The sequence below is a fragment of the Clytia hemisphaerica genome, unplaced genomic scaffold (assembly GCF_902728285.1).
Source record: "Clytia hemisphaerica strain Z4C2 unplaced genomic scaffold, Clytia hemisphaerica genome assembly, whole genome shotgun sequence".
In the NCBI taxonomy this organism is placed as follows: Eukaryota; Metazoa; Cnidaria; class Hydrozoa; order Leptothecata; family Clytiidae; genus Clytia; species Clytia hemisphaerica.
In genome coordinates, this window is record NW_027104101.1 from 3,918,361 (window position 1) to 3,981,523 (window position 63,163).

Genomic DNA, 63,163 nt, shown 5'->3' on the forward strand with positions numbered 1-63,163 from the left:
ACTTATTCATTGGACATCTCGACTTTTGAAATAGTTAGAGAATTAGTTAGGGGGTTTTTGGTAGATCTATTAATCTATAGATCTATTTTCCTCCAGGATTAGTTATGGCTCAAACATTTCCCGTTTCTACTTTAAACGGATAAATTTTTACGTGATTCAATTTGACGTTTTCGCGAACTTTTGCCATTTTTTGCGAAAATAGATCTCGCAAAATGAATCGAAATCAGATTCTTAGCGTAAAATACACTAAATCGATAAGATAATAAGTTAGATAGGACTGTACTGTCTATAGTAAGGAACGAGCTTGCGATCACGTATAATTGACTTCATTCACACCATGGATATTTTTTATCGAGCTTGACTGAATAATTTCTGGTATCCCTTCTTGGTATAAAGATTTTATCTTTGGAAACGCCCTCAAACATTGTGCCTTTGCCGCCATCAATTTTGAATTATAACCGATAAACTAGAAGTAAACGTCTGCTGTTCTTTGGGTGTTTCCGTATAAAAGATTACGTTTTCATATCATGAATTTAATTGACGAATATCTCTTTTGAAGCATATTCTTTTGTAAAATAGTACGTAGGTGAATTATGGATTTTTTTGACAATTATTTTTACGGCGCTTTTTCAAAATATTAACTTCCATAGTGCTTACTTCATATAGAATTTTATCCAGAGATGTTTTTATTTATCAATGAATGAATTAAAAGATGGAATTTGTGTTCAAAGAAATTTCATACCAAATTTTCAATGAGATTAAGTATTTGTAATATTCATATGGCTGACCGACGATGTTGAAGCTTTAAGGAGCCAAATTATAAACGGAGATGTACCGACATCGCAAGTCGGAATTAACTGATCTTATGCATAAGCCTGAAAAATTACAATTATTCTCGATAAATGGTCCAAAACTAAACACGAGACCTCTCGCTGCAAATCCATGACTTGTTATGGAAATTTCTCGACATTCAGAGCTTTACCGTGCCGGCGGAAGAAGCCTTTACTTTTGGTGCCAGATCTCCAAATGTTGCTATAGCTATAATATAAGGCTGCCGACATCCACTGACGGACTAAAACAATGTAGTTTAACGCGTACAATTACAAGCACAAGCACAAGTTTGATTTTTGAAAAAGGGTGGAGGATAATTCAGAAGCAGCCAACGAGCCCATTTCCCCGAAATATCTGTTTCCCTTTTCCAGGAGAGAACGTTTTTTGAAAAATGGGGAAAAAGATCCGATTTTCTAGGAAAGACCTTTTCCCCTTAAAGCTATCTGTTTCCCCGCTCCAGCTAATGACGTCATCAGAAAGAAACAGATCGATATTTCTAGGAGATGACATAATAAATTGGGAAACAGATATCTGTTTCCAAAAAAGATGATATTGCATTGGAAACAGATTGAACTTTCTGGGGGAAAACAGATATCAATCACAAAAAGCAAGGGAAACAGATAAAAAATTTCAGGAGAGGGAAACAGAACATATCAAAATTTCAATTCTGAAAATTGTGAAAACAGATCAAATTTTCTAGGGAAGATACTTTGAGATTAAAAATTTAGGTTTTGAGGAGAAACAGATCTTCATTTCTAGGAATAAGATTTTTGAAACTTCTGGCCAACAGATCAAATTTTCCAGGAAGGCTATGTCTGGGAAACAGATGTTTAAAAAAAGGACCTCGCTGGATGCTTTCGATAATTACACGATGCATTGGCTTTGTGATGTACAAAAAAAGTATAATAGCTTGTTTTGGGCGAGTGTATTTTTTGAGAATTAGGGTACCGTAACATGACACCTTAGTTCGTTTTTGATTTGATAGTTCCCCAAATAGAATTGCAAAGTGGTTGGAACGAGAGATTACGAAAGTGTTTGCCGGAATGACTTCTTGATTTTTAAAAGTCTCTTTTCATAATGGAATAAGCCTATCATTTCGGCAGTACTGGATAATTATTTCCGACACAGATCTCCCTGAAATGTTCAAAAACTTAGTAGAACAATGCACGGGTTTCGAATTAAATTTTTGCTTAGCTTTAGCTTTGATCCCATGTAAATTTGCACGAAAAATATCAAGTAAACAGAACGAAAATTGGCCGTGTATCAAGCAATTTTAGCTCATTTTTCCATTTTGACAGACTTTATGGGTCATTATGAAAACAAAAACCATTAAAATAAAAAGTCAATCGTTTAATCATATTTCTTTTATTGAATTTAAAATAGAAAAACATCTTTTGAATGAACACCTGGCTTTCAAAAGAGAAGAAAGGAAATCTATCAACCTTTATAAGGCATTTCCCCTTATCGCCCCTTTTATCTTTTATTTACTTGATTTTTTCTCTCGCGCCAGATTTAATTCGAAACCCGTGCATTGCTTATCGTGTTTCGAAACCATCGCTCGAATGTTAGGAAAGCGACGCCCAATTTCCACTACACTGCCCTTTTTTTCGCGCCAATATTTTGTTTTCACACGTGACTATGAAAAACGAAAGTGAAGCGATTTGACCATTCACTTCAAAAAAGCTGCAAATCAGAACTCAACACAGCTGAACGAGCTGTTTATGACAGTCCTGTTTACAAACCTTTATGCTGCTGAAAGTTCTTAAACACAGTAAGTTTTATGTTTACGAAACACTTCTTTTTCATACTTAGAGATCTTTATGTGTGAATTTTTTGAGAAAGTTGACGAGTTTGTGAGTTTTGGCTTCTAAAAAAAACTTCTTAATGTAGCTAACATTTGCCTTTGGCAAGGTCTGTGGTGCTTTTGTGAAGGTGGGTTGGAGGTGGGTTTTGAAAGACAAGTAGTTTTGGCTAAAACTGTTCACTGTTATAATGATTAATTCTTTGAAAGAATTCTTATGTAACAAACCAAAAAATTCATAAATTGAATTATGCAAAAAGAATGACTGATGAAAATATATTCACTCAGACAGTTTTTTTATTTTATCAATTTAAGTTATATGCTCTAGTCGCTTGTTCTTGTTAGCTATCTTTTCTGCACTGGTGTTTGGAGGAGAGCTGACCGGATTTACCACCGTTTTGCATAAGATTCTCTCTCAGGACTGATCTGCTGCACCAGAACTCCGGAGCTGTGTTAAGAATCACTAGCTCCGAAAGCACCGGAAGAGCTCCTGAAGTTTCCGGAGAGAAAAAAAGTGTTTTTTTAGCTGCTCTGGAAAATTCCGGAAGTTACCGGAGCGCCAGGAGGGTCCTTCTCGCTCCTGTGCTAAGGTTCTTCTAACTTTTCTGGAATCCTGCCGCTATTCAAAGGCTCATCTTTTAACCACCCAGCGTTCTGGTCTTTTTCAGTTTAGTCATATTTTAGGAAATTAAGGTTTCATCTATAGGATTTATATATTTGCAACACCAAGGATGATGGTTACCTGAATCAAGTAAAATTTGAAAGCTTTGAACAAAATAAAATAACCAATTGCTACCGGGTGACCCACAAAAAAATAAGAGTTTGGAGGGTAACTGTGTCCGAAAAAAATTGAATTTTAACTAAATTATTTTTTCATGGTAAAAAGGAAAGGCAAACTTAAATTTTGATGTATCAGTTTTTAATTTTGGAAAAGTAGTCATCGAGATATGGAGGTATAAAGTCAAAAGTCATTATTAAAAACAGTCAAAAAACGTCAAAAAAGACAGTATCAAATTTGTATCAGAACAAACATCTTTCCTTTGATCATTTGCTATTTCTTTGTCTTAAAAGTTTCGTTAAGAAAGAAATAAGTACCGTAAATCCTCGAGTAAGCACCCCGCTCAAATAAGAGCCCCCCATTTAGTTAAAATAATTTTATAAGCGCCCCGCTCGAATAAACGCCCCCTTTGAATAAGCGCCCCCCTCCAGAGAGGAGCGCTTATTCGAATATTGTTATTGATTGAATAAGATATTGAGTAGATACTTGTGTCTTAAAAAGAAAGGAAGCCATTAAGAATAAAATGATAGAAATAGACTTTTTCAACTTTCTTTAGATTAAAAAGACAACAATTGTATGCAAAAATTATGGTGGCCGAATTGCCGTGGTGAAATTCCCTTAGAAAGTATGCAAAACATATGCAAAAAGAAAGTATTAAATAAAAACTTACATGCATAATTGGCATTATAGATTCCAAATTTGTTGATATGCAAATTTCTGAAATAAAAAAATAAGCGCCCGCTCGAATAAGCGCCCGCTCGAATAAGCGCCCGCTCGAATAAGCGCCCGCTCGAATAAGCGCCCGCTCGAATAAGCGCCCCCTTAGAGCCTGAAAAATTAAATAAGCGCCCGGGCGCTTATTCGAGGATTTACGGTAATAACGAATTTTGGACAAAAATAAAAAGTACCAAAAGTAGCAAAAAGAGTTTTCAACCTTTGTTATTCTTTTCTGAATCCTTCTGGTAAAAGAAATCAAAATATGCTTCTCATTCGATGTCTCTTTTATTTGTTAATCAATTACTAAAATTTGATACTCTGTCTTAATTTTGACGTTTTTTAACTGTTTTTTATAATGACTTTTGACTTTATACCTCCATATCTCGATAACTACTTTTCCAAAATTAAAAAATGATACATCAAAATTTAAGTTTAAACCCTTCCTCTTTACCATGAAAAATGGATTCTGTTAAAATTCAATTTCTTTCGGAGTTACCCTCCAAACTCTTATACTTTTTCGTGGGTCACCCGGTATCAAGCAGCAGCCAGCCAAACAACCAACCAAAATTTGGTATATACTTTAATTCCCGAGACAGCGCTGCGATTTATTAGACCAGACCCGATCAATCGAACTTGTCGAACCAATCAAACTTGTCGAACCAATCAAACAATCAAACTCCATTGAACAATTAAAGTTCAATTAAAAAAATTAATTGAACTCTAAGATTTTTGGACCTACCCCGGTGGGGTGGAGGTCCTATAAATTAACCCATGTTCGTTAGTTAGTGTGTTAGTTACCAGCTTTTCTCGAGATTGGCTCATTAGTTTTTTCTAATTTTTGGCACAAAGGTGCATGACCATAATGCCTCGAATGTGACGGAGCCTGATTTTCGAAGAAAAAAATTTCTGGGCAAATTTGGGCCAAAAAACGGCTTAAAAACAGGTTTTTTGGACTTTGTGAAAAATTGGATCATTAATTTTTTCTGATTTTTAGCATGAAAGTAGGGTACAATCATAGTTGAAGGATGGCTTAAGCAGATTTTTGCAAAAAAAATTTTTTGGCTCAAAAATCGCATTTTTATCTATAAGAACCACTTTTAATAAGAATACATCAATGTTCTTAGCCATATTATTATTATTATTATTTTTATTAGTTTTTTTACGATGAAAATGTCACGGTGGAGGGTAATGATTTGAGTTTTCTGTAAACATTTATTATTTTTTTGGCTGAAAAACGAATCTTTATCTATAAGAATCACTATTTATGAGCATAGATCAATGTTATTAGCCAAATTGTTTTTTTATTATTACTTTTTCTAACAGAAGAAAATGTCACGGTAGAGTGCGATAGTTTGAGTTTTCTGGAAACCTTATTTATTAAGCTGTGCATTTTTCTGATAGTGGTTTTTATAAAGAAAAGCGCTTAATAGCTTTTTGGACCTACCTGGAGGTCCTAAAAATTAACCTGTGTTCGTTCGTCCGTCCGTCCGTCTGTTACCAACTTTTCTCGGGATTGAATCATAGGAATCTTTTGATTTTTGGTACAAAGGTGCAAAATGGCAGTAGGCAAAATGTGACGGAGCCCGATTTTTGAAGAAAAAAATTGGGGGCAAATTTGGGCCAAAAAACGGCTAAAAAACGGTTTTTTTGGACTTTGTGAAAAATTGGATCATTAATTTTTTCTGATTTTTTGCATGAAAGTAGGGTACCATCATTGGTAAAAGATGGCTCAAGCAGATTTTTGCAAAAAAAATTTGTTGGCTCAAAAAACGCATGTTTATCTATAAGAATCACTTGTAATAAGCATACATCAATGTTCTTAGTCAAATTACTCACTTTTTTTATGAGAAAGATGTTTTTTTTTGCTCATGAGGGCTGACTTTTGAAGAATATGTGTGTTTAGACAGGAAATTTGGGTTGCTTGGCGTGTTTTCATTAAAAAACTGGCCAAATTCGATATTTTTTATAAGCACATTATCAATTACTTAGGTATTAGCTTTTCTCGAGATTGGCTCTTTCATTCTTTATGATTTATTGCACAAAGATGCATAACTATAAACCCTCGAATGTGACGGAGCTCAATTCTTTGAGAAAAAAATTTTGGGGTAAATTTCAGCTAAAAAGCAGCCAAAAAAAGGGTTTTTTGGACTTTGTGAAATATTGGATCATTGTTTTTGTCAGATTTTTTGCATGAAAGTAGGTAAAAGATGGCTCAAGCAGATTTTTGTAAAAAAGGAATTTTTCAGCTCAAAAAACGCATCTTTATCTATAAGAATCACTATTAATAAGCATACATCAATGTTCTTTAGCCAAATTACTCAATTTTTTGATGAGATAGGTGTTTGTTTTTGCTCACAAAGTCTTGAATATGAAAGAATATTTCAAGAGCATGAAATTTTGGTTTCTAAACGTTTTTTTTTATAAGAAACAAACGACTAATTTTAATAGATCGTCACTATTTGTGTTCTGAATGATTGTTTTAATGGTCACGCTCACGTAGATATCAGTTATAAATGTGTTAAATGCATAACCAGGTAGGTCCATAAAAGTATCACTTGTTTATTTCTTTTTCAAAAATCTTTTTCAATAGTGTTGATAGTTTCTCTCAATAGATATGCTTTCATTTTCTTTATTTTTTTGTATTTTGACCAGTTATGTCTTATGTGTTTCATTGTTTCAATGTTCACTGATTAGTTTGATAACCAGGTAGGTCCATAAAAGTATCGCTTGTTTAAAAGTATATTAGCTTCTTTTCAAAGCCAAATTCGAAATGTAAATCGGGAAATTACTTCTGATAACGGATTGCACACTTTTCCTGTATTCTTTTAGCGCCAGAGGTGGTTTGTTGGGGCGTAGTATTATTCCGGATAGACAAATATCCGGGTACAATAAACGTCAAGCTGTTAAGTCCGGGAACTGTCGAAATGGCAATCGCATGCCAGGACAAAGTTTTTGCAAGAAAGGGAAGATATAAACTTTAATCGTTCGATGAAGTTCGATTAGTTCAATTGTTCGATTGGTTCGACAAGTTTGATTGATCAGGTCTGGATTAGACATTTTGATTGCAAATTGATCAGTATACAAGGTATGGAAAAATTTCCAGGAAATAGCTTATTTGGCGGTGCGCAGATCTAGTTGGTTGTCTCTCAAGATTAAATTTCCCACCAATGAAACATTTCATAACAATTTTTGAAAGATTTCACATGTAACCTCAATTTAGGAGTCCATATTCAATCAACTGCACAGCAACAGTCGTCTGGGAGAATGCAACGGTCTATTGAATAACAAATTACAGCACCATACATTTAAATCTCCAGCCAATGAAAAAATTATGCTGGAGTAAATAGTTATTCAAAAGACCGTCTTGTTCTCCCAAACAACTATTGTTGTGCTGTTGAATGAGTATGGACTCCTAAATTTAGGTTGCATTTGAAAATCTTTACAAAAGTTTTTGATTTTATTTAGTGGGAGAGCTGTTCATGGGATATGTGGAGCCTGGTGCTTTATGCCACATGAGTAAGATTCTAGAGATTCCATTGGTCAAAAGACAAATGTTGAAAATACTAAATAAAATAAAGATGAAACATAAAATAGGAATAATATTTTTATAATTATACGTTTTTTTTTCTTTTTTTTAGATTTTTTTTTTTAATATATTTAAATCAAACCAATCAAACAGTCAAGAAATGAGAATTTTATGCTAAAAAGAGAGAACCAACAAACCAATAGATAAAAAGTATATAAACACAGCAATCACATAAGTACAAACACTAAAAACTACCCAAAAGTCCAACAAAAATGTAGTGTAATCTGGAGTCCCCGACTTTCGACAGGTGCAGCGGCTTAAACATGTTTTAAGGACATCCAATACTCAGCCTCCCCCAGATTCCATAACCCTGAACCGGCCCGCAGTCCAAACAAACAAAGAAACATAAAAAAGATACATAAACTCGCACTCAAATACAAAGAAACATACTCGTACAAAGTCAGAAGACCGTGAAAAAAAGGGTTAAACAACAGACAAAACAAAAAAGTGCAATGAGACAAGTAAAAAGTACCAATATGTTGTACAAAAAACACAAATTTTCAAAAAGTAGACCCAGAACCCGGTTTGACAACTAAAGTCTGAAATGCCCCGAGACGTCCGCACGGGAAAGAACGAAAATGAAAATGACTGAGAAAACTAAAAGACAATACATAATATAAGAAATGTTTCATTGTTTCATTAGTCTGGATATCCAGAATCAAAATTTTAGAAACAAATTATTACCTCAACATACAAAGTTTCTAAAATTTTAGAGTCTGGTGCAATTAAAAAAGTCTGGTACAGTTTGTTTGGTACTGTATGTGAGTGAGTGAACTTTTGGAAACCCAGGCAAGCACACATAATTGATAATTACTTACCATAAAACCTCTTTAAATAAGCTCCCAAAAATTTCAAAACTACCAAGAACAACGTCAAAACATTAGCCACATTTATACAAGCTCCCAAACATCAGCAATTGGGAGAAATCTTGATCCTCAGAGGCTATTTTTTTTTTAAATGCTTAAAAAAGATCAGAACTCTGGGTAGTTGAAAAATGAGCTTTAAAGTAAATAATGAAAATGTGATACAAAATTAAAGTGATGAGAGAATCACAAAAAAAATCAAGAATTGAAAAATTGGACACCGATCGGAATCAAACTTGGAGCCCCTTGCATATGAGACAGACGATCTAACCGCTTGAGCTAACCACACTTTGAGAGTGGTGAGGGAAAGCGTGAACTGATAAGAAAGAAAAAAAAGAAAGAAACAAGAAGAAAATCAATTCCCGCTTTGATGATATTATCGAAACAAAAGGATCAGTCATGCCAAAATTCCTTTACACACGTCAGCAATCTACTTTTTATAAATAGAAAAACTAGATTGTAAGGAAGATTCTAAACAAATAGCTGTTTTCTTAGGCGACTATGTTATAACATTTTCCTTTAGAAGAGAAACGTTTCCAACCTCCTCCTGGCTATCCTGGGAAAAAGTGCAGGAAAGGGAATACTATACAAAACTATGGTCAAAACCAATCCTTACCGTCCGCACATACCCGGCACCTATTCTAGCATAACTACCCCCCTGTGTTTTTTTACACTAGGCATTTAAATTGTTTTTTTTTATTACTGCATTATATTTTCTTTAAGTTTTCATTAAAAGTGAAAAGGATAAAATTTAAATAAAAAATGGCATCATTGAAAGAAATTTGTACAGGATTACCATTAGACCCACTCCCACCAAGAGTGCGCGAAAGAGATAGTTCTGTGCCACATGCTCCGATACGTACACCAAATCTTTCAAATTCTGAAGAAAGGGTAAGTGTCAATTTCAATTTTCTATAGGTTGTCTAGGCCACAGATGTTTCAATATTTTTCTGTCCCTGTAATGTTTATTCATTCTATGAATCTGTCCTTAATGTTTCTCTTCCTTAACCAATTTTTTAGTTTTCGACCTCTTTTAGATTGCATTACAAAATGCACTTAGATATTTCCCATCGTCTTTGCATGGTGAACTTTGTGAAGAATTTGCATCAGAATTAAGGCAGTATGGTCATATCTACATGTATCGGTTCAGACCATGCATTGAAATGAGGTATGTTTCAATTTTTTTTTAAGATTATCTTATTACACAAAAATAAGTAGACATGTAATTAACACAACTTAAGAAATTTCGTTTTAATTAAAACCCCTTTAATTAAAACCAGCCGTGGCATGGTGTCCTTGAAAAAGCAAATAAAATTTGTGTTAATTTTTTGCGTGTTAATTTCAAGGCCGTTGAATACTTGCTTAGTAATATTCGTGTATAAGGTATAATTTTTTAACTGAAACCTGCTTAGTAAAATCATAATTTATGAATTAGGCTGCAAACTAGAATTTTTGAACACAGCCTAAAGACTTTCCTCAAAACCATTCTTTTAAGAGACCAAATAAGGAAATTCTATTGGCTAAGCAATCTCCAGTCAGTTTAATTTTAATTAGGCAAGTGTCAAGGATCATATCATTCTTTCAGGATCACTCTTTTTTATTTAGGGCATACCCCATTGAAGACTACCCATGCCATACACGCCAAGCAGCAGGAGTTATGCTCATGATCATGAATAATTTGGATCCACGAGTTGCACAGGTAAATTCTAATTTCCATTTAATAAACATATTGTGCATGTTTGTAAAAAGAATTTGAATAACAGATACTTCATCATGTTTTTGTAAATACAGAAAACTTATTTCAAACCTTCCCGCTTAGTTCAATTGCCATCATCAGTGAAATGAGTTTGAATATTGTTTTATGTACATTGTACGCAATTTTAGTTTCCACATGAATTGGTAACATACGGTGGAAATGGTCATGTTTTGTCAAACTGGGCTCAGGTAAGATTTAACTTGTGTTCTTTTTGTTAATTTGTATCTTGTTTATAAGAATAGTTTTTTACAAGCTAGTTGAAAGGAGGTAAATCTCCTACCTTTCATATCCACGTTTCCTTATAAGAACAAACCATATAAGAACATAAGGCTTTGATGGCCAAATACTAAGAACAAGTTAAGAACATTTTAAGGCTTCGTTGACTCTAAAACACCCGATTTCTTAGAAAAATGGACAAAAAGACTCAAAAAATGGTGAAAATAAGAACATATTATGAACATTTTTAGGCTCAAAACTCAAAAAGTTAATAATATCCAAAGGCTTCAAAAACTTTGGAGGTTCTTATAAAAACAAACGTATTCTTGACGTTAGTTTCATTTATGACTATCCTCCTTTTTCTCAAAATGTACGTCTACTTTCTAAAAAAATCACCATTTTTCAGCATCAAACAACTTTGCAAAAATTAACAGTTTTGCAAAAATTAAATGCTTATTCTACAATTCTTGTCATACTGTTCTGTCATAACAGTTTTTTAGAAACTCTATAGGCCAAAAAATAAAAAACTTTAGAAATGTGACAGGCTTTAAATAGCAAACAACATCACAAAATATTCTTCTAAAATCCTATCTATCCTTTCCGCCCCATCCTTATTACTAATGCCTGCTTTTGTTTACCCATCCCTTTAATGATTTTTGGGAAAGCTTTGTCTTGTTTATAGAAATTATTCTTATACAGAAGTTGTGTAGCCCTTTAAAGAGCTAAGTTTACTCTCAGCAAATAATGTGCTTATCTTTCATGTTCATTTTAGTTTTGGCTTGTCATGAACTACCTTTCACGGATGACAGAAGAGCAAACACTTGTCATGTATTCTGGACATCCCATGGGATTATTCCCAAGTTCTCCTAATGCTCCACGAGTTGTAATCACTAATGGAATGGTAAGTGTTGACTTTTATGATTATTATTTCTATGAATTTTTTATATTTTTGACTTGCATTAATTGGATAGGAAAATCCAAACATTTTTTATCCAGCCACTGCCACTCTTTATGCATTTCACTGTCTTACCTGTCTAAGTTAGGGTCATTTTTGTATTCTCTCAATAATTGTGTTCTTACCCTTTTACTTTTTATCGTGGCTAAAGTCTACCATTTTTAGAACTATGATAAACAAACAAACTCACGGTGACGAATTTATTGAACGTTATAACCCGTGGTTGAATCGAATTAGATTTCTCAATTCGGTTCCGTAAAAGTTGAAAAATAAACAAAATTTTGACCGCGAAGCTCACATTTTTTTCATCACATTAGTATAAGTTAGTACTGTAGTTTCAATTTATTATGATCCTAAAAGTGCTGTAATATATCGAAGTCGCTTCTTAAAAAATCCCTTCTTGCTATACCACCACTTTTTGAGGAAAACTTCGGATCCCTACTTCAATTTTTTGGAGAATGACACCATAGTATAAGATGACACCCCCTAAACCCCCTAACTACGAAATTCTTTAAAAAATTTGCTTAGCTCCTGGATCCAGTGGATCGTCTGTAAGGGTTACAAAATATGTGATACAAGTTTTCTACTTAAAGTCTGTCTACCACTGGTGTAAAAATGAACGTTATAGCACAAGTAAAAAAAAGCTCAGTTTTTACAATCGCAAATTTAACCGCTAAAAATCGCGAAATTTTTAACCAAAAATGCATTCAAATATAGCACTTTTGATTCTCTGAAACAAGCAAAAAAAATTTCCATAATTATATTTGACTATCAAAAGTTACAGGCATTCTTGTTTCCACTGCCATTATATCTGGACAGATTTTAGTATTACTTTATACTTACTTACAATTTTAGGTCATTCCAAACTACAGTTCATTAGATGATTTTTCACGCATGTTTGCAATGGGTGTCACAATGTATGGTCAAATGACCGCTGGAAGTTATTGTTATATCGGACCACAAGGAATTGTTCATGGAACAACGGTATGTAATGAAAAGTGTGTGGATGCCTTTTGGATCATTTAAAGGGACATAAAAGCAGTAAAATTTAAACATTGCGCAAACTACGTGTCATTAAAGAGAATCACGTGTCCAAAACAAACTTGTAAAACAATTGAAACAATCAAAATCAGCCATATTTGTTTTTATTTTTTATTTTGGCATGTGACATTTGTTTTGATTTTGTATCCCGCTGCATACGGTTTTTTTACAGATTTTGTCAGTACTTTTATGTCCCTTTAAGTCTTGAACTCTACCTATAATTTAATGAATGTACAGGAGTAACGTTTCTGAAAAAAGTCCTTTTTTCTTTGAATTCTACTGTATCTTTTAGATTACAGTTTTGAATGCTGGAAGAAAATATTTAAAGACAAACGACCTGGCAGGAAAAGTAAGTGGCTGTTTTAAAAACTATCATATATCAAAAGATTCTAATTCTTTGACAGACTATAGTTTAACTGAAAGGTTATTTTACACTTACAGTTGATAGATCGTAACTGTTATGATTGTATTTCTGATGCCCTGAATTATTGGACTTTCACGTTCATAGATACTTTCCAACAACAACAAATAATATAATAAACGTATTTGTATAATCTGTCTTGTAGGTGTTTGTTACAGCTGGCCTCGGTGGTATGAGTGGAGCGCAACCAAAGGCTGGCGTTATTTGCGGCTGTGTTACAGTTGTTGCTGAAGTAAGCTCATTCAATAAAACCTGAGTACATGTACATGGAAGGGGTTAATTTTCTACGTTCATTATAAATGCGGATAATTTTTCTGGCTGCAGACGCCCTCTTATGTAATGATGCGAGCATTATTTTCCTTAAAGGGATAATCAGATGGTCTGAGATATTTTGCCTGCAGATAGCTTCTAGGATTTTAGGAAAAACCTCTAAATTTTTCGGTGTATTTATTTTCCTAACTCAAGTTATGCCACTTTGAAATCTCGAAAAATGGGACTTTTCAGGGACTTTTCACACTTTTTTCTATTGTTTTCAAGCAAAGGTTCAAAATTTCAAAGTGGCATAACTTGAGTTAGGAAAATAAATACACCGAAAAATTTAGAGGTTTTTCCTAAAATCCTAGAAGCTATCTGCAGGCAAAATATCTCAGACCATCTGATTATCCCTTTAAGAAATACATGCAATATTTTTATTTTATTTTTAGGTTTCTTCAGAAGCTTTGTACAAACGACACAAACAAGGGTAAGGGATTATTAACGAGTCTGCTAAATTGCGTGGGTTGCTTGGGTGCGTGGGTCAAAATATTTTTTGCATGGGTCAAAAATTTTGCGTGGGTCAAATTTTTTGCATGGGTCAAATTTTTTGCGTGGGTCATTATTTTTTGCCTGGTTCAAAATTTTGGCGTGGGTCAAAATTCTCTCTGTAATTCGAAAAAATGCCTTCCCTTGAAATTCGAACTGGTCACATCCAAAATTAACAGTTACGTTTTGTATATACCTGAGAATGGCCAAAAAATGTACACAATCAAGCGGCTTCATATTTTTTTATTCCGCTGACTGAAAATGTCAGCTTTTATAGCTTCTCATAACACGCTTTAATCTTTTGGGTTTCCTTTGAGTGTTAAAGAACAAAGCAAATGGCGACAAAATCTGAAAATTTTTCTACAAAAGTTATATTCATTAGGCGACCAATTACTAAACAATTTAACCGTTGTCAATTATTTCGTCCACCCCAATTGTAATTTCTTTGATTTAAGTACATTAAAGGCCAATTTAAAAAATTGGACGAAATAAAGATGCAGTACTTTTTTTCAAAGCAAGAGAAAAAGAAAGGAAAAAATTCAATAGAAAGGAAAGAAGCAATGAACGGTCATATCTCTTTTTTTTGCTTAAAGTTATAGTGTTTATTTCCATGACACTGGAACCCTGAAATATAGCATGCTAAAATTCAAGAGTGTGATCCTGAAGTGTGTCTACAAAAATTAGACGGGTGTGTGTTTATTCTGTATAATATTATAGTAAATAAGTGCAGCTATGCAAAATAAACCACAACGCGTTACATAAAAACAGTGTGCTTTTGTTTAGTTTTCGTAGATACACAACAACACCCCTGTCTCAGTGCCCCGGTGGAACCTTTTCCTTCAGTGGGGATGAAAATTTCTATCGAAATCCCAATGGGGATAGAAAATTTATTGTTTCCAGCTTGAAAATTCCAGTGGGATGGTTTTGGAGTCCATTTTTTTCCATTCAATTTTCAATGGGGATAGAATCATAGGGCAATTTCCCAGTGGGGTTGAAAATGTAGGGTATTTTTTCCACTGGGGACGATTTTTGGCCTATTTTTCCACTGGGGCGGGGGGTCTACCGGGTCTGTGACACAGGGGTGTACAACACATTTTTGTATAAGATAACTTGAAAATTTTAATTTGACAAAAAAAATCGAGTTAGCTAAACTCGCAAGTTTTAATTTGGTAAAAAAATCGAGTTAGCTAAACTCGCAAGTTTTAATTTGGTAAAAAAATCGAGTTAGCTAAACTCGCAAGTTTTAATTTGGTAAAAAAATCGAGTTAGCTAAACTCGCAAGTTTTAATTTGGTAAAAAAATCGAGTTAGCTAAAAAATCACCAAAAACATAGTGACCAACGCAAAAACTTTGACCCACACAAAAAATAATGATCCACGCACTTACGCAAAAAAATGACCCACGCAAAAATATTGACCCACGCACCCACGCAACCCACGCAATATAGCAGACTCATTATTAACTATTCTTTTTTATTATTACTTTCTAGTTTCCTGGCACTATTGTGATCCATAAATCCGTAGGCTGAACTTAAAAAAATGTTGGTTTGCTCTCAGCCGACCCTAGATTTTGGTCGTGGGTCGGCCGGTCAAAAAAATCTTTTATTTTGACGATTTATGAAAGATCTTTTTATATTTCGGTAATTTCGACATGAAAATGGGAGAGCTAGAGGAGAATTCACGATTGTTAACCTTAAGATCGATGTTTTAAGTTGAAGAAAATATTTTGGGTCGGTAAATTTTGAGGTAGGGTCGGTCGGATGACGGCAGACCAAAATTTAGTCCAGCCTTAACTTTTGCGATGTGTTTCATAAAAGAATTGCCCGAGAAAAAAAATTTCCTTAAGTATTTTTAACGAAAGGGTTATAAGAAAAGTCATTAACTGTCATTTTTTTTATTATAGTTGGTTGTTAGAAGTAGCATCTGATTTGGAAGACCTGGTCAAGAAGATTAAGTAAGTATTTTCTTCTTTCGTTTTTATCAAACAATGCTTGCTGTTGTCTAGTTTAGTAATCTTATCTAATGGTCATCCCCGGTATCTTGGATTTGACAAACCGAGTGATGAATCATATCTTTATCATCGTAGGACGATGGCTTCAGCAAATAAAATTGATTGCCATGTGCTTAAGGGTCAGAAATTTCGAGAGAATCATTATTTTACGCATAATGACTTTTGCTAATCACACTCAAAAAGTGATTAGAATTTTACGAGTAAAAAATAGAAATATTTTTTATATATCAGTAAAGATAAAGAGTCAGCAATATGTCTCTCTAACATCCTACCTGGATACGTGGAAGTGATTTATAAATTATGTGACCTCGTAATACATATAAGAGACGTGAATTTAAATGTGTAGCCGACTCTCTATCTTCCATGAGCCTAAAGAAGAGTCAAAGCCAGATCCTGGTTACCTGTTTTGGTGCTTTATTGTTTGTTTTCCCTTTAGATCAGCACGTGATGAAAAAAGAGCTGTTTCTATTGGTTACCATGGTAATATCGTTGATGTTTGGTAAGTCTTGTGGTACCTTCATCCGATATTTTATAGAAATATAAATGTCGTTTAAAAATCTTCTACAGGAAATATTCATGTGCTGAAAATTAGTTTAACCCGCCAATTTCTTGCTGTATTTTCTAGCCCTTCGGGCTTTATAGATCTGTGGCTCAAAGTTCCTGACTTTCAGCAGGCACAAAAGACATGGCGTATCTAATAATGACGGGCTAAAACTTGAATCAAGGCTTTTCCAAGTTGACTAAGTAACGTAACTTCCGCCATTATGGAAACAACAGCGAGTTTATGTATTTGCACTTTTAAGGACGGTAAAGTGACTGAAGCGATTTGACCTGTAAAATTGAGGACGGGAAAAGTGCTGATTTACCGTTAGCAAGGATGTAGACAAATTTGAACCTTACCGTCTCCGTCGCAGAAAAACACACATACATAAACTCGGTAACGTTCGATTTGCGTAAGGAAGCTACATTAATAATTCGAACATTTGCTTCCATTCTTTGCCACGGAAAGTCATGTGACATCTTTTTCAACCAATAAGATTTAATGATTTCGAGGGTAAAACAAACAATGGTTTAATTCACTAAAAGATTATGTTTACTGAATACACATAATTAATCTTTAGTAAGTGTTCTGTTATACCCCGGTTCTGACGTCATGCCGTGGCAAAGAATAATGACAGATTCTCCTTAAAAAGTTAAACTTTGGCAAACCCTTAAAAACCTCTATACAGTGAAACAGTTTTGATATTCTACTTATTTTCAATCATTTCAACCAACAGGGAGTATTTAGCGAAACATTACGAAGGTACAGGCGAAAGATTGGTTGACCTTGGTTCTGATCAAACATCTTTACATAACCCTTTCAATGGAGGCTATTACCCTGTACAGGTTAGTGTGCACTGTGTCCTGCCAAGTGACATAGAATTTATTGAATAAATCTTTTAAGAAAAAACAATTATTCTTAATTCGCAAATGATCAAAATATACTCTATCTTTCAAATAAAGTATTCATGTAACTATCAGCTACATCGACTGGGTTGCTTTCTTAGCTATAATAGACCAGAAGCCGAAGCAACATGAAGGCCCATCACCGTTTTTTTTCAAAATGAACATGAATTGGCAAAGCGCTGCTTTTTCAAAAATGGACGTACATCACCACGGCCGACAGCAACATGCCAATTTTAAAAGGCCCGATGATGGGCTAGTTAAGTTCCCATAATTTTATTCACTTTCTTTTTATAGCTTTCCTTTGACGAAGCCAACAAACTGATGCACAACGATTCAAAACAATTCAAAACTCTCGTTCAGGAAAGGTAACAAAAGAAATTTTATTTTGGCGATTAATTCTACTGAGTCAGTGTTTTGAGAAATTTCAGGATTTAATTTCACGAAAGAAAGCACATTTACAGTGGTCTTTGACTCAAAGAATAAATTTTGAAAATTTTGCGTGGAATTATTTTTTGTTACAGTATATGCTGGTATATGGCCCCCAAAACGGAGACGGCCCCCAAAACGGTGGTTTTCATAAAGATGAAGATTCTGACTTGTAGATTTATCAGAATTAAACGATTTTTGTTTATTTCGAAAGAATGATGGTTATACTTAAAAATGAGCATGTTTTTGCTGGTTTGAGACAGATTCAAAATAACATATTTGCGTCTAAAGTATATATTTTAACACCAAAATTAGATAAAAATTGCATACAACTAACTCTAGCTCCTTGGATATTGAAAATAAGTTATGAAAACGGGGTATAGGAAACTTTCTACACCTAATGCCGTTCAGAAAATGCAAATACATCTGCGATTTTAGAGGCTGGGTAAAAGATATAGCCAACCAGTATTTTGGAGCCCTAGAATCAGCATTGACAAAACCGAAAATTCTAAATATGAGAAAAAGCAAAAAATCTTGGAATTCTATTCCTATCACCTTGAGTTAATAGTTTATAACAAAAAATTAACATTATATATAAAATTTTTCGCTGAATCAGCAAAAACGGCAAATTCTGTCATTATTTTGTAAAATAAATATCTTTAAAGCTTAATATTTTCAGTTTCAGTTAAGCTTTTTTTCTAAAATTTTCACAGCTTATTCCCTACATGAATGGAACTATTTTCAACAAAACTTGATTAAGACGTTGTTAAATCAAAATTGTCATTTTGAAAATTTCTAAATTTTCAGTTTGGACTGCAATATCGAAAATCTTAAAATATTTCATAAAAATCATAAATTTTACATCCATCGTGTCGTAAATTTAAGGGAAAACACAAATATGTTCATAGTTTCCCCCCCTATTACCACTGGGCTTAATAATTTGATTTTAACTACATCTCCGTTTTGGGGGCCCCAAACCTGCATTTTGACAACCAGGTGTATACTGTAAAAATTTTGTCAAATAAATTTATACCCAAGACCCTCTAAATCATATTTCAAAACTATGGTCAAAATTTTGTATTCATATCTTAAAGATATCTCGAGAAATCGCTAAAATTTCAAACCTCCGTTTTGGGGGCCATTAGAAAAAAGCTACATATCTTTAAGCGATTGAAAAATATTGTTTAAATTGAAAATTTTGAAAAAGAACTTCCAGGAAATAAAGTAGAGATGTTAAAGGTTTTCATGCAGCAAAAATCTTTGTAAAATCTCTTTTCCTCTCGATTGGAGAGAAATTTCAAATTTGATCGCCGTTTTGGGGGCCACATACTGTAGTCAGTAAAGTAATATCACATGAGCTCAAAAGTGTTTTATTTTCGCAAAATAGCGTAAAATTGACGAATGCGCGAAATTTAATCCGATTTGTAAACTACATCATTAATTTCAATGTTCAATATTCCAAGCACACCACCACTCGCCTTTAGTGATGGCCCTATCTCAGTCTGCAAAGTTCAATTATGTATGTAATATTAGGTAGAAGAAAATGTTATTATTGTCAGAATTTCGAATTTTTTCGAATACAATCAACTCTCTCTAGCTCGAATCTCTATTATTCGAATTTTTCTGTAAATCAGACTAAAACATTGGTCCCCTCAGCTGGAAAGTGGTTAAAATCTTTCTCTAATTCGAAAAAGAGTTTGCTCTACTTGAAGATCGAATTGGAGAGGGTCAACTTAATTTCTAATTTTTTTTGTTATGTTTGCAGTTCACTAAAATACAACGGGTGATTTGTTGTTTCTTATAATCCCAATAAAAAAGTCTATCCTAATAAATTTCATATTTTCCTCGGTGCTCTTAATTCGTTTTTTTCTTCCCTCAGTCTTCGACGGCAAGTGGTTGCTATCAACAAATTAACTGACGCTGGAATGTATTTCTGGGATTACGGAAACGCCTTTCTCCATCAAGCAAGCATGGCAGGTTTGATGATATTTTGTATTCTATCAAATCACCGTGCAAAAATAAGCTCTATAAAGTTTTTATAATTAAATCCAATCTATACATATAGAAGGCTGCTTTCTGAGCTTGCAAAAGTGGCACAAATAAGTAAATTAAGGGATGATGTTTCGAGACGACATTGTGAGCGGAAGATTCAATAAACTAAAAGAATCTCAATTCAGAATTATCTGAGACATTACAGGTTGACACTGTGTTGTTAGCTTTATATTTTGATTTAATTCGTCTGTAATATATCTTCTCGTGTATCATAAATAATTCTTCTCGACAATACTGTTTTTAGGAGCTGACATCAATAAACCAAATGCACCGGCCGGTGTTTTCAAATATCCGACATATGTTCAAGACATAATGGGGTGAGAAAAAGATACATTGGAATACTACATACTGGGTGTGCCATAAAAGTTTTAAAGGGAGGTACAACTCGAACCTCTTTAACTCAAACCTCTATAATGTCTCCTTAACTCGGACAAGTTATTTCGTCCTTTCAGTTAACAATACCTTTATAAACCCTAACTCCGTTACTCGAATTTTATATAACTAGAACAAAGTTTTGTTCCCCATGCAGGCTCAAGTTATGGAGACTGCCGACTGTGAAGTTTTTCGCCAACTAATTCAAGGGCCATTTTTAGTGGGTGAACCAAGAATTACTTTAACGATTTGATGGCTGGATGTGAGTGATAATGTGACGATGTTCATTGTAAAGGGAAAGAGCATACCTTTTGCGTTTGCTTTATAACTTTTAACTTTTGATCAAATAATTCACAATTTCACATTCTTAACATCCTTTGTATTATTTCTTTTCCTTTTCCTTTTCAGTGACATCTTCTCAATGGGCTTCGGACCTTTCAGGTAATAATAGTTGTTGTACTTTTCTAATTTACACACAGTATTTATTGTAAGTCTAGTAGAATGTTCTCAAAGCTTTTAGTGTCTTAAATGCGATTTTAAAGTTTGTAAACATTTGTGGTAAAATGGCAGAATTTGCAACAAAAAAAACAAACGAAAAGCTAAAATCAGTCTTTTACCCCCTTGAAGTTTTCGACAGCTTTTTACCCCGTGAAAAACACTTCCCTTAGACCCCCTTGAAGTTCCTCTCGGATAACCCCGTGGAATGTTTGTCCACCTCACTTCACGGATAAAAATGGAATGACCGAATCAATTTAACCATGCTAAATCATGCTTCATTATCTTTTACCATAGATGGGTTTGCTCAAGTGGATTAGATTCGGATTTAGAAGAGACGGACAGAATTGCTGGCGAACTTTTGAAAGAAATGGCAGCTGACCAATCACGTACGTCACTTTGTAAAACTCAAGTTCTTCGAACCGATATTTTCTTTCCATGCATTTCTCTCAACCAAAAAATCCTTCTTTGGTTTTAAAACACTCTTTCGTTGACCGTATTATGTTAATTTTCCTTGAAAAATACAATGGAAATGGTTTCAATTTTTCTTCAGAAATGATTGAGTTCCTCATGAATTCAATATTTGGTTAATCCTCCTTCAAAATTTACAAGGGAATGGTGTTAGTTTTCCCACAAAAATACAAACAATACAGTTTAGTTTTCCTTCGAAAATACACAGAGAAAGAAAATTTTACGAATGTGGAATGAGCAAAAATAATCACATCCTATCATAGTATGAACCCCCCTTTTTAAGTGGGGATCCAACTTTTTAATAAAGGCTTTATAGGGGGATAAGAGATTTTCCGAGTAAAATGGGGGGTTTGAGTTTTTAGGGGGGTATTGAATAAAAATAGGGGAATAACAACTTTTTATATGTATTATATCTTAAATTGGTCCAAAATAGCAATGTAAATGGCAATTTTTTGCCTGCGGTGCCATTTTATACCCTTTTTACCTGGGTTCGAAAAATTTTTAAAATAGGGGGGATGAAATATAAATGGGGGGGGGGGGGTCAGACCCCTCTGCACACTATCCCTATAAAAAATGTCACAAATGTTCATAGACAAAGCTAGATTTTTAAGAAAAAAAAAATTACAGTAGGCACTCAGTAATTCGAATTTCTTTCTGTAATTCAAACTAAAACATGGTCCCCTTAGCAGGGGAAAGTAGTGTTAAATTCTAATTCGAATGTTTTCCTAATTCGAAGAAATTTCCGGTCCTCTGAAGATCGAATTAGAGAGAGAGTCGACAGAACTAACTTTTGTGAATCACTCTGCAAATGTTTTTAAGTAATTTTCACACGTTGACTTTCCTTCACGAATACAATTTAAATGATGAGTTTTTTTATTAAGATTATGTATGAGGTAACATTTGCCTTCTTCTTCAATACGTATCAAGACAGTGTCTAGGAATTATTTTGTTGCATTTAGTTCCCGAATGGGTGATTGGACAAGTGAAAGACAATTTAAAGTGGATCGAAGAAGCTGGAAAACACAAACTTGTAAGTTCTTCTTTGAGGTAAAAACCTCTTTCCCTTTTGAGAGAGCACAATTTCGTGTTTATTAACCCTTTAAGTGCCAATGTCGTATATATCATACATGGGCTATTTTCCCTCTTGTAATGCCCAGTTTGAGTTAGGAATCGTCATTTTTGGTCTAACTCGTAGGAATCAGATTGGGCTTCATGGCCAAGCAAAAAAAAAAAATCAAAAGTCAGTCTTTTCAGCGAGATTTTAAGCTAAAAAGTCAAAAAAATGCTAAAATTAATTTGACAAAATTTTTTTAAGATTTTGACCGTTTTTTGACCATTTTGGCCCTGATTAACTTGATTCTGTCCTCTAGTGAATTAGTTTGAAGTTTTACCACTCGGCGCCTTTCTATCATAGGTCCGCGCAGCGGGCCTGACTGCTTTAATTTCCCTTATCTGGCACCCGATGTAGAAATTTTCTTCCGACACGCTAAAGCTCTGAAGGTCGGGAAAATTTTCAACATCTGGAAGAAATACATTACGGAATTTCGCCTGACCGCGTAATTTTTTAGAAAAACGGGCCCGAGTGCAATTTGGACAGGGAAGGTGTCATGGCCGACAAAATTTGGGTCAGAAAAAACTTCAAAAGGTTTCACGAAATAAATTCAAATACAAAACTTTTTGGAGAAGGAATCATGCAAAATATTATCATTCTTTTCACAAGGAGGGCATGTAGAAATACTCAAATAAGTATTTTTCCTTCTTTAAACTGATCACAGAAGCAAAAACAAAATAGAAATAACATTGTATACAAAAAAGCCTGAAAGAAGAGAAAATTCATAATCAGCATCTATAATAACACTAAAAGAAAAACTAAAGCTATAGTAAATGAATACTAACCCTCAATGAACACTTTTGTGAAGTTTAATAAAGATTTTATCCAAAAAACTTCAGTTCTGGAACACTGAAGTCGGTTTGACGGTTGTCGGCCGGTGGACAACAGTTATATTTGGAGGACGGTCTAAGATAGATAACAACATAAAAGTTACTGATAAAAGCCTAAGCCCATATAGGAACATACCTGCTTTAGTTTCTTTGGTCTTTGATGGTATAAAATTTGAGAAAGTGCAGAAAAAATAAGCCATCAAAACAAACAAAAAACAAAAGTGATGATTATCAACTTTTCTGTGGTAGAAACACATTTTTGGGGTTGGTGCACATACAGAAATTACACTGGATACTAAAACTAATATTCAGGGAGTGATAAGTACAGTTAAACTACAAAAAATCCATCAAAAGAAACCAAAAACAACCATAACAGCACACATTTTTTGAAAATTACATCAGCCATGTTGTTTGTAATTTTTGCCGACATACTCATGACGTGGTAACTAACGACAGTGATTTGACGGTCTTTTTGAGGCGCCAGATCTCAAAAAAACAATTTTTGAGCGTTCAGCACGGCCCCGAAAATGAGGGCTAAACTTATGTCGGCACATCAATGGATGACTACTATTTCTCTCCGATGGTATATTGGCCCGCTCCTTCAGAGCTTTAGCGTGGGCGGCCGCCAATACGCCATCGGAATATCAGATAATAATTTCCCTTACCTACCCCCCCCCCCTTAGCCGCCGCCCACCCCGCCCTTTCTAAATCGGGCCCTTGAAAGAAAGAGGAGACTCTAAGCTATCCAACGGACTATAAACGAGCTTCTAACTCTTCCTAGATCCGGAGATATAATAAGCCTTTAAGTTTGAACTAGCGATTTTCTTTAAAAAACTTGACCGTGGCAAAAAAATGACCGTGGTACTTAAAGGGTTAAAGACGGCTAATCATATCAATTTTAAAGAGAATTCGTGTATTTCTGTCAATTTTTACACCCCCTTCTCAAAGACTTCTGTCTTCAAGTCAGAAAATCCAGTGGGGATGAAAATATAGTACGATATTTTATGAAAGTATAGTACGATATTTTATGAAAGTATAGTGCGATATTTTATGAAAGTATAGTACGATATTTTGCAGTGAGGAATTGTTTATTTAATTATTTCTAGTCGAAACAAAAATTGAAGTACAATTTTCCACCGGGGACGATTAATTTTTCCAATGGGAATGTTTCCCCTGGGTCTGTGAGAAGGGGGTATATTTCCGTATGATTCAAGGTCACAAAAGGTCTTAATTATTTTGTTTCTAGCTGTTAATATAAGTAATGGACAGTCAACAGGGTATTACTTAGGCAAATGGAGGGTATGGTATGTGCCGCCCTTAAGGGTACCTTATCGGGGAAAACTTAGTCGGTGAAAATTTTCGTCGGGGAAAAATTTGTTACTTGCTGGTAGTCCTTTTACCCCCTGAAAGATCGAAATTTGGTCAAATTTGTCCCGCTAAGGGTCGTAAAATTCCAAGAACTTTCCTTTGCTTTCTCCTTTTTAGTCCCGGTAAGGGTCCAAAGTTCCAAATTCGGGCGGCAACCCCCCCCCCCCCCGTCAGCTCGCAACCCTGGGCTATGATTCCTTCAGAATTCATATTTTTATTGCAAAACATATCGAATTTTAAATGTTCTTATAAATAAACCGTCTCAATTCATGCTGTCCCTATTCGTATCGCAAAACACATTGAATTTAAATGTGCTTATAAATAAATAGACCGTTTTTTTTCTCTTTTTTAATTTGTGGTTAATCGCCTTAACAAAAAAATGTCAAGTTGTCACTCAAAACTAGATATTTACAGAAGGAACCCTCTTCTCCAAGCCTCTGTAGCCTAATGGATAAGGCATCGGCCTCCTAAGCCGGGGATTGTGGGTTCGAGTCCCATCAGAGGTGGAGCATAACTTTTTTTGTGTTTTTTACCTGATTATATTTGATTATCTCATATGGCTTACGTGAGGCATTACCCTTTTTCGAATTTTATTTTTCATAAAAAAGACAAGTTTTGTAATTCTTATTATTTTATGATAAAGTAATTTCCATCTTTCATTCACAGGTTGTTGGGTCCAAGGCTCGTATTTTGTATTGTGATCAAAAAGGACGTCAATCTCTCGCTAAAGCTTTCAACACGGCCATTGCAGAAGGACGTCTTAAGGGACCCATCATTTTGAGTCGCGATCACCACGACGTGAGTGGGACGGATAGCCCTTTCCGAGAAACTTCGAACATCTTTGATGGTTCTATGTTTTGCGCTGGTATGTTTCTGATTCGCAAATTTTAGTTTGTTTTGTTTTTTTCTAATTGGCGTATGTCTTGTCGCGAGCCAAAGTCTGAAGGGACGACCGACCGTTTTAGCTGTCCTCAAAAAAACGAATCTCCTACAAATTAACATATACTGTACGCCTGTACGGTAAAATAGTTGAAGTCATTTTCAAGCATTTTCAACTTGGTACTTTTCACAAATTCAAACTAAAGAGCTAAGTCATGATAAGAAAATTTTGGTTGACGAGACAAATTAACACTCAGTATGCAACTACACGTTTTTTTTTTATAAGGAACACGTTTATAAGGAACTCGAGGCTGAAAATGGTCCAAAAAATAAGGAATTGTTAAGGAACTGCTCAGGCTGAGAATAAGAAATCAAGCTTTAAGGAACAGTAAGAGATGGTTATCCAAACTTAGCAGCTATGTAAATAAGGAACTCATAAGGAACTTTGAGGCTGAAATTTTCTGTAAAAATAAGGAACTCCAGGCTCAGAGCAAAGCTAAGGTTCCTTATAAAAAAAAACGTGTATGTCAAGAAAAAGTTTTTAGAAGGGAAGCTATAAATTTAAGAAATTTATTAAAATTTTCAAGGACATTTGACATAGAGACCAACCCCATTTTGGTCTTCTCAAGACCAATTTTCTAAAAAATGCTAATTTTTGAAACAGTTGATACTCTAAAACGATGCTGCTTAATGAATTAAGCAAACATTTAAAGACATTTGACTAGTAAACTTTTGGAAATTTTCTTTAAATGAAGAAATTTTAATTTTTTTTTCTCAAATTATTCTTAAAAAGCTGTTCAAAAATTGATCAAAATCACTAATTTTAGCACCCGTGTATAAAAAATTTCTCAAAGTTTAGTCTGGATACCACTTTTTTGTTTTTTAGTAGGAGTTTTAAGTTTTTTGGGTATACCACCAGATCATGATATATGAGATTTTAGTGCCGACCCCTTACCCCCTGGTAAAGTTTTCCCGGGTCATGGGAATGAGAAAATTTAACACGTTTCTTTATTCATAAACAAAGTTTATAAGAACAAAAGACTTGGATGCCAAAAGTTTAAGGCCATTTAAAGCTTTGAAACCAAACAGTTTGGGTGTATGACGCTATTATTAAAAAAATGTGTACCTTATCGGGCAAAACTAATTTTATTCGGCCCTAATTTTAGTCACCTCGTCAAAATTTAGTCACTTAGGGCTAAGTTTTGGCCGATAAGGTAGTCGTTTTAATTAATGAACTCGCTGAGTTATCAATCGTTCATTCCTCTTTTATCTCTTGTAGATATGGCAGTACAGAATTGTATAGGTGACGCGTTTCGCGGTGCAACCTGGGTAGCAATCCATAATGGTGGAGGTTGTGGATGGGGTGACGTCATCAATGGTGGATTCGGGTTGGTCCTTGATGGGTCCAAAGTAAGTGTGTCTATGACGTCACTCTTTAGTTCTTGAAGTCTTATCACGTGTTTTGGTCTTACCATTGTTGACTCTCGCTAATTTGAACTCGAACGGGGAATCTTATTAGTTCGAATTACAGAAAGATTCGAATTATAGAAAGTATTTTAAGAGGTTTACCTTGATTGGAACTTGAAATAAGTTCGAAATATAGAAATATCCGAAAAATAAAGGTTCGAATAAGCAAAAGTTCTAACTAAAATATAGTACCGTAGTAACTACCAGAGTCATATATTAGTTTTTTTCTATCTTTTCTCTATCTACACAATGAAGGGTTTCGTATTGAACAATTTTTGTCATTCGCTAATTATCAATTTTAACTACTCTTCTCTGCTTTCACTATATCACAATTGTCTACTGTATTGAACTAAAGGAAATTTTTAAGATGACGGATTTTCGAGTGTATGTGTGTGTCAACAGTGTATGTAACAACTCGCTAAAGCAGGGAAGTATTGAAGAATCTATAAATTCGATTTCTTGTTTTCTTAGGATGCGGAAGATCGATCACATAGAATGTTGGCTTGGGATGTTTCGAACGGAGTAAGTTCATTTTCATACTTTGAGCTAACTTTCAAGACAATATTCATGTTTCTATTTTAAAGATATTTAATTATTACGTTTTCTAAATTCAGCAAAATGAGGAAGAACCTGATGGTCCAATAAAAGTTGATGTGAATTAAATTGTTTCTCCGATGTTTGAGCTTTCCTACCTAGCCAAAGCAAGAGAAAAGGGCCCAGTTACATTTTACTAAAAATGCGGCGCAAAATTTATAAGGCTTCATTTTTCTTGATTGGGGATGGTTGACGATTTAACTGTTTAAATGATAATGTATTCCATTTCTCCTTAGGTTGCACGCCGAGCGTGGTGCGGTAACAAGTACGCGCAAGAAGCCATCGGTCGCGCCATGGGAGACAACCAACAACTTTTGGTGACACCTTCACATGGAGTCACGGACGAATCCATCCTCGATAAAGCGTTTACTTCTTTTCAGAAAGAGGAGTAGATGAATGGAAAGAGAAATTGTTTATGACGTAATCCTTTATGTGAGAGTCCCCGAAAAAGGTCTGAAATTGTCGCCACATTTATTGTTTTTATTTTGTAGCTTCTGAAAAATTTAGGTCTGTAGCAGGTGCTTTTACATCTGAGGTTTAATCCCGTGAACATCAAAAATTAATCAAGCTTCAATCCCAAGTGACGGGGAAATAATATGCGACCCTCGCCCCGTGTTTTCAAATGGTCTAACTCGATGCTGACTGGTGAAATCTATATAAAAAAGAATTTTAATGGAAAAAACACGTTGTGTTTCGTGTCTTTTGATTATAAAGTAGACTATTTTTTGGATTCATTACTGAAGTGAAGATTTCGCATTTACTTGACTCAAAAATAATGGTCCACAACAAAAGTGCAAACTTTTACTCAAATTTGACTTGTAATCAAGATTTGACGCTTGATAAGATTTTTGACAAGATCTAATGAAAAAAAATGTTAAATTCAGTAACCGACTTGAGTGAAACTTAATTCTTTTTAAAAGTAACATTTTTTATGCATTTAGAATATTTATGTGTGAATTTTTTAGAGCAATAATATTTTGAAGAAAAAAAATTACACTCTTTTTGATTCACTTTGGTTTATAAAACTATCAGTTTGTAGGGGATTTTTGGCATTTTGTCGTTTGGGCGAGAAGAGCGATTTTGGCATATACACTTGATTTCATTGGATATTTCAATATAACTGAAATCAAGACAAAGAGTTTATTCGAAACCCGTGTATTACTTATAGTAGGGGGGTTTGTAAAATCGCTCACAAATGTATAACAAGTGATTCGACTAAAAAAATCGAGCGACCTCAAAAAAACGAACAAATTTCCACCTACTAAATACTATCCGTCCCGGCTTCCTCCGAGACGACTCTTTACCATGATAATTAAGCACGCTGTTATTTTTGAAAAATCAAATATATTTTTACTTTTATGAAAATTAGGTAAACAGTTTCTTGTATTTTCAAAGGAAAATGACCAAAAAAAATTCTTTTATATTGAATGGAATATTAATTGGAACATTTTCATATACTTCCCAAGGAAAATAATGTAGAGAAAATTTCTAACATATTCGAGGGAAATTAACCAAAAGGAAAATTAACTAAACTAAAGTAATTTTTTGCTAAGGTAAAGAATACGAGTTATTTTGAAAGCGAGTCGAATCGAAACTGTTATTTTTAAACTATTCTTATGCCTGGAGTAGTTTAGCCATCATGGCTAGCGATCGGGGCGTAGACATTCGAGAGTGACTGTGATAGACTTTGAGTAGCTTTGAAATAGATATTTCGAAATTAAAATGAAAAAGCGAATAAGTGTAAATCTGACCAATTGCCGGCTGCTTAAAAATCGCTGGCAAAAATACTTCATGCAAGAATGGGAGAGTTCCGATTTAGGCAAAATTATACCGGGTGACCCACGAAAAAGTTCGGACAGTTTTCGGCGTCTCGAGGCCGAACAAATGTCTCAAAGTGCTTGAAATTTTAATATGTAGAAAGTAGATATTCTAACTTAAAGTTTGAGCTATTACTTTTTAAATTTGACCCACAAGTTCCCTACTTATGAGCTTTTAAAGTCAAAATTCACTTTTCGGAAAGTGCGAAATTACGTCAAAAAAGAGGTATCAAATTGTTTTATTATCAATCAATCAAGCAAGGTCGTTAAATCGTTAGAAAAGAGCATGTTAAATATTTTTCTTCAATTTTAAAACTTTTTTAAGATTCTTTACTTTCACAAAATTTATTAACAAGTTATTCGTTCAGAAAAGAACCACCACCATACACTTTCTAGCATATTCCAGGCAAACCCACACTCTCTGTTCTTTCATAAGACACGACATTTTCATAAAGAAGGCAAATTATGCCTATTTGTAAAATATTTTTGGTAAAAATATTTACAATGAATTTATATAAATCTACTTCGTTGTTAATTTATCATTTTGCAAACTTTAATTACCTACAACACTAATTAACGAGGTCGTAAAACATCAGCACACTCGAAAAACACAATGTTAAACTTAAAGATGAAGAAAACATTTAAAATTTGATACCTCATTTTTGACGTGTTTTTGCACTTTCCGATAATTGAATTTTGACTTTAAAAGCTCACAAATGAAGAACCGCTGAACCAAATTTAAAAAGTAATATCTCAAAGTTTAAGTTAGAGCATCCTCTATCTTAAAAAAAAAAGATTGACTTTATATTACCTTTATTTCAGACCCTAGCCAACAAAAACCGTCCGAACTTTTTCGTGGGTCACCCGGTATATAGATTAGGCAGTCTAAAATTCAGTTTGAAATTATATACGCAAAATCTAGAATTTCAAATTTGCGCAACCGAAATCGCGTTTATTATTATAACTCGGTCAAAGTTACATGCAATAATTGCAATTCATCTTCTATACTCTAGTAATATTTTGCCTCCCTGAAAGTTTTGAAATGATATTTCACCAACTTGATAAATGAAAAACACACTTTAGACCCCTTGGAAATATGTTCTGTATATAACGGCATGTCCTATTTGAAATTGAAGGTTTTATAGATTTTCTATTTTGACACCCCTGTCTCACAGCCCCGGTGGAACTTTTTTTCCCACTGCAGAGATAAAGATTTCTATCGAAATACCAATGGGGATAGAAATTCTATTGTTCCAAGCTCAAATAATCTAGCAGGAATAATTTTTTACAGTTCACGAATAGCTCTAGTAGAATCAATTTCCATAGCTAGACTTAACTTTCACGAAAAAGGTCAAAACTCGTGAAATTCGCAAAAGTTTCTTCTCAAAAAAATTTGTACGCCTTGGAGTTAATCTTTCGAAATTACAAAGATTGATTCGTGACCTACACATTTCGGGCCGTGGAAAAAAGTTACCTTTCTTCGTAGGGCTGAAAAATATTTTTGAAGTTAAAAATTTTCAAAAAAAGATTTTTTAGGAAAAAAGTAGAGATGCTTGAAGTATCAAAAGCAGAAAAAATCTTTCCTACTGATTTGAGAGTGTTTTCAAATTCAACCGACATATTGGCGGCCATAAAATGAAGCAATGTTTTCATTGAAAAGGAGGTTGCAACTCAACTTATGTTGGTTCCCGTTCTCATAATTACACTTTTCAACTTTAAATATTTTTGATGTTTCAATTTTTTGTGTTTTTCTTTCAAAATGGCGACCTCATCAAAATGCTCCTAGTTTACTTCACTGAACTCAACATCATCAAAAACTATCAAAAAGCAAAGTTCATCCAGGGAGTAGAATTGTAAAACACACACAGAATCAACCATTTATATTTTTTTAACAGGGACTGTTATATCGACGTTCTACGTTTTAGAATTTATCATTCGAAATTTATTTCTTCTAAAAATTTGGATGAAAATAATAAAAATACATATAACAATAAATACATTTTATTTAAAAAAAGTTGAATAAGACATGAATATAAATTGTCCGAAAAATTAGCCGAGGTTAACATGTAATCTATTTTTAATACTCAAGAAATATAAAGAAAGTGAAATAGAAGAATTTCTAACTGTTAAACCTGTTAAAGGTGAAAGATTGACTCAATTAGCAGAAAGTCAGAACCCTAGAATCCCCAAAGATTATACCAACAGAAAGCTCTTAAAAATCGAAACTTTGATCCTGATTTGACCCTGCCTTTGGTCGATTTTCACAAGTATGGCTTTTATGACTTTTTTTACTTGCACATTCCCACTATCTAAGTTTCAATGCATTCCATCATGAAAGCTTTAAATTATAAAATCTTTCTGTTTTAGTCCAAATCAACATCAAACCAATGTATATTAGAATAAACATCTCTGAGCAACCTCTTCTTCAACAGCGTGGCTGTATGACCATAGTCATTATAAAAAACCCCGGTCTGGCAATGTATTGTTTTAGCTTTTTGTTCAATTTTTCTTTTGTTACAAACAAAAGACAAGTTGCGATTTGCATACTTTTTGATTACGTTACCAAAATCTCCTCTTGGGATTGGTCTATTTTTTAATCACATGATCAAAAAGTGAGCAAAATAAATAGATTTTGGTACGCCATCTTTTAACAATAAAAAGAGACAAAAGCTTTCCAGACCAGTGTTTTTATAATGACTATGGTATGAGGAAGGATCTGCCCCTTCCTACAGCAGTCGATTTTTCTGAGTGCGTCGGACGGAAGTCAATGGGAAAAAGGGCAAGGCTATTCGTTAATCTCATCGGCGCTTTCTTGCTTTTTACAAAAATAAGCAGAAAAGACCACTGTTCGTTTTTCCAAAGATATACTTTTTAATAACAACTTTTCCTCTCCAGTTTTGCCCGATTTTGGTCGATCCACAACTCAAACGCTCCAGCTGTCTATTCGAGCCATATTATCTCAGTTGCCTAAACCAATCCAATCTAGTCTCGATTTCCCAAATAAATAAGAGATATTTTTCTCATTCACCCAAATCATCATCTCGATCACCCATAAGAAACAGTAGATAAAAGTCAATAGCGAGTAGAGCTGTACCCAGCAAATCACCCAACGCCGTCAGATAAGGGATGGAATAGTTGTCGGGGTCTTTTCTATACTTCCACAGAATGTGAACCAGCCAATTGCAAATGAATAAGAGAGCTGCCACCTGGAGAAAAATAGACAAAAAAATAATTGAGCATTTCAAAATCTTACCTCATCGGCCCTTTTTACACCGTCCATAGTTTTAGCGCCGGCCTCTTTAACGTCAGCACGTCAGCCTTTTTTACGCCAAAGCTCAACTTTTCCATTTTTAACCCGGCCCTAACTTAATTCCGATCCCTTACGTCAGCATAAAAAGAGCTAAAATAAGGTGTTTAAGAATATTTAAAAGGAGCGAAATTAAATCACATAGAAAAATTGCACTACGGTTGCTAAGACAAAATATCCTATTCCACTAAATCAGAAAAACAAAAAAACCGACCAGTATACCTGAATAAAGCCAGCCAAAATGTACATACAAAAAAATCGAGCAGTAGTGCTCGTGTGACCAGCCTTCAAACTTGAAATGATGGCAAGAAAGATGATATGACCAGGGATGCTCATCGCTAACAAAACACGTGACGTCCGAGAGTGACCACCTAAAATGAAAATAAAATAAGCAACACGTGTTTGAAATTCAATTTCTAAGTCCTCTTTTACCAAACTTATACTAATACACACTGTTGTTAATCTTAACACCCCTGTCTCACAGCTCCGGTGGAACTTTTTCCTAAGTGGGGATGAAAATTCCTATTGAAATCTCAATGGGGATAGAAATTTTATTGTTCCAAGGTTAAAAAATCAGTAGGGATGGTTTTAGAGTACAATTTTTAAACATTGAATCTCGAATGGGGATGAAATCATAGTCAATTTCCCATCGGTGCTGAAATTTCAGGGTATTTTCCCTCTGGGGACGAAATTTTCGCCAAATTTTCCAGTGGGGCTCAGCGGGTCTGTAACCAGGGGTGTTTCATTTGGAAACATGTTAAATTTTCTTCTTCTGCATTTTTGTAGTACAAGAATTGTGATTTGTCGTTTTGTTTATTGTTTAATGCTTTGGGTTTAGAATTCGAATTCAAAGCTCAAAACATAGGATGACATTTTCACGAGGCATCCATTGCTTTTGCAGAAATTCTTCTTGAGGAGTGCAAAGCGCCCTGAGTGATGAAATGCTACCATTTTACTTTTCAAAGTGACGTGCGAACAAAAAACTGACGTCAAATATTTTTCATCAGTATGATAGTCGAAATTATAATTAGCTCTCGAGATTTTTCGTTAGACAACAATTGACGCCAGTCGTTAGCAACGTCGCTGTGAAAAATATTTGATATTTTTGCTGATTTTCAGTGAAAATAATTTTGTTAATTTGTGAAATATGTCTTCGATTAAGGAAGACAAAACGTGCCAGGGCACAAATGAATCATTTTTGGTAAGTTTTGCTAGAAATTTTCTCTTCCAAGTTTCTTTCATTTCAGATGAAATCGAATTTTCTTCACAAGTTTATCTCTAAATCTTTAAATCAATCTTGTAACCAGTCTTGCAAAAAGATTTGATTGGCATTATTTTCATAATTTATTGCAGCAAACGTCCTCAACTGACGAACTGGAAATGATTAGATGTTAATTTTAAATGGAATTAGTCTTATGATAAGTTTATGATTATTTCTTTCAGGTTCAAGAGAACCAACAACTCCGGGAAAGGCTTCTTCGGTTGGAAGCCGAAAACGCCTCCCTGAACAATAAAGTCATTTCAAAAGATGCAGCTTTGAATATTCTTCAAAAGGAAACAAATAGCGCTCGCATCGGAGAAGGACACATAATGCGAGAAGAAATTGCATTGTTGCAAAATAAACTTCATTCAAAAGATGCTGCTATCGATTCTCTCCAAAGAGAGAACCAACTTCGTTTACAAGAAGACCGGACATTCAAAGATAAAATCGAATCTTTGGAACAAGAAAACATTTCCAAGGGAATTGCGATCGATTTGTTGAAGAAAGGGATGAAAGAATTTCGTGCTGAAAAAGAAAAGCAAATCGCAAACCTTCAAATAGAATTCGACAAATGTGAACGGAGCACAAAATATTTCATCAAAATGCACCGACAAGTTGAAGAAGAAAAAGAAGATTTAGAACTTCGCATCGAAGATTTGTTGCTCACAACAAAAGAACAAGACCAACGCATCAAGAGGTTTTCTCGTCGTATCCGATCGTTGAAAGATAGATTGACTTTTTACGAGCAAGCAAACGACCAAATGGAAGCGGTAATCAACACCGAGCGACAAGAAATGTACGCTCTACAAATGGAATACAACGAGCTTGCTGAACAAGTCGATAGCACTCCAATGGAATACGAAGATCTCTTGACTACTAAACAAGTCGACGATAATTCGGCCGACTTAATCAGCCATGAAAGACAAAGAGACTTGCACCAGCAAAGCTACTCACACCAAAGCTACTCACAAACCCACGCGCCTCAAAGTGTAAACAACACCTTGCCATCCAAATTCTTTGAAATCAAATCCAAGGAAGCTATCGATGTCATTGAACAACATTTCGACCAATTTTTCATGGACTTGGAACAAGGATTGAATCAACTAAAAAGTTCTTTCAACAACAACGACAACAACTCTTCGCAATAAATATTTTGTAAACCTTCTATTTTCTTTCCAATTTTTGTTTTCTAGTTTAAGGTTCCTTCCTTTAGATTCGTGGAAATATTTCTATTGTTGAATCTTTTGTTTCCATTTGAAAGTGCAAAGTTTTTCAAGCCTCCCAGGAGAAGGAGTATAGTACGCAAGTTAAGTTCGACTGAATCTTTATGTGGACAGAAAATTGATCTTGCAGACAAAACATACGATTACAGAAAATAGCAAATGATCAAGTTTTAAAAGTTTTTAAGGAATTCAGTAATCTCAAATTTTATACCAATAAAAAACTGATTGGGCTCAAAAAAATATCTTTCTTTGACCTCATGGTTAATTTTCTGATCCATAAAAGATTCAAAAAGCTTTCTCGGGTACTAGACTTCTTCTCTCGGTAAAGTCTTGAAATTCTCTGTCCTTTGAAATGAAAACCGAAGATTCCACTGTGGAAATTATGTACTCAGGGACACAACGAATGACCTTTTACCCTTTTTTAGATCTTTCTCTCCTTTTTAACAACCTTCTCTTATCTCAAAATCGTCTTTCAACGACATCATCCTAACTTTAGCTCTCCTCCCCATTCCCAACACTCCCTCCTCCCTCCAATTTAAACCCTTCCATCATTTCACTTTTCCCCACCTCTTTCAAATCTAGGCCTCTTGCTTTTATAATCATTATACTCGCTCAACTTTACACTCGATCGATCTCTAAATCTCAACCCTTCTATTCTAGTGCCCTTTCAATAATTTTGTCAATTAAGCTTGTCGACATCTTTCAATTCTTTAACTTCTTCAGTTTTCTGGAAGAAGTCCAGTTTTCTTGTAATTAGCGTATAATATATGAGACCAAAACGTTGTATGTAATATATTGAAAAACATCAAATTCTATTGTCTCCAATCTTTGCTTATGTTCTCGTATACCCCGTGTCAATTGTTTTCCGAAACTGAAATTACCCATAAGTTTCCGTTTGTTATCCGGAAAAAAGTATAAAATAAATGTAAAATGTTTTGTGTGAGTTCACAAAATTTTGTTCGTCGAGTGAGAACATTGATTTTCTGTATCAAAACACTTTATACTCAATCGATCTCAACCATTCCATTTCCATGCCCTCCCAAAAGACTCACATTTCTTCGCATATCGAGAAAGTAATTTTGTTTTAAAAACTTCAACTTTCAATGGCAAGTTCTCTGGAAATCATCAAGATGAATTAGATCATCCATTGCCACATTTAAGATCCGATTATGGTATATTATATATCATTGTATAGTATAATGATGAAATACCATCGTAAATCTTTTTATCTTTCTCCATTGATCCATTTATAAATATCTGTCTGGTCGACTATTAAATAGGCTTGATTTTGAACTCATATTTCTAGATTTTAAAGACCAGAGTTACAATCGACTCCATCTGACTCGACCTCATAAAATGCTAGAAAGATTTTCGAAATAGAGAGCAAGTTTGAATAAGAGAGAGAGTTGGCTGTGTTCACATAAACGTCTTAAGTCGTTCCCCACTCAAACTTATAACTTTGGAGAAATGATTGCCTCGGACAAAATATTTTAGTATTGTTTAGAAGAAAAAAAGAAGAACTTACCACCCGTGCAAAATGTCCGTATGCATCCGTAGTTTGTAGCGTCCGGTAATGTACCCAGTGGAACTTTCAAATGTAAAGAAGTTGATAAGCGACTTGCCTGAACTGCTACTAAGTTGCCTCCGACACCTGATGGAAAAAAGTAAAGAAGATAAATTTTCGAGCAGACTTTTTTTACGAATCGGAGATCTAAAATTTTGACGTGGAAAAATTTCACGAATCAGCCTATTTTTACATAATTTCTTTCATTTTTTAGGAGTTTTTGCAAAAATGCTGAATTTGCATCAATTGAGGCTCTCTACGATTTCAAGGGGAATTGTATTTTCATAAAAAAAGGGAGCGTATCGAAAGTAGAGCGTCGTGTAAGAGAGTTTCTCGTTGACGTTGACTTTCAATATTATCGAGTAACAGATCGTATCGAATAGAAGAACGTCGAATTAGAAGGCGTCAACTGTTTCATTTAAGGCTTTATAATCACCAGGTGACCTAAGAAAATATGAGAGTTCGATCACTAACTGTGTTCGCAATGATAAAGATTCTTCTTTATTGTAGGGCAAAGATGTTACATCAGCGGTTCAAAGTAAAAACTTTTTAAGTCAAAGTTTATCCCTAACCCAACAAGCGACTTTCTGACCACGAAAGTGTCGGGAAAAAAGTAGTGGTCGTCTGGTACAGGAAAAGTTAAAGCTTACTTTTGCAAGCTTTCAAAAACGGGTGAAAAAAAGTACAGGTACAGTGGAGTCTCCATAACTCGAAAACCCACGAGGAACACAAATTTGTTCGAGCTATGGAGTAAAGTATCATTAAATTTTCCGAGTTAAGACATTCGAGTTATAGAGGTTCAAGATAGAGAGACTCAACTATATCTAAAAAACTGCGATCAAAACATCGGCGATCATCAATAAAAGTCGTATCTTCACTATTTTAATGACTTGAACGACTCAATTGACGATCCAAGGTAATTTATATCGATTGTCATAATAAAAGGAGGGGTAACACATCTAGTGAAAGAGTGAATGTGAGCGATTTCACAAAAAATATGTTTGTGAAAATTTTTTAGAAAATGCTCATTTTGACGCCTTCTTTTCGACACATTATCTCTCCTTCATAGGTGAGTCAGCGGAATGATGTTAAAAAACTCACCATTGATGACTGGACTGAAGACAGCGATCCCTTTGAATCTTTGTACGAAATAACTCAGTATCAAGCCACCACCACTGCAATGAAAAAAAATAAGCAAATGAATCAAAAAGATACAATGACTTTATTGAGGAAATGAAGCCACTTATTTCCCATCTTAAACACGTGACCCAAAGTTTTCAAATAAAATTTCAAATCCGGGGCAAAATTCAGGCTTAATTTTCTGTTGCTTGAGAAAGGTTGAAGATTTATCTCTAGCCCCTTCGATGGTCTTTACAATGAATATTTCACAAATGAGAGTCTTATCTAGGCACACCTAATTCGGTAGCCATTTTCCACACAAATTAAACATTGTCAGCAGAAATTGTACCGTTTTTTTTATAATGTCTGGGGTACATTTCAAAATAATCATTTTCAATTCTTTCATTTTTATATATCAGAAATTCCAGATTAAGACCATGTTCTCACGTGACGGTTCCGTTTCGCTAGTTTAGGTATAATCTTATTTCTTTTTTTATGATTTTTTTTGGCGAACAAAAATCATAAAAAAAGAAATAAGTTTAAACCTAAACTACCGTTTCGCTCCGAAACGAAATGAAGTCATTCTATTGGTTACATTCAAGTCTTACGTCACTTCTAACTAATAGAATGGCTTCATTCCTTTTCGGAGCGAAACGGAACCGTCACGTGCGAACATGGTCTCAATCTGGAATTTTTGATACCTTGATCTGTTAAAGCGAACATGGTCTAAGTCATTTGAGAAACTAGGAGCTTGGATATTTAACAGATCAAGAATGCCAGAGGAAGAAACAAGCAACAAACCTGCTTATACACATAGCTATAATCACAGGTGACCATCCATTGTAAAGCGTGGTATGAGTATATTTGTTGTGATGCGCCATGTAAAACCATAATGGTAGCATCAGCGTAAACAAGCAACAAATAAATGGTGCAATCCATAAATGCACATTATCATCTAAGGAAGAATATTGAGAATTTCATTAAAACAATTATAAAATGTCTACATTCCTCGGTTGATTTTTCTTTCATTACTCAGAATTTCATGTTGCTAAAAAGTAGTGATGGGTGATGCCTTCAGTTTGTGAAAGATTCTTTTCTGACTAGTTCAGTTGGAGTGGGTAAAGCTTTTGTACTGTAGTAGAAAATATATTCTTACTATCGACGAGTAGTCCTCATTCAAAGGTCAAAGAAGGGAAGATGTATGTGCGTACCTATCTTCCTATGTAAAAAGTCACTGAAAAATGATAGCAAAGCCAATGTAACCAGGTCACCGAGACTTGCAGCAATGGGTGTAGCAACATTATCAGGATTGATACCATACTTCTTGGAGAGTATGATTACAGTACACATGACACCACCGAGTAGGAGACTTGCCAAGGATGCAGTGATAAGGGAACTTGCACACATGAGGAAAGCATGGTGAATGTTGAACTGGTCACTTGGTACCCATCGAAATATAACAGCTGCCATTGAAGCAAGAGCAGCCACCACTAAAGCTTGTGCCTTAGAGAAAAATGGGCTCAAATTGATAGTACACCAAAATCCTCTCCCAAGTAACTTGTCTTGTCATTGACAGGCGTATGATATTTTGAAGAAATTTTCATGAAAATAATATACAATTAGAAAAAAATGTTTCAATCAATTACTATTTTTCATATGAGATTAATTTGGTTTAGAAGTTGACCGTGTCTATATATTATACTATTATAATTATGGTGTGTGTACCTGCGTTAATATAAGGTTGCCAATCACAATAGACCTTTTCTCTTTTGGACTGTCCATGTGGCCTATGTTTGCCTGAAAATGGATAAAAAAATATATCTTTGAACTTTATAGTTTTGAGAAAATATTTTAGAAAAAAACAATTCTATTAAAGGGCCTGAATGTGTGAATTGGAAAGCTTTGCGTGATTGCGTGAATTGAAGGTCTGCTGGGGGGGGGGCCTCATTAAAGGAATAATATTATCAACAATTTTTAACACAGGTTAAAGTTGTGTCACATTTATTAAACAAATCTAACAGGTAATGCTACAAGAAACAAAATGTCAAAAAAACTTACTGCAGTGGATAATCTTGATGCTAAAGTCATTTCCAAGTTGCCTTTCAGACCAAGAAGTGCCGGTACAAGAATGTAAACTTCTGGAATTTCCATGTAAACTTTCCAATGCTATCAAAATAGAAATCATATTAGACTCATTGATAGTTCAGGTTATTTTGAAAAGGTTTTAAAGCAGTTCAAAATATTTGGAATATAAATATATTCTTTTTTTCTTATTTTTTGACAAAAGAAGTAAAATTTCCTGTCTACGAAAAAGTTTATTATATGCCTTAGTGGGGCCCCCCCAGCGGTTTGCGTGAATGCGTGAATGGGCTTTTTTGGTTGCGTGAATGCGTGAAAATTGAAAAAAAATTGCGTGAATGCGTGAATTAAAAAAACTTGCGTGAACGTGAAAATCCATTTTCTATTGCGTGAATGCGTGAATCTGCCCTGTTTTTTACGTGAACTCGGGTAATTTCCCTTTTCACCCAGTTTGCAAAACGTGGCACGTTTGTTCGAGATTTTGAGTGCAGCACTCGCCAAAAGTCGAGTGCAAGTACACATTTTTTCTTTTATAAGCATAACGTTTATAAGCATATGCTGGCTCAGTTTTTGGTCACTAAACAATGGCTCTATTGTTTGAGAACAATAGAATGCTAAGCATAATGCGAGCCTGATGTAGGGGCAGACACTTGCTTATAAAAAAAAAAACATGTATAGTTTAGTCAGGCCTCTCCACAAATTTTTAATTCAAAGAAATATTTAATACCCATGATGCAGACTTTTGAGAACCTCATTTCTTGACAAAATCAGTCTGAAATGGAGTCGTATTTAAGCACATCAGAGTGTGAAAATAGAAATTTTCCCCTGTCGGCGCAAACCATGGTTGCGCCTCCCTTAGTCACTATGTTTTCGGCCCCTCCAATCAAGACGCGAGCCCTGATTAAAACTATTCTTTTTAAAATTTTTGTTTGCTTGCTTCGCTCGCAACAAATGTTCATCCTTTTACCTCATTTTGCAAACTATCAAGCGATCGTACCTCGCCTCTTAACGAATTTAGACTACATTCTTTTTCAATGGTGTTAAAGATAGCATTTTTAGCCAACCGCGAGGTGACAGAAATGCAAAAAATTTCCTCTCTGCGCAAACCATGGTTGCGCCTCCTTACCCCTTAGCTAAGCATTATGGTGTCACCCTGGAGTTTGTTTGACCTATTTTTGATAATGATTAAGATATTTTTTGTACAAAAATTCGCCTGCGGTGCATATCTTTTCACTTACTATCGCGTTACCTTAACTGGAGAAGTATCATCTTTTCTAAACGACAGTGACATGTTAGAAGAATAAAATATTTTGCGTGATGGCATGTGATTAAAGTTAAAAACTTACGTAGCGCTTTAAGCTAATGTGCTTATAGTCAGGTGTACAGGAAAAAATCACTAATGAGTTAAGTTTTTCTCAAGTGCATGACCAGATCCTGCCGAAAAATCTCGAGTGTAGCAGCCTTGCCATTTTGGTTCCGCTGGGGCGCCTCGTATACGTCTGCCCCACTCTCGACTACTTAACAAAAACAAACGACTTCTCTGATAATTCAGACTCTGCAAACTGGCTTTTCACCCAAATGTGTAGAAATGTTTGACAATTTCCCCGATTTTTCCGAAAATTTCCCCGATTTCCCAAAAAATCGGGTTTGCGTGAATTTCGAGAAAAACTTGCGTGAATGCGTGAATTGCGAAAATTTTTTGCGTGAATGCGTGAATTGCGAAAATTTTTTGCGTGAATGCGTGAATTTAGGGTCCGCTGGGGGGGCCTCCTTAGTAGTCACTTGCATATTCAATTTTTCCAACAACTAACAATAAATTAATATTAATTAACCCTGGGCCATAATATCAAAGAAAAATTTTTAAAAATCAATTTCATTGATGCTTTGTCAGACATCTTTACTTCTGCTACATCTCTCATACTTTTTCTTAACTGTAGTACCAACAACTACAGTATAGCCCTAACTCTTCATACTGTACAAAATTTACAGGAAACGCATATTTGGACTTTGTACCCAATGCTGCACACAGCGCTTTAAAGCTAAATTCCCACAAAATTGGGACAAAAAACAGTTTTTGAAGTTTGCAAAAAACGTCACATAAAAGATCTCTCAAATTCAGTATGTGAATGGAATGAATTATTCCCTTTTTTGAAAAAGTTCAAAAAATGAAAATAAAGGGATCATGATAATTGAATACTATCCGCTGATGATCTGCAGTGCTATTATAAAGCTAAAACCGCTTTGTGTACTCTTTGCTTGATGAGAAAATAATTGATGGATAAAAGTTTTTCGCAAAGTGTGGGAGCTCACAGGCGTTTTCAGATTGCTCCTCAAACTGCGCACAAAATGGTAGATTTAGGAATGTTTGCATGGCTCAGAAAATCCTTTGTTTGATTGTCAATGATGTCAGTGTCGTTATTAATTTTGTTACTAGATCTAACAAATTGATGTTTGTGAGTGCACTTTATAGTTTTGGTTCCCACTGGAGAATCATATATTCTGGTTTTCATGTTACTAGATACCGTCAACTGCTCTAACTTGGTACTATCTAACAAAACATGAGACGGCAAGTTGCACACTCTATATTTGTTAATCCCATCGGGCGATAGGCGGTTAGGCGACGGGCGTTCTCTAATTCTCCAATTGGCATCCGGTCATTTTGAATGAAAACAAAAAAAGTTAAAAAGGGGCGCGCTATCAGTGAAAGCTTGTGACATGTTATGGCACAAAGAATGATTGATAAACTTGGTGGAGTTTATCAAAACAAATTTTTTGTCAAAGAGTGAGATTTAACAGTAATTGAAAATACAGGCCAGATATCCACAGTTAGTCACACTAGCGTCCCGCCAAAATGCGTATCAAAGATTAATGCTGCGAAAGCGCTACCGTAGAGTCCTTTAATATCGACATGTGTCTTGTTATTTCGACATAGCTGTAGGCTGGTCTTCGAAATAAAAAATCAAACATAAACAAATACATACCAAAGTTATCAATCAATCACTAAATTGTACTCTCCCTATCACGTCACAGATTGTTGAAATGTAAGAAACGTGAAGTGGTTTTTTTTTGAAAAGAAAACTTTAACGATGTAGTCACTAAAAACTAATTAGCATGCTTTTATTCAACGGAACGAAGATATCCAAATTAGGGTAGATCGTCAACTACCATTTTTAGCATGATGTCAAAAAATTCAAAGTGTAGTATTTTTTTGTGAAAATTTAATCTATTGTAAGACATTTTGCGCAATTTTTAACCTCCTAGGTAAAAAAATCCAGCATTCCCCAGGGGGGTCTTTGATTCGCACTAAAGCGAAAAATGAGTAAAAATGGCATTTTTTGCCCATTTCAAGACTATGAAAACCCAGTAAAGGGTCAAAAGATTTCAGAACCCTATTTTAAAACCATTTTTGAGATTTTAGCCTGAGAACATCAGACTTTAACTCTAAATATTGGGTTTTAGTGGGAAATGCAATACCATAATGGCAGACTTGGGCAAATTTCTGACCCAAACCATTTTGATTCTCCCAGAGTATTTTCAGAATACTTCCAAGATCCAAAGATTTCAGGACATCATTTGAAATCATTTTTGAGATTTTAGCCCAAAGAAAACCAAGTTTTAGCTTGAAATATTGGCATTTAGCATGAAAACTCAATTTCTAGGGCGCCATTATGGATTTATAGGATATTTTTGAAAACTCAAGATTGATTTTTCCTGGAGCTTTCTCTGAAGTGTTTCATTGCTGAAAATTTCAAGTGTGTACCTTAAAAAGTTTAAAAATTGTGGGTCCTCAAAAATGCTGCTTTCATGCATTTTGCTGCCCAGAATCGGAGAAAATCAGCCTTTTTAGCCTGAAATTGAAACATTGAGCGATCTCGCTGGGGTTATTGTGTCTTTTTGTGTTGAATATTAGTACAAGACACCATTTAGAAACCATTTTGACCTTTTCCTGGCGTTTTATAGTCTTAAAATTGACAAAAAATGACATTTTTACTCATTTTTCACTTTAGTGCGAATCAAAGACCCCCTGGGGAATGCTGGATTTTTGACCTAGGAGGTTAAAAATTGCGCAAAATGTCTTACAATAGATTAAATTTTCACAAAAAAATACTACACTTTGAATTTTTTGACTTTGCCATTTGACGATCTACCCTATCCAAATCAAAACAACATTTTGCACGTGAGGAATTTTTTAGTAGACCATTTTACCGAGAACCGAAAATAATAAAAAGAACCCGGTTTCCTTTTGAATTTAATGTGACCGCCATACTAGCCATCACGGCGTGCAACCTCTTAGCGCCTAAAGCGTGTGTTTTTTATAAATAAGGAAGGAGAAACCAGGCTAAGCGCGCAAATTATTCTTATCACGTGACTTGAAGCCTAATAAAGTTGTAAAATTTTAATGATGGACACGAGAAAGTTACGATGCGTGCGTTTCGTGTGCTGTGTAAAACTGCTTATAATTTGGTTGTTTTTTTTAATTGAAAGGATTGCAATGTTTACTGAACTTCTAGTTTGATGGATGAACTTGTTTGATAAGAATGATACCAAGAATTCCATTCAAGGTTTGTTTTGATTATTTTACAGATCCGGTGTCGATCAGGTATACTGTTTACCTGACTCTCAAGCAAAAATTGCGCCGCAAAACTTCTAAAGGGATTCATATAAAAATAACCCAGCGCTTTTAAATGAAATTAACGATCTCAAAAACTATGAGAAATTGCCTAAAATTTGAGCCATAGATGAAGTAATTTGAGCCAAGCCAACCTTAAGAACTAATTTGAAGATCAACTTCCCAAGAAAAAGATCTACAGAGGAGACGGAATCCACCTAGATCTGCGCATTGCCGGATAGGCTATTTCCCGGACATTTTGCCGGACCTCAAACACTGACCCATTTACATGTGCGGAATTGTTTTTTACTTTAGTGTATAATAAACTAGGCCTTAAAAATCTAAGTGCTGTCTCGGGAATTGAATGACAAACTTTGGTTGGTTAATTTTGGCTGCTGCACGTTTTACTTTGTTTCAAACTTTCAAGTGTTAATTAATTGTCTTGCGAACTTGATTCAGGTAACTCTCATCCTTGTTGTTGCAAATACATCCTGTAGATGACTGATGTTGTTTTTTCTGAAAGCTAGATTTCCTAGTGTGACTAACTGATCAACAGTCACATGTTTCGACCAATCGTCCCAAGTCAGAGCAGTTGACGGTACTCTTTTAAAGTGTTAGAGGTAGACATATAGCTCCTAAGTACATTAAACTTGAACATACATTACCTGAACATGATCCAGTAGCAAACCTGCAGCAACTGTTCCCAAACCAGCAGCAAAAAAGGGGAAAAATACTTGCAAAGCAATGAAAAAACTACTCTCTTTGTTATTATCCACATCAGCTGTAATATTTGGTATCAGGGAATCTGCCTCTTCACTTTCAAGAAGATTAATTTCTTGAAGGTCATCAAAATCATTATGGTCAACAATCTCAAAATCACTCCCAGAAAACTCGTTTTCTTCATTATCTAGTCTTTTCTTGTATAATACCTTCAAACTTCTTTTACTGGGATTCATTATCCCATTCTCAGCCCCAGAATCATTATTGTCAGAGTGGTGTTTTGGAACCATATTTTTTGTTGTCTTTTTTGAACGCTGCCGAACAGTTGTTGTATTTGAAGAACCTTCCTGAATTCTTTCGGAAAGTCTTTCTGTTGTCATTATTATCCAGAAATTTCAAGAAAATAATAAATTGTCTGACAAGATATGAAATTCCATCCCCCGTTTTGCCACAAATTTGTCAACGACAAACGAATATCACTTTCAGATTTTTTTGATTTTTCCTTCTCTTCGCAACTTCGCTATCATTTTGTTTGCCGTGTTTTAATTTTTTTGCTGACTCGGCAGAATTTTGTAAACAAAGATAAAAAATGGTAGCCTCGTACGTAAACAAATCAGAAAAGTCTAGACAAGAAAAAGCTAACATCTCACAACAACAACCATTTTGAGCTCAAAAGGTTCTAGCTCTTTAGGCTACGAAATGATTATAAGAAATAAACATTTGCTTCTGATGGTATTGCAATCTTGAAATCTATGAACAAGTTTTCTTACAAAGATGGCAGATATTCAGCTTGAAAATGAGGTTTCAAAATCGAATGAAGCAGAGCCAGAGGACAACAATGTACCAAAGTCATTAAGTCCATTAAGATCGAGAACTGATAAATTATTGCAGCCAATAACAGGATTTTTAGTGAACAAGGGGGCTATTCCCTTAGATAAGGAAACTTGGAATTTAATGCTGGAAAGGATCAAGTCAACTCACCCTCAAGGTGAAAAAGTTATAGACGATTTGAATTCGAAAGAACTCGATTTTATAAGAGGAGTAACAGAAGCAACGTCGCCTCAGTCCGGTGTCAGCGAAAGACAGGAAAATACAACCTCGACAGAGCAAAAGGCAAAAAACCTAGAAAAATACGGTGATATCAGTATTGCAGTAGAACCAAAATTTTCACCTCTGACTTCGGATCTTCAAAAATTAGCAGCCGTTCAAAGATACTTGAATAGATTACAATATAACCATACTGGTATGCAGTTTTTCAACATAAAAAAATCGCGCTCAATCACACGATTATATGAAACCGCAAAAGAAATGATCAAATATTCGCTACCGATAAAATGTTTGGAAGCTGTTGTTTTATCACTTTATTTAACTTCAAACATCAAAACAATATCAAGATTTACAATCAGGTTCAAAACGAAATCTGGGAAGAACACTCACAAACATATCGTACTGGGAATTTTTCACAACTCGTGCTACGGTGCTTTAGGGTTGAGTAGGCGTAAAACTCTCATGGATAAACCTATAAAATTCACAAGCCTGCCCGAACTAATTTTAGACTACAAAAAATGTTACGAGGAATGTTTTCACACATTGGTCAAGGTCAAACTAAGCCCATGTTTGTCACCTGATCTACATTCGAATGACGTCATCACATGGAATTATTTTACACTAAGTGTTTACAAAATGACAGTCCAAGAAATTAAACAATCACTTGAAAAATACTCGAGAGAAATGAAAAAACATAAAGATGCTTGTCTATGACGAAAAGAGATGCTAGATTTTTTAACAATCTGGTCGAAAAATTCAGGAAGCATGGTTTAGGGAAGTGAAGCTTTTTATATTGATTACCAAATGTATTTTTGAATGAGGAAAATTTTCTAAAAATTATCGTTTATAACAAGTGTTGATACAAAATATATAATAAATTAAATTTCATGAGTAAAATTCGGTACCAAATTGCAAGTGAATTAACAGTTAGGAGCATTAGAAATTTAGAATGAAAACCAGACCATTTATAAATGACTAGAAGACCACGATAAAATTTTAATCTCTTCTAAGATCAGTAGGAAAGGAGAACTTGAACCCCTTTACTGTACATGAAAAAAAAACTTTAATAAAAAACAAAACATAGACTATAACAAAAAATTGTTTTAAATCTTGTTTTTGAAGATGCCAACCACCACTTTGTCTTGTTTTCGTATCAGGAGGTTGCTTAAAAATAAGAAAACATAATATGCATCAGAATTAATTCTTGTACAGGTCTGGTGCAACATCTCACGCTGCAAACAGAAATTTCAAAAGGTCGTTGGACCCATCACTGACTGAGTCTTATCAAGAAAGTTATTTGTACCTTTTATCACTTTCGAGACAGATGATTGGTGAATCTTCACTGTTAGCCGGAAAAAGTTTTGAAGCTTGTGATGCAATTGAAGAAACGGCTCCCGCATGTTCACTTGTCGCAACACCTCGAACTGTAGTAGAAAAAGAAGTTTGATTAATAAAGAGGTCTTTCAGGTTTTGCAAAACTTTAGGGTGTTTCAGAAATAAGTTATCCTTTTTGAAACGAAGTTTATGACTTCAATAAAGAAGCAAACCTTTTTCATTCGAAAGAGGCAAGAATTTTAGAATTGTTTTTAGATAGATAATTTATCTAATTTGGTCCATGAACATACAAAATAAATCTTGATAGACCTTTTAACTTGAATCATTCATTTTTTACTTTTTTAAAGATTTTGCCTAGATTTAGGTCCAAAATTTCTGTCTACAGTATATGGCCCCCAAAACGTCTATCCAAATTGAAATCTTTCTAGCGAATTCAGAAAATAGGGTTATAAGGTTAATTTTTTTTTGTAAATTAAGCTCATACGTTTTTTTATAAGAACATAAGGCTTCGCTGACCAAAATTTTAAGAGCAATTTAAGAACATTTTAAGGTTTTGGTTTTTAAGGCTTCGTGGACTCAACACTCTATTTCTTAGGAAAATGGTAAAAAATATTTAAACAAGCAACATGCTGAATGGACCTACCTAATGATTAACATCAGATGAAAATAAGAAAAAAGTGACAATAATTGTACAAAAATTCAGAATGGAAAAATAAAGCTTGTGTGTTGAATAATGTAAAATGGTAAAAAGGAATGTCCCCAAATACGAAAATCACTTAAACCATTCAGACCCAAAAAACCTTTTAAGCTGTTTTTGGCCCAAATTTGCCCAAAAAAAATTTCCTTAAAAATCTGGGTCCGTCACATTTTGGGCATTGTCATTTTGCATCATTGTGCAAAAAATCAGAAAAAAATTACGAGTCAACCTTATGAAAAGCTATATTTTCTTATTTGGTTAAAGGGAATTTCCCCAAAGTACGAAAATCCGTTTTTTAAGGCGAATGAGAATTTTCCGGGAAAAACCACTTCAGCCATTCTTTAGAGAATCTTGCCCTCCATCTTTGTACAAAAAATCAGAAAAAAGTAATGACAGAATTTTGCACAAAGTCCAAAAAACCCTATTTTTAGGCAGTTTTTGGCCCAAATTTGCCCAAATATATTTTTTTTCGAAAATCGGGCTCCGTCACATTTTAGGCATTGCCATTTTGCATCATTATGCAAAAAATCAGAAAAAAATAATGAGTCAACTTTGAGAAAAGCTATATTTTCTTATTGGTTAAAGGGAATTTCCCCAAAGTACGAAAATCCGTTTTTTAAGGCGAATGAGAATTTTCCGGGAAAAACAACTTCAGCCATTCTTTAGAGAATCTTGCCCTCCATCTTTGTACAAAAAATCAGAAAAAAGTAATGACAGAATTTTGCACAAAGTCCAAAAAACCCTATTTTTAGGCAGTTTTTGGCCCAAATTTGCCCAAATATATATTTTTTCGAAAATCGGGCTCCGACACATTTTAGGCATTGTCATTTTGCATCATTGTGCAAAAAATCAGAAAAAAATAACGAGTCAACATTGAGAAAAGCTATATTTTCTTATTTGGTTAAAGGGAATTTCCCCCAAAATACGAAAATCCGTTTTTAAGGCGAATAAGAATTTTCCGGGAAAAACCACTTCAGCCATTCTTTAGAGAATCTTGCCCTCCATCTTTGTACAAAAAATCAGAAAAAAGTAATGACAGGATTTTGCACAAGTCCAAAAAACCCTATTTTTAGGTAGTTTTTGGCCCAAATTTGCCCAAATAAATTTTTTCTCAAAAATCGGGCTCCGTCACGTTCTGGGCATTGCCATTTTGCATCATTGTGCAAAAAATCAGAAAAAACTAATGAGCCAATCCTGAGAAAAGCTGGTAACAGACGGACGGACGGACGAACGAACGAACGGACGGACATGGGTTAATTTATAGAACCTCCACCGGGGCACCCGGAGGTAGGTCCAAAAATGGTCAAAATAAGGACATTTTTTAAAAAGCTTAAAACTCAAAAAGTTAACAACATCCGAAGGCTTCAAAAATTTTGGATGTTCTTATAAAAAGCGTGTAATTTCTTTCCCAAAAGATAATTTTCTTAAAATTAAAATAAAGGTTTTTGTATGATTTTTATTTAATCAAAGTTGAGTCACTTTTTTTTCTAATGGCCCCCAAAACGGAGGTTTGGTTTTTTCGAAATAATCTTGATCAAAAAGCAAAGCACCAACATCAAATTACTATCACAATGCGTATGAAGGCAATATATTGGACTTAAAAAAATCAAAATTTATTTTTTCGCTATATCTTCATACAAATGGTTGTTAAAACGGAGGTGAATGGCCCCAAAAACATCGATTTAAATTGTTAAAAAACCATTAGTTAAACATGCCTCGAATATAATGACACAATAAAATAATTAGTTATTGATAATTTTGCAAAAAGAATTCCATATCAAAACAATAAGTCTTTCAGGCTTAAAGGAAGAAAAGAATTAGCGATGTTAAAAATGAAATTTTGTTTTTTTCTTTTCTCTGACTCAAAGGAAATGTGCTGGGATCGAATCTGAAGCTTTCCCATTTTTAAAGTACCAATATGGCTCGTTATTTCTGGCACGTTCGGTATATAACTTAGCGGTAAATTCTCATATGAAAGAAAACGTTCGAATTGAAGAGGCGAGATAAAGTATCAAATTAGACCTGTGAATGAAAAACAGATATAAAAATATATCTGAATACCTGCTAGCATGAGACCATTCAGATCACAACAGATGACTCCTGTGACATTACTTTCGTTCATTCTAAAGTAAAAGGAAAATATAATTGAAACTCTAAGAGAAAGTGCAGAAAATAAAAAACAGATCCAAAAATCTTCATTCTTTTTTTTCTTTTTTTACAACTATTTCCATTGCCACATAAAATTCTTACAAATTTTAAAATAAAAAAGAAGGTTACACTCACATATCTTCAAGTTGCAATGCTAAATTTTTCTCCATTTTTTTTGCTTGATTATTATTCTGAAAAACAAGAAAATTATCTTTCAAATAGTTTCAAAAATATTACTATTTAATACCAAACAGCCTTATTCGTTTCAGAACTTACAGAATAGAATTTAACAATCAAGGTAAGTTATTGAGTTATTGTGTTATTAAGGAAAAGGCAAGACTTTGTTAAATTTGTGAGAATTTTTAAAAAGTCATTACAGATAAAAAGCCTTCATAAATTCATAATCTCAAAAGTGCTGGTTTTTTCAAAATAAAACTAATTTTTCGCCAATGTACTAAAAAAGTTTCTGGATACCCCATGATACTAAAAGGATTTTTGACCACTATGCCACTAAACGAAATGATGTCTGGGATTTTAGTACCAATCCCCGTTTGTATTGGACAATGGGTTATGAGTAGGTGTAAATAGATAATTAAGGGGGGGTTTGTTGATTTGGGTTCAAAATCTTTAGGTGGGACTTCCGATTTTTTGGATTTCAGGGGGGGGGCAGGATTAGGTGGGACCTGATTTTTTAAGGTGGGACTAAGGTGGTTTGGTTGTAAAATTGAAACATCTCATCAACATCAACCAATGATATATAACTTTAGTAGTTACCTTTTACTATTGAAACCTAGTGGATAATCTTGTACGTATGACCTGTATTATACTTGAAAGAAGACTTAAGTTTTGCTTCCTAAATTCTGCTGGGAATTCAAATTTTTCAAAATCTTGGTGGGGGATATACTTAGTGGTGGGACCATGCATGATTGATTCTAGGTGGGGGTTTTAATGTGTGCTGGGACCTTATTTTTTTGGTGGGACCTGGACCCCCCTTGCACACTATGTCCCAATTTTTCAGATTTGAGAAGTTCCCCCAAAATATACATACAGTATAAAGTTTCCCCCTCTTTATTTCCCCCTCAAGCAGTTATTGTTGATGCAAACATCTAGTAAGAGTGTTGTTAATGCAATAATTTCCTCAGGTTGATAGCTAGATCTAAATAGATTTCAAACAATTTTCCTTCCAAAATAAAAAGGAAAATTAATCACAAGGAAGAAATTCCAAATTGAACCCCTTCTTTTGAAAGAATAGCTATACAAGAACAATGAGGCTCAAAAAATAAGAACAATGTAAGAGCAACATCCAGCAAGGAGAATTTTAAGAAGATTATTTAAAACTTGTTAAATATATTGTATTTTAAAGGGAAAAAAGCAAAAGTCTGAAATACCAGGGGAGGGTCATAAAGCTACTTTTCTGTTTCTATTTGTATTTGGTTGAGTCGCAGGAGGCTTGTTAGAGGCCCATTTTTGTAACTATAGACCAGGCCTGGCCATGAACAATACCTTGCGAGTGCCAAAATAGCACTCCATAAAAGTATATCATAGATTATGGCGTGCTATTAGCCCCTGCAAAAGAAATTTTGTACATTCTTGTATATTTTAGGAGTGCTATTTTAGCACTCGCAAACCATTTTAGGTGTGTGCCAGCGTGTGCGAGTGCAATAGCACGCCATACACGGCCAGGCCTGATAGACACTTTCAATTAGCGCCCCGTCAGCACCTTAAACTGACTACCCAATTCCCCTCACATGACATGGGTTGACATGGGCGAAGGTTCATTCACTTGCCAAGTGAACTGCTGCGAGTGGGAATCGCCTGTACAGCAACCAAGGTCAATGACCACTATACCACAGCGCCCTACTCCATGACACTAGGATGAGTACCTATGTCATTTTGGGAAAATCTTTGTCACAGCACTCACTCTACCTGTGGATCAACTATTTTCAGTCATAAAAAAGACACAGCCCCATAAAATGGGTAATTTAAGGCTTTTCTAGAAATATTTAAGTTATACTGCATGAAATTTGTGTCTGATTTTCTTTATTTGAGAACAATTTGAACAATTTTACTTGGTTTAAGTGGCTATCCAAGCATTCACATTGTTTTTTATAAATATGACAAAAATTGTATTTAAAGAGATACAGAAGATTTTCCGATATTTTTATAAACAAAATTAATTTTTCTTTAAAAAAGTTTTTTTACATTTATTTTTAGAAAAATCTTTAAAAAAGTGTAAAGATGAGCTCTTACTCCATCACTTTGGAGTAACTGCATGACTGCCTTGCTTAGAACAAAACCATAGGTTAATGAAAATTTAAAGAAAAATTAAAATTGTGGAGAACCACATCTACTCTAGTGGCTCCCATTAAATTATCCCTAGATTAGAATACCCAATTTTTAAGCTACTGCTTTGCTGAGTTTTGAGTGGCCAGGGATCAAACCAACAATACTTGGATTACAAAGCAAATGCTCTACCTACTGAGTCATAGAAAAGAATAAATTCAGTCTTGAAGTGCCTTAACAGATTTGAAATTTACTGAAATACACCAACTGAATACTTATTTTCAGGACAAATTATTAATCATGTTAACATTTAGAAACTTCAGGTTCAAGGCACTCCCTAGATTGTTCATTTTCTTTTGGTGTTTTTGAGTCTCTTTGTTCTTATCAAATTGTACTTTTAAATAAAAAGATGTTTTGATGAAGAAATAATCATCCAAGGATTTTCCTTTGAATTTGTAACACAATATGCCTTTAAAAGCTGGTTTTCCTTGGAAAATACGCTTAAATAAATTTTCCTTGAAAAATACAATAAACGACGCGCCTAAATTCTCTTCATCACAGATTCCTTACCAAGAAAAAAAAATTGAAAATTTGAAAGTTCTATACACTATAGTTTCCAGCCTTAATTTCAGATTCTTCTGCTAAAAACTGAAAACTAAAAATAACATTGCACTTTACCACTTTCAATCATCTGGAGTGACGTACTCAACAAAAGAATCACTCCAAAACTTTTGAAAACTTATCCCCAGTGCAAGCTGAATCAATTTACGGGTAGGCTTGGTCATATCTTCCTTTGTTTCGAGGGTAAAACTCCTAGCCTTCAGGATATACACACTGCTCTTGTTTTGAATATTGAATTTTTCCGGATATCGCATGCGCACTGAGGCTTTAGTGAAACAATAAAGAGTTTAGAAACCTAAGCCAATCAGCTGTGTTTTTAAAAACATTCTTTTGTTTTTAAATCTCTATTGATAAACTTCTTTTGTTAAAAACTTCAATTATGTTTAATTATATTATTAAGAAGAGAGTTCCCGGTGGGGGCCACTAGTGGCCGCCTACAGCAGTGCCTGTAGACCAAGAGTAAGGCCTAAATGCTGTATATATATTGTGCAAACTAATTAGAGGGTCAATGGCAATGCTTCCTGAGGAGTCCATCACAGATTTTTGCTAATATTTCTTTCTAAGACAAAACAAAGTATCAAAAAATGACTTAGCTCTGACTGATACTTTCTACCACAGTACCAAATCCACAAAAACTTAACCTCTAATACCTAACACAACCACTTCTATGGTACTTTGAATACAGTTTGTCTTGTTTTCAAAACCACGGTACAGGTTTGGCGCAATTCACCCTAGATTTCTATTTCTATCCATTTATTTGCATAAGCCTAAAAAAGCTAACATCGCATATATTTTTATTCAATTGCCTATCAATTGGTCAATTGATCATCAATTGGCTTTACACAGCTCTAAAGATGACCCTGTCGCACATCAGACTTTACCGAGAAGTCAGGTACTGTAAGTTGCATCAGTGGAGGGAAACTTGCATAGCCATCAAATGACTGACCAATCAAAGCAGCAAAATTTCAAAACAAATGAGCTACACAGCTCCACTCGCAGCTCTACTCTACCATTTTTGTTTTGATTTAACCTTTAATTCAATGACCATCCAGGTGATGCAACAGTGCAAGTTTCCAGAAATTCAAAAAATTAACAAACGGAACTGACACTGGACAAAAGGTTTCCTGTGTGGCTGCAAGGGATACTTTTTGGCATTGGACAAAACACCGAACTGTCCGGTGCGTTGACAAGGTCATGCTCTAAAAAAGATGATAGATCACAATGGGCTATTCCAAAAAAAAATTGTACAGGGGTATTGACAAACTTTTTTCACTAAACCCCCTGAAAATTTTGGATAACAAAACTATCCCCTGGAAATTAGGAGTCGACACCCCTGGAAAGTGAAATTTTGTGAAAAAGGGCCTGGAAAGTGACTATTAATGCCAGTTTAGAAGGAGAGAACCCCGTGGAAACCTTTAATAACCCCCTTGGCAGTTGGGCTCCCAGAGCCTCCTGTAACTCAACCATAATAGAATAATAGAATAGAATAGAACATCAATATGCCTTCTTACATGTCTTTAAAAATATAAATAAAAGTAATCACGGAAAAGGACGCGAAAAAAAAAAGACATAAGTGTGAGAACAGAGTAATCAAACTCGTTAGAAAAAGTACCATTAGAAGTCATAAAAAATCAACCTGAATAAATGCAATCGAAATTCCAGAGAACTTTATAATCCCCCAAACAACATTATATTACTATGTCAAACTCCCATCACATAAATTTTACAATTACGTCAGAGTAGACTACGCTCGCCACCGAGGAGGTTTATTTGGAAAGGGTAATTATATTCTATTGTTCGCTTCTTTTTTAAAGATTGGAAAAGTATGAATTTTTTTGTACATATTTTACCTACCCCAAATATTTAGGAGGCTGAGTTTTAAACGAATCGTCAAGTTGAAACGAACAATATAAATGTATCAAGGTCTGTTTTATTTACCCCCTGGTGACTTAACAAAAGAGACTTAACTCGATGTTACAATCCAATTATTCAAAGTTTGTCTCGACCTTTTTATAATGAGCGAGACATACGTTCTCTGATTACGCAATTTTCATATTGACATTTTCGAGGCATTTTGATGTAACTGCTTGGAAAATCTGAAAATGACCAAAAGCCCCCTGCTGGAAAATTGATTTCAGACCACACTGAAGATTTTGATTTAGAATAGGCTGGATTACCAGGCACATGGCAGATGTCGATTACCTATGGATTATCGAAATCAATCAATTTACTAGGTGATAGGGTTCGATTGACCAGGCGGTGTCAACCGAACCCTATCGAACCGATTTTCGTTATCGAACCATCAAACTTTATCGAAAAAAATCGTTCGATTACCGAACCCGATCGAACAGCTATCGAAAAAATTTCTTGATAGGTTTGATTTAGTTCGATGAGTTTGTTCGATGAAGTTCGATCGATGTTCGATGAGTTCGATTTAAGTTCAATGTGGTTCGATGAAAGTTCGATGTGGTTCGATGATGGTGTTGGATTGATTCTACTTTTCTTTACCTTTCAGAAAATTACGAGGTTGTTTAATCAAAACGCAGGCACCGTATGCTTCACTCATTATATATTGCTCATTTGAAATAATAGAGATGACACTTTCTTTATACAGCATAGCTGTCAACTCTCCCGCAATGAGCGGGAGACTCCCGCATGTCAACGATTTCTCCTGCGTGAAGAAAATTCTGCCAAATCTCCCGCATTTTTGGGATTTTCTCCCGCATCTCCCGCATTTTCAAAAATTTTCTGATTTTAGAAAAACCAAACGGCGAAATTTCTGGATTTTGAAAGATCGGAACGAAAAATTCCCCAATTTCCCGAAAAAAATTTCCAATAAAATCGGATTTTACGGGAAAATTACCCCGATTTCCCAATTTTCCAATTTTGAAAAATCGGATTATCGGGGAAAATTTTACCGACTTGGAGCTCTCCCGCATTTTTGTGAGGCGAAGTTGACAGCTATGATACAGTAAAGAAAGTAATAAAAATTAAAATCTTTTTTTTTACAAATTAACGACCAACCAATAATCTTACAAGAGCTTGTATAAAAAAGCTCCAGCTTATTGTCTCATCCGATGGGATAGATTTAGGATGGCCCGTCTGGCGGGGGCGGCGGCCGTCAATACGCCCTTCTGCCCTTGGAATATAAATAAAAAATTGGCAGGCAAGGTATAAATTGATTTAATCGAACCAATCGAACCTCATCGATCTTAATCGAACTGATCGAACCTCAATCGGATTCATCGAGCTGCGATCAAACTATAATCGTATAATCGAATGTTCAGTCATCGAACTTTACGAAAGTTTTCCCGATTCGATAGGTGTTTGATTGGGTTCGGTAATAATCGAACAGCTATCGTTCGATAGGGTTCAATTAAGTTCGATTAGTTCGGTAATCGAACAGTTCGATTGCCACCCCCTGGGATTGACAGTCTATCTGCACTCTGGGAATGGGGAAAAAGGAGGAGGAGGTGATACTGATAGCGCCATTTCTGAAAGTAAATATCATAAATTAGAAAAATGGGTTATATATATATACTTCATAAATACCTATAGTTCACTCCAACTTTACTCAGAATTTTTTTACCAGCTTCATCACTAGACTTCTACTATAGTTCAACACTGACAGACTACGAACACAAAAAAAATTATCACAAATCAATCATGTGGTTTTATTTCGGCCCCAGAAGGCTTTGTTATAAAGCGCCGATATCATAGGGTCCACGTGCCTGTCCTTGTCGTTTAGAAATCGAGTGCCCCTATTTATCAAGTAACAACAAACTCTCAAAACGAAATCGGGAGAGACTTGGTGTAAGAAGTTACATATTTATAGAAGTTACATATTTATAAAGTCAGATCGGTGTCAAAATCAAAACGTCGGGTTGTAATATCAAACCGTCAGATCGTCGGGCCGAACCATCAGGCCGTAATGTCAAACTGTCAGATCGTCGGGTCGAACCGTCGGGTCGTAATATCAAACCGTCAGATCGTCGGGCCGAACCGTCAGGCCGTAATATCAAACCGTCAGATCGTCGGGCCGAACCGTCAGGCCGTAATGTCAAACTGTCAGATCGTCGGGTCGAACCGTCGGGTCGTAATGTCAAAAGGTCAGGTCGTAATATCAAAGGGTCAGGTCGTAATATCAAAAGGTCGGGTCGTAGCCTCGAGCCAGACTGCCGGGTTAAACTGCCGGGATACAATGCCGGATTATCGGGTTTATCGGGCTTATCAGATTAGTTAAAATCTCGTTCCGCAGAATACTATAAACTAAATACTATAATACTAAGAACAAAAGTGGAAGCAAAATGGAAGCGAAATAATTTGATCAGTGAAATGTTTATATTTTTACCACTGATTAAATATACTTTCAGGTGTCTATAACATGTTTATATTATCTATAAAGTCAGATCGGTGTCAAAATCAAAACGTCGGGCCGTAATGTCAAACTGTCAGATCGTCGGGTCGAACCGTCGGGTCGTAATGTCAAAAGGTCAGGTCGTCGGGTCGAACCGTCGGGTCGTAATATCAAAGGGTCGGGTCGTAATGTCAAAAGGTCAGGTCGTAATATCAAAGGGTCGGGTCGTAATATCAAAGGGTCAGGTCGTGATGTCAAAAGGTCGGGTCGTAATATCGAACGGTCGGATCGAAGCGTCGAGCCAGACCGCCGGGATCCAATGCCGGTTTATCGGGATATTTAACATCGTTCTGTAAAATATTTTTTAAAGGGATAATCCAATACTACGCAAATCAAAATATTATGGTCACGTGTCTGAATTTGATTGGTCGAGCGCGATAAAAGGTTACAATTTGATTGGTCGAACGGGATTTTCACTTTCGTTTTCGTAATCTAAACAAACCGAAATATACTTTGCGACATAAAAAGTTCGAAGTTGGGAGGAATGAAAATCTTTCGTGTAATTTCTTCTGTCTTGTATCATACTTATATGAAGGAAATTTTCTGTTTTGCTATGCCCAAAATTGATTCACAAATGTAAATACTACACAAGAGTTTTTCTATACACACAAGAGATTGTGAGATGAGAAGATATAAACAGTTCTTTTTTGTTTTCCTGTGTTCTTTGTGTTTCATCAAGAGCAGATGAACAAAATAACAAATAGTAAATAAAGGATAAACATTTTTGAAAAAAATAACATCACATTTCAAAATTCCTGTATATACATTTGGATTTTGAAAACTATATAAAGTATTTACAAATACTTTATGGCTTCACTTTTAACAAGAGTGATGCAAAAGTATTAGAATAATAATATGACCTCCTTTTGAAGTTGCCTTCCAAATATTTCTTTCCATTCAAAAAAAAATTCTCAATTAAAGCACCCTTAGAATTTTTCACACAGTAGCACTTCATAGGGAAAGAAGTTGCCTAGTAAATAAAATTTTATAAAACTGTTGGTGAAAAAATACTTCCTTTTTTTAGTAGAAAATGTTTTTAATATCTTAAAATGTTATCATTGAGTATATGTTTATCTTCACTTCATACAACATCAGTCACAATATTCCACATTCACTCAAGTTAACAACGTAAATAAAATGTAAACATTCTTCTTACAGCAGCATATCCATACCACTGTAAAAATGCAGCTATGTCCATCCATCACGAAAAAACCGGTACATGAAAAATGTTTCAACTGTTCCAAATCATAACATGTACGAGGACTTTCAAAAGGGTGCAGAGATATGTAGCTTCAGAGTCAAACCATGCCAGAAGCACAAGAAGACAAAGTCCCTTAATCGATGATTTGATCTTAATTTTCAATGATAGTCACAGGATTTTAAATTTAATCAAATCAATGTGTCCTACTGCTACTTCTCAATTATTATTTCATAAAATTCCAAATCAGTACAATATGATGCTCAGAACCAGAGTTTTTCGTTCATCGTAGAGTTACTTTTCACTTCATTTTATTTGGTTCGTGCAAAATCTCACGATACACTGCTTTTATCGAGAAAATAATATCCGCGTTCCATGATTCTATCGAAGTAATCTGAAGTTATGTAGACTACAGTCTCCAGAGTTGATTTTTCAAGTCTTTGGATGAACAAAAATGTCCCATATTTTGAAGTACGAACCACGAAAATCTTCTTTGAAAAAGCTTTCATGTCTTGATGAGTTTCATTCACTTCTCAGATCCATATATGCACACTTTCNTGAGAATAAAGAATAAATTTCTTTATAACAGTTTTGTTTACTCTGTTTCAAGAACTTTCTTTGAATGAATCGGTTATTGAACACATACAACACATACAAGAAGACATAAGATAAGCTCTAACCCTATCTTATAACTTTTATAACTCAAATTTCGATTTGATAGTACATGACAAAAATATCACCTATTTGTCAGTACGTCAGGGTACTAAAATAAATTAGAATATAAAACTTCTTCCTAAAAATGTTATCTCTTGCCGAGACAGGGTAGTGTACTGCTTTCCTGGTTAAGTAATTAATTTGAATCATCTACTGCAGAGAGAAGTTGTTAGACGCTTACCTACTAAGTAGAAAATATATTTAGATCGACATTTCTCTGATGGTTCGAGCTTGGAATAATCTACATCACCCTTTGCTAACAGTTTTCTCAAATTAACATTTGGATCCATCCCAAGCGAGTCTTTCCAAGAACGAAAATTTGGCTGATAATAGATAGAATGCCTCAAAGTATGCTACCCGTTTTTTTAAGAGAAAGTCAGCAAAAAAAAAACTCAGTCATTTCCGGATGGCTAAGAGTCAACGTAAATGAAGTAAGTATGTTAAATCACACAAAATAAGCAAAGGTCTAATAAGTACTAGGTCTTATAAAAAAGCGTGTATGCACAGTGCAGTAATGGTATTTAAAAATAACATTCACGTGCCTTTGTAAACAGCGGGCACAATACCGGAAAGTTAGGTATTAAATGAACTTTCAATGGTAAAATCGCCATCGAGAATCATAGAAATATAAAACGAGAAAGTTAGAAAATTCAAATATTATCAGGAGCTTGAGAGTTGTTGAAAAATCAACTACTCACCAAATTTATCGGGTTCATCTCACTGTCAGTCTTGATAACAATCCCGTCAGTATTTTGACTGAATAGGTCTCCGTCAGAAGCTTAAAAATGAAAAAGATTTGAAACAAAATATAGCAAAAAAAGTGGAGCACATGCGCAGTGAAGTTGTTTGAATTTTCATTAAAAAATTGCTGCAATTGTTATCCAAACCTCAAAAACTACTGTTATCACCATATTTCTAGTTTAAGGTTCTAGTAAACCTAATTTTTTTGCATCTAAAATTCAGGATGCAGCACAGTCCTTGAGATGCAGCACAGATGAAATTCATGGTCAACTCAGTTATTGTACAGCTAAAAATTTGATTTGTAGCCCTTGGTCCACAGATAGGCTATCCAAGCCTTCAAATTGTTTTGGCTCTTGCATACAGATAATTTGTGGATGAAAGTCAGTTAAGAAAGCATCAGATCAAAATTCTTAGACATTAGAAGGGTGGTCACAAGAAATATGACAAAGTCATTGAATCTCCTTTATAGGATTTGTACAGCCAATGCACAGATGACATATGATTTTCATTATTGAAAGTATTTTTTATAATTGATTTGTCTTTTACAACACAGCTGTTACCTATTAGGTACAAGATAATTTTTCCCATGAAGTACCGTGAGTGGTTCTACATCCGACAGCCCAGATTTAGGCAGGGCTGTCGGATTTAGGACCATTCGCATTAATTTGTTTGTCGCGTTCTCCCAAACAGCCATTTATCTAAAGGTATGCATGTTTGTGTAAATGTGGACATCCTTCGTCTAATCTCAACACCTTATTCTTTAGACCTGGCTGGGAATAATAATAGGCAGGAAGGTTAAAATTGCAGATGGCTAATAAGATTGGCTGATATTGGCAGGCAGATCAGGAGAGAATCTTTTTTCAATCAGTGATTACCAAGCAGTACGTTCCGCATCCGATCTCAGGAACGGAAATAGACATAAACTTAATTTTTTCCTTAAAAGGTCACCAATGGGTGTGGCATCCGTCCGTTCTATAATTGGAACCCATACAGTTTGATCCAAGTTGGCCAGAACACTGGAATTCCACTTTTCCACACTTTCGGAAATGTCACCAAGCAGTGCGTTCCGCATCCGATCTCAGGAACGGAAATAGATATAAACTACATTTTTTCTTTGAAAGGTCACCAATGGGTGTGGCATCCGTCCGTTCTATAATTGGAACCCATACAGTTTGATCCAAGTTGGCCAGAACACTTTTTGATAGCACTTTCGATTTGAATGTGAATATGACGCTACGAATCTGAATATGACGCTACCAATATGACGCTAAGTTCATTTTGGTTGTAAAACAATATGTTTTGCGGACCGTAATGTACGAAGCAAAAAACGGGTGCTCTATTATGAAAAAGAATTTTCTTCCGGTAAACAATTCTCCTAGATTGATTCAAATTATGAAAAAGAGAGAGAGAGTACAGAAGGTGAATTCACGTGGCTTTCGCTTTCTTTTAATCTATGAAAACGCACTAAAAGCTTTTTTAACTATAATTTGTATAATCTTACATAAATGATGTTTTTAAAAATAATTGAGCTTCAGCGAATGAAAGTTTGTAAATGGCCTAAATATTTTATCATGATTAGCATAATTACGCATGAATTAACATATTTTATGCACGGATCGCGAATCGTGCATCGTAAATCGTTAGATCGTGCATCTTAAATTACACCAACCCCAATAACAATCCTTTTTTCCAATCAAATATAACCAATAATGTGACCGAATATCGCATAGCTAAACTAGAGAAGCAGGTTGAGACGCTGACCCAATTGGTGGCTTTAATGAGTCGAAACCAAGCTGCTGAACAAAACGTAGGTTTAATCACACTTTGTTCAACTTTGTTTTTTATACCCTTTGGAAGCTACTTGTGGGGGAGGGTCTAATAGCAGGGGGTGGTCAACATTTAATAATAATTTTATAAACGGGAGTGGTGTTAATAAATGGAAATGGGTGGTTTTATATAAAATCTATCATTATTAATCGATGTATACGGGGGTCAGTTTTAACACTTTGATAATTGAGGAAACTTTTAGATCATATTGAATTATATTATATAAATAAAATTCAATATAATAAAATATATCAATAGGGACACTTTAAAAAGATCTCTAAAAAAATTTTGCATAAATTACGATAATATGGTGTGTCAGTTAAATAATTCACTAAGTCACCTTTAATTATATTTTCAGGATAATCATTTGACCGAGTTCATGCGGCAAAACAATATCAACGATGTAAGTGATTTTACTACGTTTGTACCTCAAGGTTTAATTACACCATTCTATGGTACAAAAAAATCATCTAAATTACGAGTGAATAAACTTCTGGCTGGCTAAAATCTGAAAACGTAAACAAAAAAGTCTGAATGATGTACTGTTATTCTGCTGATTTTTTATGCTTTTGATTTTCACATTTTTTAAGAAATTCTATGGAGAATGGGCATTATTTTAGTAAAATACCACGTATTCTTTAGTTTACAAGAGCTTAAAAAACCTTTTCAACTTTTGAAATACTTTATTTTCGCGAGCATAAACTTTCGCGAATCACCCTCAAGAATATTCATAGGTATGAATCTTTTTCTTTCAGGCTGAATTGGATGCCACGACGAAGAACTCGTCAACATTCAAGGAGGCAATCCGTCGTTTGATGGTAACAATCCTTTCTGATGAAGAATGGTTGAACTGCTCTGTTCTAGGCCAAGGCACAAAACGGCCAGCAATATCGGCCAAAAGTAAATGGAATTTTACCCATTCTACTGGTTTTTCCTGTTGCCATCCCCTTCCCCCCTCCCTACAATGTTGCTGAGTCAGTTTGAGGTCTCTCATGCTCAAATTCAACATTGTAGAGGGGGGAAAAGGGGGGAGAGTGGCAATTGTCATAGAAAATTAAAGAAATTCCATTACTTTTGGCCATTATTGTCTGTGGGTGATAGCAGGTCTGGACTTGGGAGTTTTTGAAGAATTTATGTCCCACATAAGGG

At 34.7% G+C, this 63,163-nt stretch overlaps 5 protein-coding genes and 1 non-coding gene across 6 annotated transcripts; 4 read left to right on the plus strand and 2 right to left on the minus strand.

Annotated features, from left to right (window-relative positions):
* Positions 1-9,299: 9,299 nt before the first annotated feature.
* Positions 9,300-28,263, plus strand: LOC136813137 (urocanate hydratase-like). The gene is made up of 22 exons (XM_067069668.1): positions 9,300-9,467; positions 9,614-9,744; positions 10,182-10,275; positions 10,461-10,520; positions 11,321-11,449; positions 12,359-12,487; positions 12,837-12,893; positions 13,111-13,197; positions 13,670-13,707; positions 15,669-15,719; positions 16,213-16,275; positions 17,054-17,162; positions 17,517-17,587; positions 19,528-19,625; positions 19,945-20,017; positions 20,481-20,513; positions 20,865-20,956; positions 21,998-22,068; positions 25,014-25,212; positions 26,506-26,636; positions 27,165-27,215; positions 27,524-28,263. The coding sequence occupies exons 1-22, from the start codon at positions 9,339-9,341 to the stop codon at positions 27,677-27,679; spliced, it is 2,052 nt and encodes a 683-aa protein (XP_066925769.1). The 5' UTR covers positions 9,300-9,338; the 3' UTR covers positions 27,680-28,263.
* On the plus strand, positions 24,781-24,853 carry Trnar-ccu (transfer RNA arginine (anticodon CCU)). Its single transcript has one exon. It is a non-coding gene; the product is annotated as a tRNA-Arg (tRNA).
* A 3,392-nt stretch (positions 28,264-31,655) lies between the features above and the next one.
* LOC136813138 (solute carrier family 41 member 1-like) lies at positions 31,656-45,525 on the minus strand. Its single transcript, XM_067069669.1, has 9 exons — positions 44,932-45,525; positions 39,637-39,744; positions 39,304-39,375; positions 38,790-39,081; positions 38,380-38,533; positions 37,561-37,634; positions 36,421-36,546; positions 32,634-32,782; positions 31,656-32,310 (listed from the first exon to the last, which is right to left on the minus strand). The coding sequence occupies exons 1-9, from the start codon at positions 45,364-45,366 to the stop codon at positions 32,125-32,127; spliced, it is 1,596 nt and encodes a 531-aa protein (XP_066925770.1). The 5' UTR covers positions 45,367-45,525; the 3' UTR covers positions 31,656-32,124.
* LOC136813139 (interaptin-like) lies at positions 33,457-35,685 on the plus strand. Its single transcript, XM_067069670.1, has 2 exons — positions 33,457-33,612; positions 33,855-35,685. Exons 1-2 carry the CDS (start codon positions 33,559-33,561, stop codon positions 34,818-34,820), a joined length of 1,020 nt encoding a protein of 339 aa, XP_066925771.1. The 5' UTR covers positions 33,457-33,558; the 3' UTR covers positions 34,821-35,685.
* A 57-nt stretch (positions 45,526-45,582) lies between the features above and the next one.
* On the plus strand, positions 45,583-46,819 carry LOC136813140 (tubulinyl-Tyr carboxypeptidase 1-like). The gene has a single exon (XM_067069671.1). The coding sequence runs from the start codon at positions 45,761-45,763 to the stop codon at positions 46,745-46,747; it is 987 nt and encodes a 328-aa protein (XP_066925772.1). The 5' UTR covers positions 45,583-45,760; the 3' UTR covers positions 46,748-46,819.
* Positions 46,820-47,078: 259 nt separating this feature from the next.
* Positions 47,079-50,434, minus strand: LOC136813141 (ragulator complex protein LAMTOR5 homolog). Its single transcript, XM_067069672.1, has 4 exons — positions 50,349-50,434; positions 50,127-50,188; positions 47,337-47,457; positions 47,079-47,197 (listed from the first exon to the last, which is right to left on the minus strand). Exons 1-4 carry the CDS (start codon positions 50,381-50,383, stop codon positions 47,137-47,139), a joined length of 279 nt encoding a protein of 92 aa, XP_066925773.1. The 5' UTR covers positions 50,384-50,434; the 3' UTR covers positions 47,079-47,136.
* Between the last annotated feature and the right edge of the window lie 12,729 nt (positions 50,435-63,163).

Excerpts from the sequence above, each read along its gene's own strand:
- LOC136813140 (XM_067069671.1), top strand. The coding sequence starts at position 45,761 with ATGGCAGATATTCAGCTTGAAAATGAGGTTTCAAAATCGAATGAAGCA.
- LOC136813138 (XM_067069669.1), bottom strand. The coding sequence starts at position 45,366 with ATGACAACAGAAAGACTTTCCGAAAGAATTCAGGAAGGTTCTTCAAAT. Across the intron at positions 39,376-39,636 it reads CATCAAGATTATCCACTGCA|GCAAACATAGGCCACATGGA; the intron begins GTAAGTTTTTTT and ends ATCCATTTTCAG. Across the intron at positions 37,635-38,379 it reads ATAGCTATGTGTATAAGCAG|TGGTGGTGGCTTGATACTGA; the intron begins GTTTGTTGCTTG and ends TTTTCATTGCAG.
- LOC136813141 (XM_067069672.1), bottom strand. The coding sequence starts at position 50,383 with ATGGAGAAAAATTTAGCATTGCAACTTGAAGATAT. Across the intron at positions 50,189-50,348 it reads GCATTGCAACTTGAAGATAT|AATGAACGAAAGTAATGTCA; the intron begins GTGAGTGTAACC and ends CTTTTACTTTAG. Across the intron at positions 47,458-50,126 it reads GAATGGTCTCATGCTAGCAG|TTCGAGGTGTTGCGACAAGT; the intron begins GTATTCAGATAT and ends TTTCTACTACAG.
- LOC136813139 (XM_067069670.1), top strand. The coding sequence starts at position 33,559 with ATGTCTTCGATTAAGGAAGACAAAACGTGCCAGGGCACAAATGAATCA. Across the intron at positions 33,613-33,854 it reads GCACAAATGAATCATTTTTG|GTTCAAGAGAACCAACAACT; the intron begins GTAAGTTTTGCT and ends TATTTCTTTCAG.
- LOC136813137 (XM_067069668.1), top strand. The coding sequence starts at position 9,339 with ATGGCATCATTGAAAGAAATTTGTACAGGATTACCATTAGACCCACTC. Across the intron at positions 10,276-10,460 it reads TGGATCCACGAGTTGCACAG|TTTCCACATGAATTGGTAAC; the intron begins GTAAATTCTAAT and ends ACGCAATTTTAG. Across the intron at positions 22,069-25,013 it reads AAGCTGGAAAACACAAACTT|GTTGTTGGGTCCAAGGCTCG; the intron begins GTAAGTTCTTCT and ends TTTCATTCACAG.